This window comes from Gastrolobium bilobum, unplaced genomic scaffold (assembly GCF_033153095.1).
Source record: "Gastrolobium bilobum isolate Gb01-03AN ecotype WA unplaced genomic scaffold, APGP_CSIRO_Gbil_v1 utg24819, whole genome shotgun sequence".
Classification (NCBI taxonomy): Eukaryota; Viridiplantae; Streptophyta; class Magnoliopsida; order Fabales; family Fabaceae; genus Gastrolobium; species Gastrolobium bilobum.
The window spans coordinates 49,445-121,533 of record NW_026899885.1 but is presented as its reverse complement, the minus strand read 5'-3'; the positions used below and the strand labels follow the sequence as shown (position 1 = coordinate 121,533).

The 72,089-nt window shown below is 34.5% G+C and overlaps 3 protein-coding genes, 1 long non-coding RNA gene and 2 pseudogenes across 15 annotated transcripts; 4 read left to right on the top strand and 2 right to left on the bottom strand.

Annotated features, from left to right (window-relative positions):
- The first annotated feature begins 12,438 nt into the window (after nt 1-12,438).
- On the top strand, nt 12,439-16,130 carry LOC133294080 (uncharacterized). Its single transcript, XM_061492732.1, has 7 exons — nt 12,439-12,734; nt 13,106-13,185; nt 13,287-13,495; nt 13,804-14,026; nt 15,019-15,104; nt 15,291-15,382; nt 15,462-16,130. Exons 2-7 carry the CDS (start codon nt 13,111-13,113, stop codon nt 15,710-15,712), a joined length of 936 nt encoding a protein of 311 aa, XP_061348716.1. The 5' UTR covers nt 12,439-12,734; nt 13,106-13,110; the 3' UTR covers nt 15,713-16,130.
- Nucleotides 16,131-19,595: 3,465 nt separating this feature from the next.
- Nucleotides 19,596-27,608, top strand: LOC133294078 (uncharacterized; annotated as a pseudogene).
- Nucleotides 27,609-29,011: 1,403 nt separating this feature from the next.
- On the top strand, nt 29,012-45,483 carry LOC133294077 (zinc finger BED domain-containing protein RICESLEEPER 2-like; annotated as a pseudogene).
- A 1,366-nt stretch (nt 45,484-46,849) lies between these two features.
- On the bottom strand, nt 46,850-52,165 carry LOC133294082 (uncharacterized). 4 transcript variants are annotated; one of them, XM_061492743.1, is made up of 10 exons: nt 52,030-52,165; nt 51,261-51,363; nt 49,860-49,963; nt 49,341-49,409; nt 48,974-49,089; nt 48,526-48,580; nt 48,270-48,390; nt 47,771-47,818; nt 47,571-47,668; nt 46,850-47,047 (listed from the first exon to the last, which is right to left on the bottom strand). In XM_061492743.1, exons 3-10 carry the CDS (start codon nt 49,953-49,955, stop codon nt 46,946-46,948), a joined length of 705 nt encoding a protein of 234 aa, XP_061348727.1. In that variant the 5' UTR covers nt 49,956-49,963; nt 51,261-51,363; nt 52,030-52,165; the 3' UTR covers nt 46,850-46,945. The 4 variants fall into 4 exon arrangements, with proteins under 4 accessions (XP_061348727.1, XP_061348729.1, XP_061348728.1 ...); XM_061492745.1 differs by having other exon boundaries at nt 47,571-47,665; XM_061492744.1 differs by lacking the exon at nt 52,030-52,165 and adding an exon at nt 51,567-51,588.
- Nucleotides 52,166-53,716: 1,551 nt separating this feature from the next.
- LOC133294084 (uncharacterized) lies at nt 53,717-56,317 on the top strand. The gene is made up of 3 exons (XR_009749142.1): nt 53,717-53,985; nt 54,902-54,990; nt 55,870-56,317. It is a non-coding gene; the product is annotated as an uncharacterized LOC133294084 (long non-coding RNA).
- Nucleotides 56,318-57,187: 870 nt separating this feature from the next.
- LOC133294081 ((R,S)-reticuline 7-O-methyltransferase-like) lies at nt 57,188-66,020 on the bottom strand. Of its 9 annotated transcripts, none has more exons than XM_061492738.1 (7): nt 65,866-66,011; nt 65,565-65,622; nt 65,426-65,492; nt 64,408-64,529; nt 63,550-63,897; nt 57,865-58,629; nt 57,188-57,771 (listed from the first exon to the last, which is right to left on the bottom strand). In XM_061492738.1, the coding sequence occupies exons 5-7, from the start codon at nt 63,592-63,594 to the stop codon at nt 57,472-57,474; spliced, it is 1,110 nt and encodes a 369-aa protein (XP_061348722.1). In that variant the 5' UTR covers nt 63,595-63,897; nt 64,408-64,529; nt 65,426-65,492; nt 65,565-65,622; nt 65,866-66,011; the 3' UTR covers nt 57,188-57,471. The 9 variants fall into 9 exon arrangements, with proteins under 9 accessions (XP_061348722.1, XP_061348726.1, XP_061348721.1 ...); XM_061492742.1 differs by having other exon boundaries at nt 63,550-63,597; XM_061492737.1 differs by having other exon boundaries at nt 64,408-64,523.
- Between the last annotated feature and the right edge of the window lie 6,069 nt (nt 66,021-72,089).

The following is a 72,089-nucleotide window of genomic DNA, read 5'->3' as shown; positions in this document are numbered from 1 at the left end:
ACCAGCACTCCTGTTTGGTGGAAAACCATGAACGTTCCAGCATTTGGAAGGGTCGTGATTGGTCCTGCCACAATGAGGGCAAGGTATTCTGTCTTGTGGTTTGTTAGGAATCATCCGCTGCTGCATGGACGTGACTGACTGCTTCATGGAATCGGTTTGGGCTGAGTATCCCACTACCTGACTCCTCTCATCTTGAACGCGAGAAATACTACGATGGGTCTCCTCTTGAGTGACAATTGCGTACACTTTGTTGACACTAGGAAGAGGAGAAGTGTTGAGGATATGGGATCTCAGATTGCCAAATGTAGATTCATCCAGCCCCATCAAAAATTGATAAACGCGATCATGCTCTTGCTCCTCCTCGATTGCTTTGGCAATGGCACACTTATCACCACAATCGCAAGACTTGCGAGTTTTGCTGCCTTCCAGATCGTCCCATACAACCCTGAGTTTGGTGTAATAATCACCAACGTTATCTCCATGTTGCTTGATATTGGCTAAACTGGATTTCAGTTGATACTGTCTTGGAAAGTTTTGCACTGCATACCTTTCCTCTAGGTCATTCCATAAGTCCTTGACGTCATCAAAGCACTTGATGAATGGTTGAAGTTTTGCATCAATGGTGTTGTGAATCCAACCATTGAGCATCGAATTGCACATCTCCCAGGCGCGCCACTCTTCGGCATCATCCTCTCTTGGTTTCTTGACTGAACCGGTCACAAAACCCAATTTGTTTTTCGCCTTCAATGCGTTTTTCATGAGCTTGGCCCAATTGTCATAGTTGGCCTCACCACGCAGCATGACAGTCGTTAACAAGAGACCTGGACTGTCGGATCCAGCCAAGTAAAATGGCGAACTAGGATCAGTTGTTTTGGACTTGCTGCCACCACCTGGTGCCATGTTAAATGAACCAGCTTTCGCACTGAAAGGGAAAGCGAAAACGTGTATACTAGGATTGCTTTGATACCAAGATAAACTTGATATTTCAATTGTGTGTTTATCTCATTCATTGGTAGCCTTTAAATAGGCGAACATACAATAAATGGTAACAACGTAACCGACTAAAACAAATAAATACTCTATCTAAACAGTCCTACGGTTACAAAGAATTCAAACAATATACGTTACAAAGAATTCAAACCTACGGTTACAAAGAATTCAAACAATAGACGTTACAAAGAATTCAAACAATATACTATTACATATAATCTCCAACACCAAGGGATTGAGATTTAGTTAATTATAGAAAGAGCTGTTAATAATTTAATCTTGAATGTAATCGTAAAAATAGGAAAATTCGTTAAGAAACCATTGCGGAAGTTGAATCCTAACTACGTCTTTTTATTAAAAATCTAAACTCAATTTCTAAGCTTTAATTAATTCTGAATTTAATTTCTAAATTATTAAAAAAACCAAAAATAGTTTACAAATTCTGTTTTTAATTTAATCACAACATTCTCAAAAACACCTTTAATGATCGATCCAACTTTAGTTAAATAAATAAATTATTGCTTGGTCATCAGTCCTCGTGGGATCGACAACTTTCTTATCACTTTATTACTTGTACGACCGGTGCACTTGCCGAGTTTGACAACAATATATGAGACATGATCATCTTACACCGATGTAAGAATAATAAATCTTACACCAAATCTTGTCCGTTAAGTCTTGTGCATCTAACAGTTAAGATTTATTGGGTCTCACTCATTAATAAATTATTAATTTCCAATAAATCTTAGTCGTTAGATGCATGGAAATCAACGGTTAAGATATAGTGTAAGGTTTGTTATTCTTACACCGGTGTAAGTTGATCCTATCCCTATATATATATATATATATATATATATATAAGGGTTTACATTTCTGCAGCTGCTGTATGTGTATCAATCAAATACTTGCCATATATATATTTGAAAGCATTAAATGCAGGAAATCATAACCATACGAAGGATGAAATCATTAAATATAATTTTATCATATATATATATATATATATATATATATATATGAGAAAAATTACTCTTAAGCTACATGTGATAACTTTCTCTCCTACACACCCTTCGATAACTGTGCCACTTTTTTCTTTTCCTTTCTTTTTATTTTTCAGATGATGGAACCCACAAATTTGTCTCTATGACATGAGATAACCTATCTCCTTTAACATGAGATTAATAAAACCATATATATATATATATATATATATATATATATATATATATAAATGAAAAAAGTGTTTATCTTTTTAAATGATACAATTTACATCCTTTCACTCTCATAAAAAGGTGTGGGTCTCACCTTTATTTTTTTTGTGAACTCTCTCTCCTCCTTTATCTATTTCTTTCTCTCTCTTAAAATGACACAATTTTACGTCATTTAAGATGACACACATTTTCCGATATATATATATATATATATATATATATATATATATATATATATATATATATATGAGGCAGGATCCTTTGACACCGGTGTCAAAGGAAAAGTTTGACACCTCATCTGAGAGTCGTTAGATTAAAAAAAATCAATGGTGTCACATGCTTACAAATCAGAATCGTTGATTTTTTTTAATTTAACGGCTCTCAGATGAGGTGTCAAACTTTTTTTTTGACACGGTGTCAAATGATCCTGTCTCTATATATATATATTCTTCACTTATAATGATGTAAAAATTTGTGATTTATTACTACTGTAGAACATATAACAAAAAATTTTCAAATAAAAATCCACTTATTAATTGTTCTGCCCCGCTAATTAATAGCGCTGCGAAATCACTACATATTTTAGTCTAAATTCGTTGCCACTCATAGCGAGCGGCTTTGGTGGCTTATGATTCGTGTGATGTGACAAATTTTTTTGGAAATTTTATTATAAAATTTTAAAATATCATAATTTTTGGCTAAAGTGTAAAAAATCAGGTGATTTCTTTTTCATTTAACATAATTTTTTGAGATTTAGGAGTTAATATTTAGAGGGAATTTGGTAATAAATATTTCCCAAAAAATGTTTTTTTATCTGTTTGATATATTTTATCTCTGTAAATGATATTATTTAATTCATATTTTTATTTTAATTTTTCAACACTAAAAAAATAATCCTTTCAACATGTAAATATAAAAAATTTATGTAAAATAAAAAAAATCACCAATTCGAATATCCGAACTAGAAGCTATGACTTCTCGAAAATGCCCAATTCGAATATCCGAACTAGAAGCTACGATTTCTCGAAAATGAGTTATTCTGCTCTGTGACATGGCAATCAATATATATATATATATATATATATATATATATATATATTGGATATAATCTTCTCCTATATATATATATATATATGGAGAAAACATCTTTGCAGCCACTTTAGATAAGCTTCTCTACAACTATCTTTTTTTCACTAAGTACGACCGGTCGTACATTAAAATTACATTTTCTCTCTCTGTCACGTTAGCCGACAATGTCTGAGGAAAGAGAAAAAAGAACAGCTTTATTGTTATCTCTAAGTACGACCGGTCGTACTTAATGAAAAAGGAGTAACAGTAGACAACCTTATCTAAAGTGGCTGTAGAAATATTTTTTCATATATATATATATATATATATATATATATATATATATATATATATATATATATATAGGGTAAACATTTCTGCAGCCACTTTAGATACGATTCTACAGCTGCCCTTTTTAACTAATTTTTTTCACACACACACACACACACACACATATATATATATATATATATATATATAGGGGAGAGATCTTTTGACTCTAGAGTAAGACTTACAACTCTTACTCTCTATTTCAACTGTTGATTTTCGTCCATCTAACGGTTACTATATATTTGAAATAAATAAATAATTAATTGTTATAGATAACCGTTAGATGGACAGAAATCAACGGTTGAGATGAGGAGTAAGAGTTGTAAGTCTTACTCTAGAGTCAAAAGATTTCTCCCCATATATATATATATATATATATATATATATATATATATAGGGTAAACATTTCTGCAGCCACTTTAGATACGATTCTACAGCTGCCCTTTTTAACTAAGTGTGACCGGTCACACTTTAAAACTACATTTTCTCTCTCCGCCACATCAGCTAACAGTGTCTGAAGAAAGAGAAAAAAAGAACAGCTTTATTGTTATAACTAAGTGTGACCGGTCACACTTAGTTAAAAAAAAGACAGCCGTAAATAACCTTATCTAAAGTGGCTGTAAAAATACTTTTTCATGTATATATATATATATATATAAAAGTACAGTCAGTGTCCCTCTACTCACACGCGAGGAACCACACAAAAATCCTGCGTATCTCGTTTATAACGCATGATATACGTATCGCGTTTTATTTTCATTTTTCTAACTTTTCTTTCTCCCTTGGAATTAGAAGGTTAAACAGGTACAATGCAAAATGCTACTCACCATGTCGGCATGTCAGAATGTGGTGTGAAAACCTCGTTCCATTTGTTTTGTTTGGACATTTGCTTGTTTTTGCATAAGGTATCTTTCAATGACACGATGCCTTGCTGGGCAATCCAGGTGTTGAAAGAATCCAACAATTGTTTTGGATTGCCCATCACTAAAAAAGTTATCATTTTCAATGGACATTTTCCATCAAAATTTAAAAAATTTCCTGGCGTGACTTGTATTGGATAAATTTTAAACACAACTAGCGATTTTGCTAAATGTGTTACGTTCTTGTGGGGGGTTTCATTTATTATTGTACATTAATAAAATATAATTTTTTACAGTTAATATTATAATTATTAATATATATTAATTTAAGAATAGCATTCATATTCATATTAATCTTGAAACACGTATAATACTTACTATCTTTCAACGCACTTCCATAAATAATAATTTAAATTGTTTTTCAAATATTATATATTTTTATTCCTTATTTCAAATTTTAATTATAAAAAAGAAAGTGACAAGAAGAAAGTGACCTCAAGCTTGACAGCTCTCAAGATATTTTGTCCAGTTTTGCAAAATAAAACCTCTTATGTTTATATCAAAGACTAGTCAATTTTGAGACCTTTTTCTTTTTTCTTTTTTCTTGCTACCCTCAATTTTTTTAAATTTTACGTGGTCAAAATTCTATTTCTTCTGAAAAAAACAACTGAATCTACTATGCTTTTCATTTTCTCCTTTTGCTAAGATAATAAAAATCTACTTTTTTTTTTTTATATTAAACAGGGCGTACAGCTATTAATAAGTCAAAATTGACTCACGTGAGAAAGATTTACGAATTCTAATTTAGGTTCAATTTACAATTAATAATTTTTCCTTTTATACAGAATGAGTTTAAAGTTGCTTCTGTGACCAGAAATAAAATTATTTTTGACGAGTCTAAAATGATGTGGTGTGAAATTTGAAGATTAAAAAATTATAATAAAAAAAATTAATATAATTTTATAATAAATTAGAATTACAAAAATATCTTTTATGAACTCTCAAAATATTAGAATTACAAAAATATATTTTATTTAACCTCAAAATATATTATTTTAGACTCATGGAGATAAGTTCTATTAACTGAAGATACACTAAACTCTTGCATAGCTTGGAACTTCTTACGTTACACGAATAGTAAGAGATATCATATTAGAGAAAAAGAGATGGGATTCACCTTGGAAGAAAAAAACAATGGTTGGTGCAAAATTGAAAAGAAAGTTGCAGAAAAAAAAAAAGATTTCTCTAGTCAAGGGAGAAGTCTTTTTCCCAATTTACATATCCAATAACTTCATTTACCATCTTATAAAATTCAATAATTATAAAAATATATTCAAATAATTCTTATTTCATATATTTTAATAGGGATAAGATACTTTTTTTCTTATTTATTTTATCTACTCATTTTCAATACAATTAAATCAGAATTTCAGCAGATAAATAGATATGGGTGTTCATCAACCGATCCAAATTGATTCAAATCGCGGTGACCGAATCGAAAAATCGATAACCGAAAAACTGAAAACCGAGAACCGAAAAAAATCGCAAATTTTAATTGGATTGGATCGATTTTCGGATTGATTGATGAAAATTGATCCAATATATTAATTCCCCTATATCTACTTGGGTCTTTTTCTGTCATAGCCCAAAAATTTCTAAACCCAAGACCCATTAAACTATCAACTAAACCCAAGAAAAAGCTTACTCATGTCTCATCAACAATCTAATCAACAAAATTTTATCTGTGTAGTGATAGAATTCAATAGCGGAAGTGTATTTGGCTTGAAGTTTTCGATGATTTCATTGAAGGATTCTTCTGACTTAAATACAGAAGTATGTTACAACTGAAAGAGATAAAACAGCAAATACAAGTGTATGCTAACAGCAAATCAAAAAACTAAAGGATAACAGCAAATACTAACAACCTAGCTAACAATTTGCTAACAACTAAAGCCTATCGGAACAGATACAACAGTAACGGTTTGTGAGTGCGAGACACCTAAGGAATGGAGAAACGACTTGAGGCAAAGTAATTTTGAAGTTGCTGCTGCCATGGCCCTATACTCGGCTTCTGCTGAGGATCTTGAGACGGTAGGCTGCTTCTTGGTTTTCCAAGATATGGGAGATGATCCCAACTGCACAAAGTACCCAGTGATGGATCTTCTTGTGATTGGGTAGCTTGCCCAATCGGAATCACAGAAGCCACGAAGTTGGAGGTCCGATGATGAAGATAGAAAAAGTCCTTGACCTGGATTGGATTTAACATAGTGAAGGAGATGCAAGACAGCATTATAATGCTCCATTTTTGGTTGTTGCATGAATTGTGACAAAATGTGGACACCATAGGAAAGTTCTGGGCGAGTGATGGTTAGATACACTAGCTTCCCAATGAGTCTTCAATACCGTGTGGGATCTTCATAGTCTGGGCCTGCAGCAGTTGCGAGTTTATGGTTGGGTTCGATGGGGAATTCACTTGGTTTGCACCCTAGAAGACCTGCTTCATTCAGGATATCTGTAGCATATTTACGTTGACACATGAAGAATCCACGTGGACTCCTTGCAAACTCAATGCCGAGGAAATACTTTAGAGGACCAAGGTCCTTGATTTGAAAACAAGAGTTAAGGTACTGCTTGATGTCATTGCATGCTGCAGAGTTATTTCCTGCTAGAAGGATGTCATCCACGTAAATTAAAACTGCTACGAAGACAGGTCCATTTGTGAATGTGAAAAGTGTGTAATCAGCCTTGGATTGAATGAAGCCATAGCTGATGAGAGATGAGGAGAGCTTAGCGAACCAGTTGCGAGGGGATTTCCGTAGACCATATAATGATTTGCGTAGACGGTATACTTGTGAGGGATTGGTTGCATGAAAACCTTGAGGGAGACGCATGTAAACTTCATCATGAAGCTCACCATGATGGAACGCATTGTGCACGTCTAGTTGATGAACTTCCCAATTCCTCACAACTGCAACAGCAAGAAAGGATCTGACACTTACCATTTTTGTGACAGGAGCAAAGGTCTCTGTGAAATCCTCACCGTCTACCTGATGATTACCAGCAACAACGAGGCGTGCTTTATACCGTTCCACAGAGCCGTCTGACTTGTATTTGATTCGATAAATCCATTTGCAAGGTATAACACGTTTGCCCTGAGTAAGTGTTGTGAGTGTCCAAGTTTCATTATCTTGGAGTTCTTTTATTTCGGCTTTCATGGCGTCGCACCAGCGTTCATCTGTTGCTGCCTCTTTGTAGGATGATGGTTCCAGACCTGTAGTTAAGGCTGCCAGAAAATTGATGTGTTTGGGTGTAAATGATGTATAAGAAATGTAGTTTTCAAGAGGATACCTTACATCAGAAGAAATAAATGGAGAAAATGATTGATATTGGAGTTTATGCGCCTTCATGTGATAACAAGAGTAGTCATCGATGTATTTAGGTGACCGTCTGGTGCGTTGAGGATGAGACAGGATGTTGAGACAAGGTTCAGGTTCATTTGGGGAGGCTTGGCATTGGTCAGGTACATTTGGGAAGGCTTGAGTATGGGTAGAAGTATCAGGTAAAGGTGGGGGAGATTCTGTATGTAAGGGTGAAGAAGGGTTACTCCCCCTGTCATGGGACGATGGGATAATGTCAGGAATATGGGTTTGGGAAGGTGGTTCAGGTGCTGTATGAAGAGGAGTAGGATATGTTGGCAGCTGTATGGCAATCGTGGGAGGAGGAGGGGTAGTGTCTGTGGCAAAAGGAAATGTTGATTCCTCAAAACGGACATCTCTGGATATTATGATGTTATTGGTTGCAAGTTCAAGCAGACGCCAACCCTTTTTTCCAAAAGGATAACCAAGGAAAACACAACGGGACGACCGTGGTGCAAATTTATAAGATGGCTTGGGGTGGATGGATGCATAGCACAGACAACCAAATGTGCGGAGGGGAGAATATGAGGGAGGTCGTCCATGTAAAAGTTCATATGGTGTTTTTCCTTGAAGAAGCTTGTTCGGTGTACGATTGAGGAGATGAGCTGCGGTTAGGATGCATTCACTCCAATATTCTACCGGAAGAGAACTCTGAAAGCGGAGGGCACGTGCTGTGTTTAAAATGCTGCGATGCTTTCGTTCAACACACCCATTTTGTTGTGGTGTGTATATGCAAGTTGTTTGATGAATGATACCTAGATTGGAAATCAAGGTTTGCATTTTGTTTGAAAGGAATTCAGAACCGTTATCAGTTCTTAGTGTTTGGAGTGGCTTGCCAAATTGAGTTTTGATCATAGCAAGAAACTTAGTGATGAATGAATGTGTTTCAGATTTTTCATGCATGAGATAAACTCATGTTGTTTTAGTATAGTCATCCACTAAAGTCAGAAAATAACGTGCTCTTGTGAGTGTAGAACAGCTATACGGTCCCCAAACATCACCATGAACAAGTTGAAAACAATGTGAGGTTTTATTATTCCTCAAAGGAAAAGGAATGCGAGACATTTTTGCTCGACAACATACATAACAAATGTGTGTTTTATTTTTGCTAAAACCAGAAGAAAAATTAGGAAGGAAAAAACATCATACGAGGGGTGTCCCAGTCGATTATGCCATAATTTGGTTTGTGCTTGAACAACGTATGCTTGATGTCTGGGTTGGAGGACATAAACTCCATTGACCAATCTATCCAATCCAGTCTGCGTCTTGGTGATGGGGTCCTGCAGAAAACATGAGGAGTTGTTAAAGAGAATGGTTGTGGAAGAAGATTTAAGAAGGTGAGAGACAGATATGAGATTGCATGTAAGGTTTGGAACTAGTAAAACATTATGCAATACAAGAGAGGAGGAGAGATAAACGGTTCCTTCTTTTAGGGCAGTGGTGGTGGATCCATTGGGGAGTCAAACCGGAGAAGGTGCAATATCGTGAGGGTTATGTAGCAGGTGTAAATTACCTGTCATATGTTGAGAAGCCCCACTATCAATTAACCATGAAGGTTGAGTGTCATTACCAGGTAACTTTTCTGAATCAGGTTTGTCAACAAGGGACAATAAGCGTTGCAGTACATCTGGTGTAAGAGTAGGGGATGATTCAACCGCATGCGTTGGTGATGGAGTTGGCAGAAGTCTTGAAGTTGTGGAAGGAGTGGGCAAGAGTGCTGCATGTGCGGAAGGATGAGGAGGTTTAGGCTTGTAGCGGTCCTTGGAAGGCTGTTTGGGAGGGAAACCATGAAGGAAAAAGCATTTGGAGACGTCATGGTTTGGTCTGCCACAATGGTTGCAGATACGTTGTGGAGGTTTGGAGCCTGTGAAAGGAGGAGGTTTGGTTTGAATGGCATAACCAACAGCATCAACGATGTTAGGTGTTGTGCGGATGATATTCTTGTGAGTTTCTTCTTGAGTAGCCATAGAATAAATGCGGTTAAGTGAGGGAAGTGGGTTTGTGTTTAAAATCTGAGAGCGGATAATGCCGAATGTAGCTTCGTCTAGACCCATCAAGAATTGATAAACCTGATCATTATTTATGATTTTGGTGAGAAGCTTGGTGACTGGACAATCAGCACCGTTTGAGCATGGGTCTGAGGTATAGTGCTCCTCAAGTTCATCCCAGATAGCTCGAAGACGGGTGTAGTACGAGCTAATGGTGGATCCTTGTTGCTTAATGGTAGGGAGAAGTGTTTTGAGCTGGTATATGCGAGGGATATTAGCAACACAATACCTGTCTTTTAAGTCATCCCATAATTGTTTGGCTGTAGGGAAATACTTGATGAAGGGACGAAGCTGGGATTCAATTGTATTGTGAATCCAGTCGGAGATCATGGAGTTACATATTCTCCAAGCATGAAAGTCATCTGAATTTGCGTCTGCCGGTGCTGTCACGGAGCCGTCAATGATGCCTAGCTTATTCTTGGCATCCAGAGAATTTTTCATAGCTCTGCTCCAAGTGTCATAGTTGGAATCGCCTTTAAGGAAGATATTTGTAAGGAGAATGCCTAGACTGTCAGCGGGAGAGAGATACAGAGGGGAACGTGAATCAGATGATTTGAGTGGTGGTGGGGTTGGGGTGTTATTTTGGTTGTCAGTCATGATAGTTGTAGGATGAGAAGGGTTGAAGATTGAAGGATTAATGGTTCCTGGATTTTGAACCTATTGATACCATGATAGATTCAATAGCGGAAGTGTATTTGGCTTGAAGTTTTCGATGATTTCATTGAAGGATTCTTCTGTCTTAAATACAGAAGTATGTTACAACTGAAAGAGATAAAATAGCAAATACAAGTGTATGCTAACAGCAAATCAAAAAACTAAAGGATAACAGCAAATAATAACAACCTAGCTAACAATTTGCTAACAACTAAAGCCTATCGGAACAGATACAACAGTAACGGTTTGTGAGCTTGTTGACATGTAGAGCTTCATATCTCAATGGCCAAAAAAAAAAATTATATTATCGTTTGCCGATATTTTTGTATTTCAAAAAATAAAAATTTGCAAAGTCAATATATACAAAAGATATTATTTGCACAATAATAATGAAACAAATTTTAGGATTATAAAAAACAAAACCGAAAATCGATTCAATTCAAACCGAAAAAAATTGGATTGGATCAGATCGGATTTGAAAAAAAATCCAAACCAAATGGATGATTACATGATCAAACCGAAGGAATTGGATCCTATGATTTTTGCTTCTAAAACTGATCCAATCCAGATCACGAACACCCCTATAAATAGATATAATAGATATGAAAAAGGTAGGTTGTAGGCATAATATCCTATCTCATTTTAATAATACATTTTATTTAAATCTTGAATATATTCATAATTTAACAATAAATTTTATAACATAATTATTTATAATATAAAAGTAACTTTAAATAAGAAATAAGTTTCCTCTCTGATAAAATTAATTAATAGAGAAACGTGCATATCAAAAAGTGCTAGCTTAATTGACTTATTGGAATTGAGGAAGTGAGGTAAGAATATATCTTTCCAATATTATTTTTTAAAGGAGTTTAGATGTTTGGAGTACCTGATAAAGAAGATAAAATAAAATAATTTATCATATTTTACTTTTATCTCTTGTTTAGTGGGTCAATAGGATATGATTAACTTATCTATCGTCTCATTTTATCCTATCTAATACATGATTTCTTATCCTATGAAGGGAGTTGAGTTAGAATTCAACATGATGAGCTGGGTTAGAATTCAACAGCAGGATAAGATACCAAAATGGGATACCCACTCCTATTTTATCCCCACGCGACCACGCTACCTCCCTTCCAAACCCACTCCTCCATCTCGACCATCTCCCTCCTACTCGTCCTTGTTGAACTCCCCTTCTCTCTTCTTCTCATGCGAGTGAGGCTCGACGCAGTTTGGTGTGGTTGGAGCATTCAGTTTCAAGTGTCTCTTCATTCATCTATATAGCAGGTTCATGAACTCGTACTTTTAATTTTTTCTCTCTCCATCATCTAAAGATTTTCCATTTTTTTCCTTTGTTAAAATTTCCTTTGAATTTGTGAGCTGAAAATTATTCCTTGCCTTTTCGCGAAAAGATTCCTGAGTTTCCTCACCTTGTTTCTCCACAAGAACCCCAATTCTAGGATTTATTGTTCCTAATCAGAACAAATTTCTCCACAAGAACCCTAAACCCTAATTTCTGAATTGGATTATCTTAAACAGAATAAATTTCATAATCTTATCAAATTGTTAATTGCTCATCAAATAACACAAGATATGATATAAGTTTATGAGTCCCATATCATATTCTATGCTTATTCAACTCTTTTATCCTATCAGTTCTTATCTTATCGTGTCCATCAAACAACCTTTTAAAGTCTTAATTTTGACGTGGCCTATCGTATAAAATACACTTGATTTATATAAAAAAAAAAAAAACGCATGAATTTTAGAAATGTTCAGTGATGCGGATGGTTATAGCTTTGCTTTGCACTGAGTCCATCATATATATTTACTCGTGCTTCGCACCTTCATCATAAATTCGGTGTTTCTAGAAAACAGAGCCTCTTTTCCCTGTTTGGATATTTTTAATTTTGATACATTTGTTTCCTCCATCACCGTTCCACACTCGCCGTTGTTTCTGTCAATTTTTTTATTCTCATTTCCCGGAAAAGACCATCGTTTTTCAGTTTCCCTCATGGAACATCATTTCCTCGTAACGGTTTCTGGTCGCACAAACATGGGTGTCTGTTGAGGAAAAAAAAAAGGGAAAAGAAAATTTTCTCCACCGTGTTTAGCTTTCCTTTCTTCCAATTTCCGAGTCTGCAGCAGAAAGAGGTATAGTATATAGTGTGTTGAATTTATAACAACATTGCTGGTCAAGTCACTATATGTTAAAAACAGAGAAATAAAAGAGACAGCTAGATTGAGATTTTTGCGGGGAAAAAATTCGGTGTCAAAACGCTAAATTATACAAGTCTTTGACCCATTTATTGTTGGGGTTATTTACCTTTCAATTCTCTTTCTTTTCTTTTGAAAGAAACAAAATTTTCAATCATAAACAATTTCTCAAGCTCTCTTTCTCTCTACCTTTGTTTTCCCCACTTCTGGTTTCTCATTGTCTTTCAGGGTTGGGATTGAATCTGAAACTCCCTCGTTGTTCTTTTACTTTTTTTTTTCTGTCTCTCACACAGTGACTTTTGATAAAGGTTCAATGGAATCTAAGTCTAACCTTGACTGCTTCCTCCGGTGTACCACCCCTGTGGTACCATCTCAGTTTCTTCCCAAGGTATTGTTTCTATTTTTCTGGTTGTTTTTATTGTGTTTCGTGCTCCCATTTGATCATAGATTGTTTGATCCTAAATTCATCGTGTTTGGTTTTTTCGACAGAACGAGATTAGAAACCTTAACCGTTTGTGGCATCCTTGGGAGAGAGAAGCAGTTGAATATTTCACTTTGGGTGATCTCTGGAATTGCTTCCATGAATGGAGTGCCTATGGAGCTGGAGTTCCTATATCCTTGGCCAATGGGGAAACACTTGTGCAGTACTATGTGCCTTACCTCTCTGCAATTCAAATATTCACCAGCAATACTTTCAGGTACAAATTTGCATAATTGTGGGGTTGTTCAATCTTTTTTTAGTTTTGGCATGTTTTCTTTCAATTTGAAAGCTTTTGTTTCCATTGATGTTCCCAATATATGTCATAACTCATAATCATATTTGGTGGTGCTAATATTCTTAAAGGTCAAACTTTTTTTTTGATACTTTGTGAATTGGTTTTTGTTTTCATTTACTTTTGGAGTGATTTTGTAAATTGTGTTGTGCATGGTTCTCGGCTTCATGATTGGTAGCATATCAAGTGGTGTCACGGGAACTTAATGCATAAATTTGAATGAGTAATTTCAGGGAAGAGACAGAGTCTGGTGACTGTGAGACAAGGGATTCCTATAGTGATTCTTACAGTGATGAGAGTGAGTGTGATAAGCAATGGAGGTGGGATGGAACTTCATCAGACGAGGGAGGATTTGAACAAGACTACCTGTGGCATTTAAATGACCGATTGGGTCACCTTTATTTCCAGTATTTTGAAAGATCAACTCCATATGGGAGAGTTCCTCTAATGGATAAGGTGTGTTGTTTTGCTCTTGTTGCACATTTCTGACTTTTTCATCTTTTTCTGTTGTTTATTATTTATTGAAGGCTTGAATAGCATTTCATCTATATCCATATTCTGATTTTCCTATTCCCAACAAGATCATAGACTATGCATAGGGATAGGGACAGGGGAATAGATCATGTATGTTAAAATTTTATATCACCGTCATATGAAATTTAGTTTCTATATATTTTTTTTATTGGACCCCACTTATTTAATTTATATAAAAAGAAATATAAACATAAAAATTTCACATAATCAAGTCATGTAAAATTTTAACATGAGATGATTCACGCTCAGAAAAGGGAATGTTTTTATTTTTTTTTTTAATTTAATAAGAGGTGTGGTCTAATGTCCCAAAATTTTTTCTGATAGGCATCCATAAAAGGTAAACTGTGATTTTTGACTCTTCAATGTGAATCCAGAGAACTAATTCTCCTCTGCCCAGGCTAACTTAGTAACCTTTCGTTTTTTTTTTTCAATACAATAATTATTACACTTCTTAAGCATATGTTCTCCTTCCAAAACCTTGCAGTTTGCATTGCTTCCATTACAGTGATTGTTTATTAAATAAAGATTAAATGTCTCTAATTAGTCTTTTAAAATTTGATGGGTCATCACATTAGTTTTTTTAAAAATTTTTATTATAAAATTACTTTTTAAAGATATGAAATAATTATTAAATTTGTCCTTTTAGATTATTACTTTAGTTCTTCGTAAAGACAAATTTAATGATATATCCCTGTACAGATGAAAATTTCCTTTCGCATATTAAACAATTACTTTTAAAAATTATATTCCTGTTGTTTAAAAAATGAATTTAATGATAAAAATACTTAAATAAAAGACAATTGTGATAACATGTTAATTTTTTACTGTAAACATAAAAGGTTCCTTTCGCATAACCGGTAATGTAAAAGAAGTATGAAGATTCTATTGCTGACCAATTGGTTCCTTGCTTTCAGATTACTGGGTTAGCTGAAAGATACCCTGGGTTGATGTCACTAAGAAGTGTAGATCTTTCACCAGCAAGTTGGATGGCAGTTGCTTGGTAATTAATTTTGAACATGTTCTATTTTCTCTTTGCCCTTATTCTTCCAAAAATATAGTCATGATATATAGTTTAAACACATTCGAAATTGAGCCCAACATGTATCATTGATGTTAGGCTTTCTAGTGAGTTTGATTATTTATTATGATCAATTGATGAATATCCACTCATATTGACTGTTTTCAGGTACCCAATATATCATATACCCATGGGAAGAACAATTAAAGATCTTTCAACATCTTTCCTTACTTACCACACACTTTCATCTTCATTCCAAGGTAAAAATCACTCCACTAAAACTGTAAATTTTGAGGGAAAAACATGCACTGAATTGAACTTTTGATCATATTTGTATAGATATGGACCTTGATGATGATACTGAGGGAGCCCACAAGAAGAGAAAGAAAGGTGAAGGCATTTTCCTGCCACCATTTGGTTTGGCCACGTACAAGATGCAAGGGAAAGTTTGGGTCTCAGGCAATTGTGGTAGGGACCATGAAAGGTTGGTTTCACTACAGAGCGTGGCAGATTCATGGTTGAAGCAACTAAGGGTCCAGCATCATGACTTTAATTACTTCATGGGTGTTCGGCATGGCTACAAGGATTAATGGCACTACTTTTCAAATTGACCACTAAAATCCTCCTCTCTCTCTTTTTTTTTTTTTAATAGATATTTGGCTCTTGTGCCCTTGCTTGGACCATTAATTGCACCTTTTTTTACTTTTCTTGAGTGAGTGTGAGGAATGAGGATTTTTGGTTGTTTAACCCTTGAGAGCATTTTAGGACAAGCCCTTATGAGATTCCAGGGAAAGGGTAACTGATGAATTGACTACTACTTATAGCTGCCTCTTGTCAAGAGGTCTTTGTATGTAGAAAGGTAGGTGAGGAGGTCAGAGTTACATAGAAATTGGAACTTGGATTTTGTATCACTTGCTATTGACCATGATGGTTAATGGATGGGATGAGAGATGTGCAAATTTTCTTGTAATTAGTGCTACCATGCTACTGGCTGTTGATAGCAAATAGATAAGCATTTCATAACACCTGGAACATTTCATTATATCATTGTTTTGGTGGATCTGGATCATTTCATGTGAAAATTCACATGACCATGTCATGTGGAGAATTATATCTATACAAAGATGGATAAGTGGTAATAAAGGAGAAGAGAGAAAAAATGTTAAAATAGGTATTTACAAAATCATAACTGTTGATTTACATTTGTATGGTAGTGATCTTCTCACATGACCATATCATGTTTTTTTTTCACATGAGAGCATTCATTTCCTTGTTTTGGTATATGCATTAGTTTGATGAAAAAAATAAAAAATTAAAGAATGCAATCGGGCGAACACAGAAAATATTATTTATGTCTGTACATTTAGTGGTGGCTGCTCTTAATTTCTTTTTTAAAGAAAGTTTTAAATGCATTAAAAAAATAAAAGAATATAAACAAGAAAAGAAAAGAAAATTTTAACTTAACATAAAAAATAATAATCAAAAGTCAACTATGCTATTACAATAGAATGATTATAAAAGTATTCTTCGATTCTTCATTCCTTAAAAATATTGTATTATATCTTCATTATCAATCTAATCAAATACATCACATTCAACATAAGTTAGTATACATGCATGAAGTCAATCATCACTTTTCCGATTGCGCAACTTATCCTTAACAAAAGTCATTGCAGAAAAAACTCGCTCAACACTAGCAATTGCTACCGGTAGAACAAGTACCAACTTTATCAACAAATAGACGAATGGATAAATAATATCCTTTCTCTTCTCAACCATCTTCAAAGCAAGGTCAGAAATTCTTTTCAAATTGACAAAATCAGAATCAGCTCTTACATCAGCAATAAAATTACCCAGACTTGAAGAAGAAAAAAAGGAATATCTGCAAGCTTAATAAAAAAATTGCCCCACAATCAGCAATTACATCAACAATAAATTTTGTTTTCTTCCCATAAGATTATTAAAAAAAATCTAAATATATTAATTATTAAAAAATTAAATTAATCAAAAATTCTCACAAAATCAATAGACATAATTATTTTTATTTTCCTAAAACTTGCAACTTCTAATTTTATAAGATAATTTGTTCTTGAGTAAAGACCCAAATTAGTCCCTGACAAAAAACTCGGTGCCCAAATTAGTCCCTCACAAAAAAAACTCGTTAGATAGTCCCCAACAAAGTGAAACAGGACCCACGTTAGTCCTTCTGTCAATCCAAAACTCACGGTGTCAATGACGGTGATGATATGTCACGTTCAGGAACATGCTGAAGGCCACGTGGGTTGAGGAACGACGTCGTTTTGGGAGACTCATCCATGTTGGTCAGACCATTTTTTATTAAACCCAAAATTGCCCCTCACTTAACCGTTGGACACTTTACCATTTCCTTATCTTCTAACTTAGACGGTCCATTGTTGAGAAGGAAGGAAGATGACCGTGGAGTAAACACTCGCCAGCGTTTGGATTACGAAGTTTTTCAACAATCGGAGGGAACCAGTGGAAGAAAAGATCTTTGTTTTGTGTGAGGCTGAACCTTCCATACAAAAAGGTAAGAGAGTCTTTATATGTTGGAACATTTTTTTATTGTTCTTTGTCATCCTTTGTTTGTGGTCCCCATGTTGTTCCCTTTTGTTTAATGCTTGTTTTGTTCTGCATGCGAAGTGGACATTGTGGTCCATGTTTCCATTTAGGGTTTTGTGTTAAAGAATGTAACTACCGGGTGGTGTGGTCCCTGTTTTAGAAAAAGGGCCATGGTTGACCCAGTAACAATTAAAAACCCTATGGTAATCGTTGGAAAAAAGTCAGCATCGATAAAAAATGTTGCTTTTTTTATTGCTTTGTATTGTTTAAGTGGTCTAAAGCCTGTGGTCGTTGGATTAATTATAGGTTTGGTTTTTTGGTTTTGACAGATGTCCGAATACATAGTGATTGTTTATCATCATGGTGGTATTTTAGTCAGAGATGAAGATGGAGTGATGACCTATATAAATGGAAGGGTAGACTCATTGCCAGAGATGGCCATTGACTACTGCAATCTCTGTGACCTTGACACCCTGTTTAAGCAATATGGGTATGAAAAATGCAAGAAAATGATGTGGCTACAGCCTGGGGTACCCGATTTGGAACAAGGGCTGAGACCACTTAGTACAGATTTGGATGTGTGTGCCATGTGTGAGGCTGCTTTAGGAAATGGCAATGAGATACATGTCTACTTTGAGGACTGCATCTCAATTCCCGAGTTTGGTTCACCTCAACTTGACAGTGAAGAGGATAATGTCATTAATTCAGCATATAATGAGGACTATGAAGAGGTTGATGATGGGGTCAATTCACATGAAGACAATGCACAAGGTGATGATGGGGTCAAAGAAAATGAAGACCATGCACAGGCTGCTGATTGCCATAATTTACATGATGATGAGATCAAAGAAAATGAACAAGCTGCACAGGGTGCTGATGTCTTGAATTTACATGATGATGAGATCAATTCGGACCATGATGATGAAAGTGCAGAGGATGCTAGTAATGGGTCTGAATATGATAATGCAGATGATGAGGTTGCTTCCTCGCACTCAGATTCATATGAGAGTGCAGAGGATGAGGTATACAAGCCTCCCCCACCTGGTGTTGAGGATGATTCAGAAGATGATGATGAGGTCAATATGCCATTGGTAGAGAAAAAAGGCCTGCAAAACAGACCCCAAGGAGGAAGGCAGTCAAGAAGGATGCCCCAATTCAAGATTCTGAATCTGAAGAATTTGATGAAGAGGAAGACATAATGTCATTGGAGGAAGAAGGATATACCTATCTGTCTGAGGAGTTGAGGACACCTCCTTCAAGTGATGATGATGAGAATGTTAGACCTGTCTTGCCAAAGTTTAATGAACAAGCTTCTTTTGGGCATGTCTATTTAGAACTTGGTATGGAGTTTATGAATTTGGACCAATTTAAGTGTGAAGTGGTTGACTATAATATCAGTCTTGGGAAGAACTTCATCTGGGTTAAGAATGACAAGGTCAGAGTAAGGGCCAAATGCAGTATAGAAGACTATGAATGGATGGTGTATTGTGCCTGGAACACCAAGCTAAGCACATTCCAAATAAAGACTTTTAACGAGACTCATACATGCTGCAGAGTCTTCAAAAATAAAAGGGCTACTCGAGATTAGGTGGCCAAGAAATTGGAGAAGAGAATACTAACACAGCCCAAGATATCCAGGTCAGAGGCATTTGAGCACATGAAGGAGGAATACAATGTTCATTTGGATATGAAGAAAGTAAGCAAGGCTTTAAAAAAAGCAAAGGGAACAATTGAAGGTTGTGAGAAGGAACAATATGGAAGACTAAGAGAATATCTGGCTGAGCTGTTGAGGAGCAACCCTGGCTCCAGTTGCAAATTGCAAGTCACCCCCAACCTATTCCACAAGCATTGCCAATATTATGTGAGGAATTGAGGTGCTACATAATGCGAAGGATGGCAGCACACAAGATGATTCTACAAACCTTTAGGGGTAAGATTGCACCTGCACAGCAGAAGAGGCTGGACCAGTTGAAGGTTGCAAGCAATTCTTGGACACCAACATGGACTGGAAACTTGGTCCAAGATCTATATGAAGTATCTGGAAAGGGTCAACGTGTTGGGGTGAATTTAACTCAACAATCTTGTAGTTGTAATGTTTGGCAGCTAACTGGATTGCCTTGTGAACATGCCATTGCTGCCATTGCACACAAGAATGAACCTGTGGAAAATCATGTTCATCAATGGCTGACAGTGGATGCTTTGCATGCTACTTATGAACACACACTCAACCCAGTCAATTCCCAACAATATTGGCCAGCTTGTGATTCCCCAAAACCACTTCCTCCACGCTTGAAAAGGCCTGTTGAACTTCCAAAAAAGCTTCGGAAGAATGATCCCATTGAAGAGCTTATGAAGACCAACAAGAAGCTTAGAAAGACTTACACAGTTCAATGCTCCAAGTGTGGTGAGACTGGTCATTACCCGAAGACATGTAAGGGACTTGCTGGTGGTTCAAAGTCAAAGACAAAACCGGTTAATGTTGAAGCAGGCCAGTCAAGGACAGTTGAAGAAATCAGCACGAGTCAGGGCTGCCCTGCACCAGAGACAAGCAGCCAGCATGCAACAAGTGCAGTTGAAGCAAGAGCTTCAAGAGGCAGCAGCCCACCTCCATGCAATCCTGCTGAGGCGGTGACCAGTGAGACAGCAGCTGCAACTAGCAGTGGCACCAGAGCCAGATTCATGAGCTTCATGTCTACACCAGGATTTAGGCCACCAGGCCAGCCCCGCATAAATGATTTGAAAAACAAGTGTTATAATAACTGACATTAGGCCAGTTCAAATGTGACAGTTGGCATTTTTTTGTTATTAGGCCAGTTTTATGGAATTGTAATTAGGCCAATTTTTTGGTATTAGTTTGGTTTTGGCCCTGTTCAAATGATTCACCAATGGCTTTTTTTGTATGCCTCTGGTTATGGCCATATTAAGTATGAAAACTTTGTTTTTTGGGAAGACAAAGTGTTCCTACTTAAAGGTATATTATGTCAGTTGGAATTGTAAGTACAAAGTGATGATATGAATGGAATATGTTCTGTGAAATACTATACCTCTGCTGTTATTACTATTTTTCATTGTTGCCATTGCTGTGAAATGAATGGAAGATTGTGTTGGTCTTCTTACAATCTCTTTGTTGTCATTGATTGTCATTACAACTTATGGTATGCAAAATGTTTGGTTACTATCTGTCTTTACTGTCATGACTATATTCGATGCTGCAATTTTTAAATGTTGGGCCAAACCATCTATCTGCTGATACACTTTCTGGTTTTTGTCAACAATGGTATGTTTGTTCTGTTTGCTTTGTCCATTTACGGGTCATGTGTTGCTTAACTGCACTTATCATCCATCTGCTTTTTAAGTTCCCTCATAAGTCCTCAACATTTTTAATCGAGGACCTTTTTAGTCCTTGATTTTTAACAAAGGGGACCAATATGGTCCTAAAAAATTTATCGGGATCATTTTTAGTCCCTGCTAAACTTCTGTTAACACCAGTGCCACCATTTTCTATTAACACACCAGCAATGTCATTTCCCCTTGTACATGCTGATATTAGTCATGCCTAACACAATCAACTTCTGCATAATTCACACCATGACATTCTTAGTTTAGTCTTTATACATTGTTTCCATTCCTTTTTTTTATCTCCATCGAGTTTATACAACATTTTGTGCCAATAAACATAACTTCAAATACATAAGCCATGCTACATACATTGCATGAACAACAATTCATTACACTAGAAAATCTCAACAGAACCACATTTTAAATTTCACTCCAGCCTACTTGCAAGATATATACATACTAGAAACACAACAATAATGGATCCAGCAAACACCCTAGCACACCTACACACATGCATCATTTCCTTCTCAACCCTTTCAAAGTTTGCCCGCATCTTCAATGATATGTCTTCAATCTTTATACAGTGCTCATTAATCTTCTTTTTGTGGTCATTCACCTCCAGCTGCAGTTCATCATTGAGCTTTATGTCCAAAAAGTTCAACTTAAACTCCATTTCAGCTACATTCAACTCCAGCTTGTAATTGTCCAATCTTCCAGCTCCATGGTATCAGATGTAGCATCATCCACCCATGTAAAAAAGTTACAGTGTGGCTTCTTTTCCTAAACCAAATTCAACTATATAGTTAATAACATTGACATTACAAAAATAACGCATGAAAAAATCAACCTCACCTTGAAGTTGGGGCACCAAAAAAATGATCTATTAGGGTTTCTAAGTGTCTTGGAGGTGTAAACAACATTGTGCCTCCCACATTTACACAATGGAGCAGCTCTCCTTCTTCCACTTCTGGACCCAAATGAACTACTTGAGCTCCCCCTCCCAGAAGAGATATTCATGGCATAAAAACTAAAAACAACCCTAAATCGTACTGTATACACCACCTTCACTAAACCTCAATCAATTTTCCCCAAATTCAAGCGTTCAATATTCGATTCAATGCCATGCTTTCTGGTTTAAGAACAACCCTAAAAAACAAACGACGATGTTCCTTGGATGAAAGAGAACTGGTCTGACCAACATGGATGAGTCTCTCAAAACGACGTCATTCCTCAACCCACGTGGCCTTCAGTCACTTAACGTGGCACATCATCACCGTCATTGACACCGTGAGTTTTGGATTGACAGAAGGACTAACGTGGGTCCTGTTTCACTTTGTTAGGGACTATCTAACGAGTTTTTTTTGTGAGGGACTAATTTGGGCATCGAGTTTTTTGTCAGAGACCAATTTGGGCATTTACTCTTTGTTCTTTCATTTGTTATATAAACAAGCTATATTCTTTGAGCTAATACTAAAATAAGCATATATTCTTTGCATCAAACTAATTATCTAATTTTATTGCACATTTCATCAAACGTATAGAATTTCTAACTATTCAAACTAGTGACATTTGTACAGATTTATCTTAGTTTTTTTTTTAATTTATAAATTATTTCAAAGAAAAAGGAGAGAATAATTTGAGTTTACCTCCTTTGCCTATCATCAAACAATCAATCAGGTAGTCACACTTTCATATTAGAGTTCTTCATTTCACACACACAATACAAAGTGGTACTTGCCTCAGCATCGATGAAGTTCAAAGCATTTCTGACGGAGAACGAAATGAACCTATTGGAGAATTTTAGTTAACACCTATTTTAGTTAAATTGTCCTCTCTGTAAACAATTTTTTTCATCCACCGAAAGTTACTGTCTGCACTTGCAGTCAGTGATAATAATGTAAGCCCACCACTGGATCCATAGGACATGAATTAACGGTTGGCTAGTTTCCATGCATGATATTTTTGAGTTTATTTCCATGTGGAGCCATCACAGAGTGACAGAACATAGCTCATGCATAGCATATGGATAAGTAGAGTACTTTTCTTGTTCTCGTCGGTCCAGTAATAGATATTACTCTCATTCAAAATGAGATCCCCACCAAATATATATTTGGTGAGGGGTGAGTAGCTTTAATTGTGACTAAGTTTTGACTTATAATAACCCTAATTTGCAAAATGTCTAATTGCACTGGATTAATTATTTAATCATGCGTAATTAAGATTAATTAAGTGAGAGACTTAATAAAAGAATTATATTAAATATTAACTAGGCACATTATAGATAAAATAAGTAGAATACTTAGTTCAATCAATGTGGAGTGTGTTATGTAGAAAACACCCTTTAAGTAAGTGAGTGGGCTTAAGTGGGGGGAAATGGGCTTTTATGTTAAAAGCCTTGTCAGCTAATGCCGCTAAGATCGCGTGTTAAATCGTTATATCGTTCGATTCTGTGATTTTTCTACTCCTACGATGTAAAACGCTTGTTGTATCATTTTCTTCCTTCATTTTGTAAGATCGTTGTTTATGATTGTGGAATCGTAATATCGTTCATTTTTGTGATTGAAGAAAAAAACCATGAACAATTCGAAAGCCTATGAAAAAAGTGATTGTGAATTTGTGTCTCAGTCGAAAGCCCATCTCTCAGTCGCTTTATTCTCTCTAATTTGAGAACCCTAAGCTCAAGTTTTGTAGTTATGTCTTCCATCTTCATTGGTGTTGCGCTGCTCTGTGTGTGTATGTGAGGCTGAGGCGTTAAGCTGACTAGTGTTGAGCTGACACTGTGTCTTCCATCATTTTCTTCCCCTCTTTAGTGACCTGATAGGCAGCAACTCACAGGTATTGGGAGTTTACTCTCTCATTTTGACTCAATGCTCTTCCTCTCTTTTGACCCACCCCTGTATTTTCTATGTTGAGGCTCATCCTTCTCTCCCTTCAGTCTCGATGTGGGTTGTTTCTCCTTTTTTGTATTTCAGTTTTTCTTTGTTGTTGATTGCAAAATTGGGATTTAGATATTCGAACATGTGGCTCTTCATTTATCCGTTTTATGATTTTGGGTAATTTTATTAAGTTTGAAGTCATGCTGATCTTTTCATACAAGTGAATATTAAGTTAAAATGGAAAGTTGCAGTTCAACCAAATTTACCTTGTATACTCCTTATTTTTTATGTTTGCTCTAGAATAGCTTCTTAGAAATGCTCAATGCAGAACAAATTTTTACCTACCTTTTTTTTTAATAATCTTTCAAGAGACGAACCTAAAAAAGGTCCTGACTATCTTTGCATTCCTATGAAGAAATGCAAATGGGTATTAATTAATGTGCCTTATTTGAATTGTATCTCATAGGTAGTTTTTGGTATTCTGCACTTTTGACAATGGGAATGGTAAATGCTGAAGATATGATCCAAAAGTAACTTGCCACCTAACAGGTTTACACACAGCTTAGTAACCATAATGATCAATGCATAACTGAAACATTAATAAGGATTAAAAAAATAGGTAACCTCCAAAACTACCTACCCGACACCCAACGTCCAAAATAACCCTAGTGTGCTATCCCCACGCAATACTAGCTTCAACCTGAACAATTATCAATCGTTCTTTTCAACAATCACTAGTGAAATTGAGTACTTTATTATCAAGAATACCAATTTCAAACCCCCCTTCATTTCTATGAAAATATGCAATTTTATGCCTTGATAATAAATAATCTATATCTATGTCACTTTTGGTTTGTGTAAACTAGTTCACTAATTACTGAGAATGATTCACGTATATAAGTTGATCATATAACTCTATTTGCAATGGCTCTATAAACTTCAAAAATACATTCTTCAACTAAGCTCTCTTGATACATTAGGTTGAGTTCCACATGTGATATATTAGATTCTTAAAATAGTTACCATCCAAACATGAAATCAAGGGCCTTTTGTGCAACATGAAGATCTGATTTTGTATCATAGAGTGGCACCATCCAGTGACACGGTAGTGATATACCTATCCAAACTTTTTGAGATGACTGCATACATAAAGGAAATGAAAGTATAAGGACTCTGTTTACTTGCATAAATCATATATTATTTCTATTCATAATTTAATCTTTTCAGGAATATTATTGAGTAAGCTTTTGTTTAGAAATATTATTGATCTCTGTTGCTTTCCTTATTTACAAATGTCAAGCTTCCTTATTTTTAATCTTTTTCTTATACAGAGAAAGGTCATTGTTTCATCAAATTTGAGTATATTATATGTTGATTATGCTTGCTGTATTATGTAGTTGATTTGTTGGTAATATGTTGGTTTACTTTCATTTGCTTATGATTTTGGTCAAAAATCATCATTGAATACGACCTCAAGTTATAGTGCTTCTTCTAGTAATAATACTCCAGAGTCTCAAACATTTGCTCCCACCAATAAAGGAACTAAAACACATAGGAATGCGGCTGGAAATAGAACTGACATGGGATGGCAACATGGTATACCACTTGATGTAAGTGGTAGAAAATACAATGTAAGTATTGTAACAATATCGTAGCCGGAGGGATTTATTAGTTGAAACATCATTTGGCAAGAAACAAAAAAGATGTTGAAGCATGTAAATCTGTTAGTGTTGAAGTTCAAAAAGAAATGTGGAAAATTATAGTCTTTTTGCAAGAAAGATTATTGAAAAAAATAAGCACATAAGAAGAAGAGTCTAGTGGAAAAAGAAAATGGGAGGAGCCTATTTTCAAGAAAAGGGGAATAACTCAAACAACCATCAATAGCATCTACAAGAAGAATTTGAGAGAGGAAGCATGTCAAGATTGTGCTTTGTTTTTCTACAATAATGCCATTCCATTTAATGTAGTAAAGAATGATGAATTCATCAAAGCATGCGAATCAATTTCAAGAATGGCCTGGGATTTAAGCCACCATCTTACCACGAGGTCAGGATCAAATATTTGAAGATTTAATACAATTTGATAATGGAGGCTACTGAGAAACATAGAGCTCAATGGAAGAAAACAGGGTGCACATTAATGACCGATGGGTGGACTAACACAAGAAAAAGGACAATCATAAATTTTTTAGTGAACAACCCTATGGAAACTATTTTTCTGAAGTCTATTGATGCATCTAATATATCCAAGACAGCTGGTAAAAATTTTAAGATGATTGATGATGTTGTTTTAGAGGTTGGTGAAGAAAATGTTATGCAAGTTGTGATGGATAATGCAGCAAATTACAAAGCTGCTGGAGAGATATTGATGGAAAAAAGGAAAAGATTGTATTGGACACCATGTGCTGCATATTGCATTTATCTAATGTTAGAATATTTTGATAAGAAGATACCAGTTCACCATGACACAATTCGAAGGGGGAAAAATCACAACCTACATTTATTCAAGAACTTCTTTTATTTCTATTTTGCATAAGTTTACCAAAGGAAATGATTTGGTAAGACCGGCCATGACTCGCTTTGCCACATCTTATCTAACTTTGGGGTGCCTATATGGAAATAAGGGAGCATTGATAATAATGTTCACCTCCAATGAATGGAAGGCTACTCGGGTTGCAAAGACAAATGATGGAAAACTCATTGAAGATACTGTTTTGGAAAATGGGTTATGGAAAAATATTATGATTTGCTTGAGGGGCACCGGTCCTCTAATCAAAGTGCTTCGTATAGTTGATTCGAATGAGATACCAGCCATGGGCTTCATTTTTGGGGAAATTAATTAGGCTAAGGAGAAAATTAAAACTAATTTCAAAGAGGTTGAAACAAGGTAATTCAATTTTAGTCTTTGTTTAGTTTGAATTTAAATTTTATAATCATTGTTTTCTAAACTAATTTAATTTTTTTTCATTCTTTAGTTATATGCCTATATGGGAAATAATTGATGGAAGATGGGATAAGCAACTTCATAGACCTTTGCATGCTGTAGGCTTCTACCTTAACCCGCAATTTCAATATTAGCCTGAATTCCAACCAAAATATGATGTTAGATGTGCATTATATGCTTCCTTAAATAGGATGGTGGGGGATATTGATATCATAACTAATATTGATGCTCAATTGGAAGATTTCAAGGCAAAAAAGGTTTTTTTGGTGATCCAATAGCCAAGACTGCAATTGAGAAAAAAGCTCCAGCAAAAAAGGTTTTTTTGGTGATCATCAAGAGCTTCAAAAATTTTCTATCCGTATTAAGCTTGACATGCAGTTCTTCTGGGTGTCAGTGAAATTAGAGAGCTTTTGAAAGGGTAAGATTTGAAGAATATGAAATATGAATTGTATTTCATTTCAAAGGTATAAATTTAACGTTAATTACTGTTTATTTGCTTAATTAGGTGCACATTAAAAGAAGAAATCATTTGAAGCAAAAGACCATGAATGATGTTGTTTTTGTGATGGTTAATTCACCATTGGCCAAGAAGAAGGCTTCTAGAAAATCTCCTGCAAACTATAATGTTGAAATTGATGATATTTCATCTGATAAAGAATGGATTATGGAAGATGACGAAAGTTCCTCCCTAATTCAAGAGTTTGATGATTTAGAGTTGGAACAAATTGAAGAAGAGCAGTTGGTTTAACTTCAGCCTAATCCTATAGATGATTTGGACTTAGGGTTACCAAATTTTGATGAAGAATTGCCTGAAGTTGGAGAAGATGCCATAGAAGATGATGAATATGATTTAAATGACTTGATTTGATAATTTAGATTTGAACTCTTTTGTATTGATTTTGGGGCTTTGTTAGGGTGTGACTTGAATTATTTGAATTTAGTAGTGACTTGGTATTTATGTTGTTGATGCTTTGATGATTGAGTTTGAACTCTTATTTCTTTGGAATTATATAACTTAAATGTGTAAGTTATTTTCTTGCTTGAGATTGAATTCATAGACTTAAGTGAAGTCCTTTGGTTATTCTTGTGCACAGTCCCTTGATTATTATGCATCTAAGTTCTACTTCTTAAGGTTTGTTCTACAACTAAAAGGAAACTTATCCAAATCTATGTTTTTTACTTATCTTTTCTTGGTTTAGTCTAATAGCTGAATGTTAATTGCTTCAATGTTGTTTGTTCCTATAAGTACGTTGCAGAGTTATATGTATGTTACAATTATTAGGTCTGCTATTTGGTTAGTGTCAACAACTTAAAATTGAGTGCAATTGAATATAGTCTAATTGCTTAGTTGGCTAGTTGATAATTTATGTAATTTTAATATTTTATATGAACAGGTATGATCTTACGATCTGTATTGATCTTGCGATTTACAATCTTTTTACCCCATCCCTATCTTAGGTAAGATCTCGAACTTAACAACATTGTTGTCAGTCACTCCTCGCTAGAGAACTCGCTCAAGCGAGTTGTCCAGCGAGCGTTGTAATTGCTCGCTGGTGGAGCTTGTTAGAGCAAGGGGTTCAATGAGCAGTTACAAAAGTTGGATTAATTTGATGGAAACCGAGACCAAATCGGGGAAAGAGAAAAAGAAACACAAGGAAGCCACTGTTGAGGGATTTTGAGAAGCTTGAAAACCTAAAATGAGATAGAGTGAGTGAAATCACTTGGTCCCAACTTCAAAGTTGTTTGGAATTGCAAGGAGAACAAAATCCTAAGCTTGGAATTCCCCAAGGAACCTTATGTGAGGAGAAAACCCTTGGAGAAAGTGGCAAAACTTGAGTGTACCAAGAGCTTGAAGAGGTGCATTGACTCATTATTGGTTGGAAAACATCCCTAGGATCATTGTGGAGTGATTTATGGTAAGCATTCCTAACCTCTTTGTGTTTTGTGTAGGAATGCAAAGTTAGGGTTATATGGAAATGTGGGTTGATGGACTACATTGGAGAATGGTTGAGGCTTAGTGTGTGTTGAGAAATATGCTAAGGATAAGATTTAAACAATGAAAATGTGTGTAGAAAATCTTTTGAGTAATCTTCCTCATTTTCGAAAATGCATGCCTATGTATTGATGTTGCTTGTGTTACAACTAATGGAAATGACTTGTATTGATGGTGTCCATGATGTTTCTAGGATTGAGATTTGTGGACCATCGTTGAGTGATCAAGCATTGGAAGAGCCAATGGAGCTTGATTTGGTTACTTGATAGAATCAAGAGTAGGTAAGTCCCTTGCATTATGAATTTGTGATGGAATTGCCTATGTTGCCATGAATGTAGATGTATGTTCATATTGTGCAATTTGATTGATTGTAAACTCACCTTATGGATAGGTGTTTGGTTATCGAATTGTTTGGTTGTTACTTTGGTAATAAAGCTTGTGGTTTGTGGGAGTTCGGTGCTTGGAGCAAGAATTTGGCTAGAGGCTTCCGAGATAAGTTTTCTAAGCTTGGAATTTATCCCTTGACTATTCCACCAAGCCCGTGTGAGTTTTGGTTTATATGATTGTGCAATAGATTGAATATGATGTATGTTGTGTGATGCTTATTGTGTGGTGTAAGAGGGATTCTTACATGGGTATGTAGCATGGCGGTTTTTGCATAATTCATATGATATGTTGCACAATTGCGTAATTCATACACTGTTAACTGGCCTTAGGATTATTTGTCTTAAGCGTCCTGTTTAAGGTATGTTTATCACGAGGGATGGCTAGGACACTGTCATTTGTATTCTGAGGACGGTGTGAGATACTAGCAGGAATATTAGACAGTTAGTTTGCACACTTTGCATGCATGCATACATTCATGATTATGTTATTTATTGCTTGTTGGCTAAAGTGAACTTTAGGATGGAGGAATCCTTCAAGGACCCCTAGTTTACTGAGATGTTTATCTCACCCCGTGTTGTGGGGACCCCCTTTTAGGATCAGATGATGTTGGAGCATCTATTGGCAGGAGGCCACAGTAGATGACATTATGATGCTATATTTTGATGTATTTTGGGATATCCTATGTATAGGTTAGTTAAACATGTATAGGATTTGTATTTTGTAGCTCATTGATATATCACGATTTATTTTGATGGACTTAGCCTATTATCACTCTCCCTTGGTTTTCTAATGTTGTTGGATGGGGCCAAGAGCTTGATCATAGTATTTTGTGTTGCTAAGTCCCAATATGTGTAATAGAGCCATTTGATTTAATTGGACAATTGTAATTATGGAATTTATGCATATATGATGGAACGGCATGGGTGCCTATTTTGCATGATTTTGAGTCTATTACTTATGTGCCTTACTTTTATATGTTGGCAATGTATATTGAAGTATGCATGATTGTCAAATGGTCTTGTAGATTAAGTTAAAGGTATATAACTTGTGAACTAAGTCAAGATAAGAAAAGTGTCGTAAATTATGAGCATTGTTATGTATGTAAGAACACTTTAGTTTGTTGGGCTAAGGGTTGCCTTTCCATGTCTATTAGGTATGCAAATAGTGTGCCACTCAAGTGAGAGTTTAGCCTTGAAACAGATAGATCATGCTGAAGTCTGCTTAGCTCACTGGCGAGGAGGCCAGTGAGCTAGATTAATTGGAGACAGAAGCTAACTCGAAGCAGGGGACTTCTCGCTCAAGAGTTCGCTCGAGCGAGCTGGTGAGCGAGCGAGCGAGCTGTTGGCCTAGCTATAGCGAGGGAGGCTGCGAGGAAACAAGGGACTTGGGCAATAGCTACTGCCTGGGAATTAAATTCACTCGCTATAATGCTCGTTCCAGCGAGGTGAGCAAAGTGCTCGCTGGGAGCTCGCTTGAGTGAGGAGCCCAGCGAGCTGCCCAATTTAATAAAAATTGGGAAATGTTGTTGTAGGGTTTATGGATACCCCATAGTTGTGTTTAAAAGGACTAGTATGATATACTTAAGTTAGAATTAAGTATTCAACATTGTCACTGTGTTGCAATTTACGAATTCAGTTTAATTTGAATGCGATATTTATTGTTAACGGAATTTACAATGTTTAAAAAGAAAAAGTTTAGTTGTATTTTAATTGAACTGTTATGATTGTAATTGCGATTAATATCATACATTATGCTAATAAGCTGGGTATACATCGAGGCGTTACATGACTCGAGATTAATTCCATAACCACTCAAAGAAATAAAATTTATGAGGATACTTAAGGAACTTATTCACCTCAAAGAAATAATTAAGATATATATTAGAAAAAATGAGATACCTTTATAATGGATAAATTAGGCAAAATATTGGAGTAGTTTGTTTTTTCTCTCCTACTCAGAGAACATATCAGCATGAATGGCTTGTTTCCATTAGATGGATATCCGTGCTAATGAGATCATTTAAAATATTTTCATGGATTAGCTCAGCCCTATTAAAAGAAATATGGTGGTGAAATAAGCGTATAGATCCTCACCTAAAATTTGGACGTAGAAAAAAAAGTTTATAATTGATTGAAAAAAAATTAACCCAGTTACACATGCGATTTTAGGTAGCCACATAATCGTCTCCCAAGTTTTATACTCTATGCACTGTATATTTTATTGGTTATTTTTTATTTAATTCTTATTAATTTTATAAAATGTAATTTTTAATTTCTCGACATAATTTTAACAATTTTTGTTTAAAATAAATTTTTACTCTTTCATAATAATTTTATTATATTTTCTCAATATTTCTTTTTTAATGCAAAATAGTAGTATGTGCAACTAAAAAACAACTGATAGTTCTCATTGGTGTCGATGGCTGTGATTAAAAGTAATTGTTCAACCAAATGATGGTAGCTCAGTTGGTAGCAAAGGAGTTGAGTAGTGCAAAGGAAAGAGCCTCAGTTCGATCCTCACATTCTACCTTTGGGATAAGCTTAAATATCTTCATTCATGACCCACCCCGCACTCTGAATTAATCTCATAGCTGGCTCAAAGAGTCAAAGCTCGTGGAGATACCAAGAGGTAGGGGTGTTCAACAACCGATCCAAACTGATTCAACTGCAGTGACCGAACTGAAAAACTGAAAACCAAAAAATCGAAAACCGAAAAAAAAATCGCAAATTTTAATTGGATTGGATCGGATCGATTTTTGGTTTGGTTGGTGAAAATCGATCCAATCCAACCTGATCCAATATTTTAATAACATCTACCTATACTTGGTCCTGTTCCTACTTCCTAAATCATAACTCAAAACCCATATAAAAAAATTCTAAAACCAAAACCCGGTGGTCCATTAACCTGTCAGCTCCTAAAATGCAAACGCGACCTAGCCACCCTAAATCCCTAATCCCTAACAAGTAACAACTTCAAACCATAAAAAATATAAAGAGCAAGCTCGGCTGGGGAGAAAAAAATCTATTTCGAAGAGCAAGCTCAGGGTCTTGCAGTCTTGCTCTCTCTGTTATCTTTCAAAGAAGAAGAAAATTGGTCACTGACTCACTGTGTAGTCTCATTAGTCTGTACTCAATCATCCACTTGGAAATGCCACTGCTAGGTAATCCTTAATTTATTTTATTTTTATATTATCTCTGCCATTTTGTGCCAAACACTTTGAGATTATGCCTATTCTTCTCACAACAATCTCACCAACCAAAATGCATGTTTTTTTTTTAATTCTTCTCTTTGTCGTTTTGTTCTCAAAAGTCAAAACCATCCATGCTTAGCACATACACTCAACAGCGCGCAAACATAGATCTAACAAGTAGTTGTTTGCTGTTGGCCTGTTACTCAAAAGGAACCCTCAAAGTTGCTTAAAAGTGTCTTTCCGCAATACGCTACAACAAACTGAACTACTACATGAAACACCTGAGTCTCGGGCTTCGGGTCACTTTGTAATTGTGCAAAGGAAAGGAAAGGAAAGTGAGCATAAGCTACCTTCTCCCACGGGTAAGCAACTTTCTCTATTCTTAAATTTCACTTATTATATATTCTCTTCCAACAATTCTTGGTTGGCACTTTTTACTTGCAAGTTGTACATATCGTATGACATGTTCAATTTAAATATTTAATAGACCCTTAATTTTTTTTATTGATATGTTTATAGCTTTCCATTCTTTTTCCTTTCCCCGCTAAATGATTTGTTTATCTTATGATCCTTACTCAGTCTGGAGAATTGGGGTTGGTTAATCAGCAAATATGGTTTGATATAGTTTAATAGCTATGATCCTGAGTTGCTTTCTATTTTCACTATTTATTGCCTCTCCTTTTTCACATCATGGTTTGGGGTTTTTCATTATTATTATTATTATTATTATTATTATTATTATTATTATTATTATTTTCCCCTCAGATATTTCTGTCTCTTTATCTTGTAGAAAGTTAGCAACTAGCAAATTATTTCTCGCCGAGTTCCATTGTTTAAGTTGGAACTAGCAAACTCTCACAGTGGTGGACCAGAAAGTTATGTCCGTGCCATCCATTGTCAAAGTACCAGAGTGTTATGTTGTTCCTTTTGAACTCTTCCTTTTGAAATTATATTTATTTATTTACCCGTCCTCGTGTTGTCATTTCCAGTCCTAGTATATATCTTTTTTTTATCCATTTTCTTTTTAATTTTATTTATTTATTTACCCGTTGCTTTTTGCAATTTTTAATGTCTGGATTTCTATCTGAAGTTGGTTACATAAATCATAAATACTGCAATATGGGTACTAAACTAGTAGAAAAAGATACCCATCGTATTATATTCATACTGAAGTCAACATAAATGATGCATGTCACCATTTCTGAACTGGTTTGTCTCCTATGACATTGACATTTTTGACCTCCTTATCAATTATTATGTAGGTATTTGACAGCATTTAGTCATTTACGTCACTGTCGCAAGCTATTTTGTTGAGTGGGCAACAACTTAATAGTAACAATGTTTGAAGTAAGTTTTAATTACTTATAAAGCATAAGTTTTATCTTTCAATTTTAGTGTAACTCTGTTTATTAATTATCTTATTTATATACGTACAAGCACAAAACAATAGAGTGATTAGTGAAAATGCTGATTCTGAGTATATAAATAGGATATCATCTGAAACTAATGAGCCTCAAAGTCAAACCATTTCAGTTCCAGTTTCATAGAAGCCAAAAAAGGACAAGAATGGCAACAACAAAAAAAAGAGCGGAGAAGCTGGAGAAGCTTCAGCTGAAGAAGATGATTCGGGTAAGAGAAAACCTACTAGACCTAGGTCTTGGACTTGGGATCATTTTGATAAAGAAATTAATCCAAAAACATTAAACCCGAGAGCTAAATGTAAATGGTGTAGGGCTACTTATGCATGTGATACACATAAAAATGGCACAAGTAATTTGAAACATCATTTGTTGGCTCAATGTAAAAAGTTTCCAAGAGATTCAAATGATTCTAGTCAATCAATTCTTAGTCTCCAACAATTTAAAAAAGAAGATGGGAAAGGAATTGGTAAAGCTTTTGTTGGTGTATCTTTTGATGTTGAAGCTTGTAGGCAAGCTCTTGCTAGAATGATCATTGTTGATGAGTTGCCATTTAAGTTTGTGGAGGGGGAGGGATTCTGACATTTTGTAAGTGTTGTGCAACCTAAGTTGGATATTCCTGGAAGGATTACTGTTGCTAGAGATTATTGGAATCTCTATTTAAATGAGAAGAAAAAATTGAAATCTATCTTTAGTGTTCCGAGTCAAAGTGTGTGTCTTACAACTGATTGTTGGAGTTCTATGCAAAATCTCAATTATTTATGTCTTACTGCTCATTTCATTAATAATGATTGGAAATTGCATAAAAGAATATTGAATTTTTGTTTGATCAAGAATCACAAGGGTGAGACTATTGGAAGAAAAATTGAGAAGTGTCTTCTAGGTTGGCGAATTTCGAAAGTTTTCACTATTACTGTTGACAATGTGAGCTCAAATGATCTTGCTATTGCTTAGTTGAAAGCTAGAATGGAGAATTGGAATGCACATTCGTTGAAAGGTGAATATTTGAATGTTAGATGTTGTGCTCATATTTTAAATCTTGTTGTCAATGATGGATTGAAAGAGTTGCATGCTTTAATTACTAAAATAAGAAATGTTGTTAGATTTGTGCGTGCTTCCCCTAGTCGTATGGATAGATTAAAACTTGTATAAAAGATTGTAGGATACAAGAGGGTGGCATAGTGCAATTAGATGTTCCTACTAGATGGAACTCTACTTATGTTATGCTTGAAAGTGCATTAAAGTTTCAAAAGGCATTTAAAAGGTTAGGAGAGCTTGTTACTGAATATGCACTGATGCAAGGTGGAATTCTAAATACTAAGGATTGGGATAATGCGCGAGTGTTTGTGAGATTTTTGAAAAATTTTCATGATATCACTGAAAAAGTGTCTGGTTCTTTATATTTGACTTCTTCTCAATATTTTCATGAGTTTTGCATGATATTGAATAACTTAAAGACATAGAGTATGAGCATGGATCAATTACTTGGGCCCACGGCTGAAAAAATGAAAGCTAAGCATGACAAATATTGGGGAAACATTAAAAATATAAACATGATGATTTTTATTGCTGTGATACTTGATCCCTGATATAAATTACGATTTGTGGAATGGAGTTTTAAGAAGCTTTATGAAAGGGAAGATGCAGAATTTTTAAGTGTTAGAGTTAAGGAGACTTTAAACAAGATGTTCCGTAGTTATAAAGATTTTCATGGAAATAATCTTTCTAGATTGTCCATCAAAGATCATCGTGAGGTAGAAGACACTGATTTGGCAGCATTTGATAACTCTTCATTTACCAGTGAATTTGAGAGGGACATAACTGTGAGTGAGAGCTTGAATAAAAATGAGGTGGACCTGTATCTCATGGAACCACTAGAGAAAGGAACTAAAAAATTTGATATCTTGAATTGCCTTACTCTTGGTCTAGTAGCTAAAGATGTATTGGCTACGCCAGTATCTACAGTTGCTTCAGAATCTACATTCAGCACTGAGGGTAGAGTTCTTAACAACTACAGGAGTAGTCTTACTCCAAAGATAGTTAAAGCATTAATTTGTGCACAAAATTGGTTCCGGCCCACTCCTTTTTCCAATGATGTAGAAGAGCTTATAGAACAATTTATAAAGATGGAGATAGGTAATTGATTCTATTCTACTTGTATAATTTTTTAATTTTATATCATCTTTTTATTTTTCTAATTGTTAAGTCACTAATAATATTTTATTATAATTATTTTAGATATTTCACCAAATACAGAAGTTGATGATGATTCTGGTGAGGATTCTGATTAAAAGTTGATGATGTAAATTGATGAGGCTCTAAGTCATTATAATCTGCCATTTAGGAGTTGTCTTACAAGTTAACAGTAATAGAAGCTAGATATCAGTTTCTGTAACAGAGATTGCTGAGCTACACTACACACGAGAACATCTCTAACAATCTGCCATTTAGGACTATTTTCGATGTTCTTTTAATGGAAGTTTTTTTATATGAGCTTATATAATATCTTTTTAAAATAAAAAATAAAAGATATTTTATGTTCTGATGCAATATTGAAGTGCCTTTGTTGTGTTGGAATAGCTTCTTTGTATACTCAAAATTAGCTTGGTACCTCACTACCTTATGGATTGCAAAGGCCATTCACACATCTGATTTTAAATCAGAGACTTTCTGTGCTAGTTCTATTGAGTTTTTGATTAATTGATTTTCTCTTGAGCATTATTTTTGCATTCATGACTCTGGCTTCATTGGTCATAATTTCTAGAGAAACTTCATTTTAAAGTTTCTAATTCCTTTTTGTCTTCTTTTTTTCCCAAGGGTGAGAGTATTCTAACATATTCTGGCACTGAACAACTAGAATTTATTGCTCTATCTCAAAGGAATGGGGACCCCAAGTATCAGTAGAAGGTTTTTAACTGTCATTTTATATGTTAAATTTTTTTTTAAGGGAAAAATGGGGTTTACTTTTTTGTTGGTCAAAATGAGATGTATTTATATGCAGACTTTGTCATTCCCTTTACTTGTTAAAATATGCTTAGTTGATGTCAGGTTTTGTAATTTTGCGCCTTCTTTGTACTTACTTGGAGCCTGACTGGTATATTTAAGCACATAGCTAAGGCATCAGTTAATTGCTTCTGCTTTGTGATTTATATATTACATGTGGAGGCGATTTTTCTAGCAATTCACTGATTGGTTTGCAGCCTGCTATGTCAGGTGGAGAATGTAATAACGCAGCTTATTTGATATGTTTCTGTCATCTTTTTTTGGAAATATTCCAATCAGTTCATCGCTTCGCGATTAGTCCGATTCGGGGCGAGTCCAGGATTAAGGCTATAAACCCCTCCCAAAGATGTTCTGTCATCTTCTATTGTGGTCTAATCAGCTTTTTATGGTTAATAAGGGCCTTGATAAAATTGTGTTTTTGGTAAAAAAAAAAATTATAAATTCTGTTTTTAGCCTTTTCAAAAAATCAAAAATCGATCGAATCCAAACCGAATAAAATTGGATTGGATTGGATCGGATCGGATCGGATTTGAAAAAAAATCCAAACCGAATGGATGATTAAATGATCAAATCGATAGGATTGGATCAGATGATTTTTTGCTTCAAAACTGATCCAATACAGACTGCAAACACCCCTACCGGGAGAAGTCAACTTACCTCAAAGAGGTAATTAGGATTAGATATCTCTAAAAAAAATGATTGTTCAAATTTCAAGGTAAAAATTTAATACATGAAGAAACACTCTTAAAAGAATTTTAACTTTTACCATACTCAGTCGAAATTGCGAAAAATATTATATATCTAAAAACATTAATAACTATTAAAAAGAAAACAACTTATAGCTGAAGACCTGAGAGGGGTTTCAAACTCATGCATATTGAGAATGTAAAGTCTTATCGGAATTCCTTCAATTAGTTAACTTGCACATATATTTAATTTTACTTTACGTCATTGATTCATACAACAGGTTTTCAAATTAATACCAACATTATAATTTTTACGAACAAAGGACTTTGATTTTAGCCTTTTACTTTTAATTTATGGACTTCAAAACTTTCAAACAATCTAGTACCTTTGATTTTTTTTTTTACGAAAATTTATTCGTGCCTCAAATTTCATGAAAAATTGGTAGTTCCATATCTACAGGGATAGGTCAAATCTATAATATCTTTGGGGTGGCGTTTTGACAAACTTTTGAATACGTCAATATATATTTATTTTACGAATTGAATGGTCTAGATTTATTTTATTTAATAAACTCTATATATAGATAATAGTTATATTGCATAAAATAGATCTGAATCTATATGAGTTTTATCTTAAAATTATGAAATTTAATGTAGTTACTATGAATATGACAAGTCATAAGCAAAACCAAACCTTGTGACAGATCTGGTTCTAGTTTTCTCTTCCACAATTCCATTGAACTTAAAGTTACATAAAAATATAGTGACTTACATAAAGGAGTTTTAAGCCTTCCACCAAAAGAGAGAGAGAGAGAAGTTTTAAGCCCCCATTCTCGTTGCAAACAACAGGTTGTTTTCCACTTTGATGGCAAGATAAAATTTAGCCCAATTTGCAAAAAGATTCCAGAAAAGGGATGCGAAAATTAACCACCGACACTACGTTAATGTGAGAATGCCATCAATTTGAAAGAATGGATAGTGCTAACCACCAACAAACCCATCACCTTTGCAGTGACTGACACATGGGTTGTGGTCCTCAAAGTCAATGCATCAGTATCACATAGACATAGCTGTCTGGCATTTTGACTTGTTGGGTCTTCACTTTAGATTTTGGATCACAGCATAACTGCACACATGTCATGTCTATGGGTTTGGATCGTCTTATGTTAAAAAATATTATATAATTATATTATTTGATTATAATTATTTATTTTTATTTATTGATGATGAAATAAAAAAAATTTAATTTTTAAATAAATAATTATAATCAAATAATATAACTATATAATTATTTGTTCACATGAAAAAAAATCCAAATCTCATGCCCACATATTTCCTTGGCACTGGTGTTTTCTTTCTTTATTTCTATTTAGTGAAACATGTATTTTCTTTTAAAAGTTAGAAGATCAATATTTTAAGGATTTTATTAATCTCATGTTAAAGGAGATAAGTTACCTCATGTCATAGAAATAAATTTGTGGGCTTCATCATCTAAAAAAGAAAAAGAAAAAAAAAGTGATACAATTATAGAAAAATATGTAGAAGAGAAAGTTATTACATGCAACATAAAAGTAATTTTTCTCATATTTTAATTAACGGAAATACATTTCTTTTAAGATATTTTCTCCCGCTGTCTAACATCGTTTTTCCAAAAATTTTTAAACATGGGACCCGCTGTTTGAAATGAAAAACTTCTCTTGCAAGAGAAGAAGTTATAACTTTTTTAATATATTTTTTTATGTTATATGAGATAATATATTTCTTTTACTCGTATATTAAAAATTGAGCTAATATTTATTATTATTATTATTTTAAAAGAGTGAATCTCATATATTTTATATCTATGATATGAGATAACAAATCTCCTAAAAGACTTGTATTCCTTTTAATTAAACTATAGATTAACACCGTGGCTAGTGTGGTTGCACATTCTTGGACATTGCAATTTGCACCGTTACGAGCCATGTGGTTTGTCTCACTATATATTTTGTTAATTAATAATGAGTGCGTTACTATGGCACATTTATACAAGTCTCTCATGGGGGGGAAAATCACTTTTTTTTAGTAAGTTCTCTAAATAAAACTCAAAATAAAAAGTTATTTTGATCACATAAATAAACTAATATAATAAACTTTGTAATTTATTTCAGTAAAACACATTTTTGGATCAACCCGCTTTTGCAGCACAGTTTAATTTTTCTATTTAAGTGTACGTACCAAATCCAACTTCTCCAACTAAAATAAGGCTTAGTTATTGTACACCCTATCAATATAACTTATGTTCCACTGATATTGTTATGTGATATACGATACTATATAATATTCTGATACGTTAATTTTAAAAAATATTAGATTTTAATATGTTAGGATATATTTTGATATTAAATAATATTTTTAATTTATGTAGTATATATTATATTTAATAATTTAATAAAAACATGAAACTAAACTTATAATACTCATTAATTTTGTAAAAAAATATAAGATATCTCAAATATTTATATTAAACTCAATAAAATAATAATCGCAATCTAATGAATCTAATTGTTGAAACTAAAAATGCAACATAACACAATCTTTGAACTACTTTTTTAAGTCTCTACAACGCGTGTTGGAGTGTCGAAGAGCTTCGAAGTGTCAGTGAGTGTTGAAAAGTGTCAGAAATGACACGTTAGAATTTTTGAAGTGTAGATGCATCATCAAATATAACTTTTGGCTTAATACTTAGTTTTGGTCCTAAAAAAATTTGTAGAGGAAGTTAACTTATTTTTGAGTTATCTTATTTTTAATTTCCCATAAATTAAACTTTAACAGAAAAGTTTAAATAAAGTGATACTTATAGATGACTTAATCTTACTATTTCAATAAACCTGATTGACTTTGACTGAATACTTCTAAGCCTTGGAGCTAATTAATCTACTTAGCCAACAATTTCCAAAACCTTTGTCTCCTAATTTTCGTTTTGAAAATTAACTGTGAGCTCAGTAAGCACTTAGTAATCTTGTATGTAAGCGATTCATAAGTATTTATCACAAAAAATTATATAATAATGCTACGCAATAAAAAATATATATATATTTAGAGTTTTGAACAATTCAACTAAATTTAAAGAAGATAGATAGAACAAAATAGCAGTGACTAGTCACCTATCTAAAACTTAACAAACATCTTAATTAATTATTTTGTCAATATCGTCAGACAAAAATGTCAATTTGATATTCCATCCGAAATCTGGGAGTTAACAGAGAATTGAGGACGTTGATAACCCCATTAAGGTTGTTCTCAAACAATGTAAACTCACATGGCTATTAATTTTGGCTTTGATGCTATAATGTAATAACTGAGGAATATATGGAAAAATATGAAGTGACTGAAAATTGATAGGCCTCAATGGTTGAACGGAAAATGTGCTTTGAATACTTATACAGCAAGTTAAGTAGCTTCCTCTATGTTGAAGCTTATTGGGATATTGAGGGAGCCAACTCACGTCAAAAAAGTAATTAGAGTTGGATTAACTATAAAAAAAAATATGTTAGAAAGAATATCTTTATTATTTGTATATATCTATTTCATGGTATGATTAGGATTTAGTTTAGGTCTAGGTTAAACTCATTAGTATTTCTATCTATATTGTACACTATTATATCAATTCAATACACATTTATTTTTCAATGTTCCTTTAATTCGTTTCTTGTTTCTCTACATGATATCAGAGCTTCAGTGATCATAAAGTCACGAGTTCGATCCTCACCGCCCCCACTTTTGAGTGGAATTAAAATAAGCATAACGTAAAACCAAAAAGTTTGGCTTGTGCAATATCCACACTTCAAGCCCAAAGGGCTCTTGTATGAGAGGGTGTGCTAGAGAATAATATAAACAATTAAAAAGGCTCTCACCCAACACCTTAAGGTTTTGGGTTGAAATGCTTGTGAGTATTTATCTCATCAATTTCAGCAATTCTTTTCGTCTAAGGCATTCTTCATCAAAAGTCTTGTCCTCATACACCCCAAAAAAATGGTGTAGCCGAACACAAGAATCGTCACCTTGTTGAGACTACTCGTGCATTGTTAATTGATGACAACGTTCCCTACAAATTCTGGGGTGATGCTATTCTCACTGCATACTATCTTATTAATTGCACGCCCTTTTTGGTTCTTCATAATCAGGTACCTCACTCTATTTTGTTCCCTCATCAACCTTTATATCCTTTGACCCCACATGTCTTTGGTTCTACGTGTTTTGTTTATCATCTTGGTCCAAGCATGAATAAACTAGCTCCTAAGTCTCCTAAATGTGTTTTTCTGGGTTATCCTCGATTCAAAAGGGTTACCGTTGCTACTCTCCGACTTTACGTCGATACTTTATCTCTGCAGAAGTCTCCTTCTCTGAATCAGTCCCCTTTTTCAGCTATACTTTTGCTCCTGTAGACCCTGATCAGTCATCTCTTCCTGTCGACTCCTTTGAATATCTTCTGCATTTTCCTGTCCCTGTGACTAACTCTCATTTCGTCAACTCTTCTCCTGATGATTTACAACATATTTCACTGATGTTTCTGTGGGCTCGCATCCAGCTGCATCTTCTCCCTCGGCTTCGATCCACATTCTGCTAGTGACTTTCCCATTGCTCTCTGAAAAGGTACCCGAGAGACTCGTCCTCCAGCCAGGTATTTAGTTAATATTAGTTACCATCCTTTATCTCCATCATATTTTGCATGTCTTTATTTTTGTCTTTTGTGTCTATTCCTCAGACTAAAAGTGAAGCATTTTCACATTTCGGATGGAGAGAGGCTATGATTGATGAAATGAGTGCTCTTAAGCACAATGACACATGGGATCTGGTCCCTCTTCTTTCTGGAAAATCTGTTGTTGGTTGCCGTTGGATTTATGCTGCTAAGGTTGGTCCTGATGGTCAAGTGGATTGTTTTAAAGCTCGCTTGGTGGCTAAAGGTTTAACTCAAGTGTTTGAACTAAATTTTGGTGGCACTTTTTCTCTTGTGGCGAAGATGTCTACTGTTTGCCTCTTTATTACCATGGCTGCTATCCGCCAATGGCCTCTTTATCAACTTGATATTAAGAATGTTTTTCTTTATGCTGATCTTGCGGAGAAAGTTTATATGGAGCAACCTCCTGGATTTGTTTCTCAGGGGGAGTCAGGTCTTGTTTGTCGTCTCCGCAAGTCTTTATATGGTCTCAAGCAATCTCCAAGAACTTGGCTTGAAAAATTTAGCAGTGTTGTTCAACAATTTGGTATGACTCGGAGTGAAGTTGATTATTCTCTCTTTTATCGTCATTCAGCTTTCGGGTCTATCTATTTGGTGGTATATATGGATGATATTGTTATCATAGGTAGTGATAATCATGAGATTACTCAGTTGAAACATCATTTATGTCATCATTTTTAGACCAAAGACCTTGGAAAACTTCGATATTTCTTGGGAATCGAGGTGGCCCAATCTAAAGATGGAGTTGTGATATCTCAGAGAAAATATGCTTTGGATATTCTTGAAGAGTCCGCTTTGTTAAATTCTAAGTCTGTTTATACCCCAATGGATTCAAGTGTCAAGCTTTTACCAAATCAGGTGGAGCCCTTTGAAGATCTTGAGAGGTATAGAAATTGGTTGGAAAATTGAACTACCTCACAGTCACTCGGCCTGACATTTCATTTGCAGTTAGTGTGGTAAGTCAGTTTCTTAATTCTCCATGTCAAGAACACTGGAATGTCGTCATTCGTATTCTTAAGTATATCAAGTCATCTCTAGGAAAAGACCTTGAATATGAAGATAAAGGTCATGTTAAAGTTGTTGAATACTCTGGTACTGATTGAACTGATTGTCCTACTGATAGGAGATCTACTACTGGATATTGTGTCTTCGTTGGAAACAACTTGGTTTCCTGGAAAAGTAAGAAGCAAAATGTAATTGGCAGATCAAGTGCTAAAGCAGAATACCGCTCCATGGCTACTACTACTTGCGAACTCATTTGGCTTAAGCAACTTCTTAGAGAGCTCAAGTTTGGAGGCACTGGACCAGTAATTCTCATTTGTGATAACCAATCAGCACTACACATTTCTTCCAATCCAGTGTTTCATGAAAGAACCAAGCATATCGAAATAGATTGTAACTTTTTTCGAGAGAAGGTCCTTGATGGTGAAATTATAACTAGTTTTGTACCCTCTAATGATCAATAACAGATTATATTTACAAAGTCTTTGAGGGGTCCTCGAAAAGAGTTTATATATAACAAGCTTGGTGCTTATGATCTATATGCTCCAGCTTGAGGGAAAGTGTTGGAAAGAATATCTTTATTATTTGTATATATCTATTTCATGATATGATTAGGATTTAGCTTTGTTCTGCACTAAGCCCATTAGTATTTTTATATATATTGTACACTCTTGTATCAATTCAATACACAGATTTATTTTTGAATGTTCCTTTCGTTTCTTGTTTCTCTACAAAGTAGCTTCCTGTATTCAAGTAAATTGTTTTTCTTTCCCCCCCACTTTCTCTTTGTGCCATGCTATGATGAATCGGTACGGGTCTCAAATAGTTGAATGCTTTCTCGTTGATGAATCGAATCTACTACGATGTCTTTGTTCCCATTCTCACGAGTAGTGAAGGTTTTTGGCAAATTCTAAGGAGATGATATATGTGATGATGCGGCTTTTGTCAAACCAATCGTGCATCATGGTGAGTATAATGAGTCATATTTATAGTTACAATTCCTATTACTGAAACTCCTACAACAGACGAGATTTGAATAGTCAAATGTAAACATGTCATATATATAAATATGGAGTACTTATAAAAACAACAATAAAGAAAGGATATGTTATTCTATCTATTTTTTATTCTGGCTATCTTTATTTATTATTATCCAATATCATTAGATCAAAATCTCATTGTGTTGGAGAGTGATAAACAAAGATACGCATAACATAAGGTAGGTAGAATAACATATCCCATAAAAGTAAACAACAAAGCTCGGCACAATTGATAGATGGCCGAGTCTCTTAAGTATGCTGATAGGAAATCGATCACGGGCCATATGTATGGAAAATGCTTTGTTAGTAGAAACAAAACCCACTTCAATGACCTCTATGCCTCGAAAGGATTAGTATTTAACTGTGAACTGGAGAATATCCTGAAGAAACTAAAAAGAAAAAAAAAAAAAAAACATAAAAGTAGAGTAGCAGCGAAATGCTCAGTTGAGGCAAATCAGGCAATCAAGCCAAGAAACGCGCGGCTTTTACTTTGATTAATGACATTCATAATTTGTGATAATTTTGAATAGTATGTGAGGAATAGGCACATTATATCACTTGATCCTAATTCTTAAGCCAGTATTTTGGTAATTTTACTAATCTATTTGGTTTAATTGTATCCAATTTTATAATTTTAGTGCTAGTATACTAAGGGTGTGCATGACAACCATTCTGTTCGCTGACACTGTTTCTGAAAAGAAATAATTCTTTTCTATTTCTGTGCCTTAGAACAATTTTTGAGAAAAAAAATGTGTTTGATAACATGTTTTATTTTTATTCCGAGAATGAGAAGTGCGTTTGATAACACAACAAATAAAATTAAGCATAATTTTTTTCGGATCATCACTTTTCATTTCATATGGTGTGGTGGTGGTGACGGTAGTGGTGGCGTCATGTTGGTGGTGGTGGAGGTGATGGCATGGTGGTGGTAATGGTGGTGGCAGTGGTGGCAAAAGTGGTGATGGTGGTAATGGCATGGTAGGGGCGATGATGGTGGTGATGATGACATGGTGGTGGCGGTGGTGTAGTGGCGGTGGCAGAGGCTGTGGCATGATAATGGTAGTGGCAGCGGCGGTGGTGGTAATGGCGGTGGCGGTGGCGGCAATGGTAGTGGTGGTGGTGACAACAGTGTCTACGACGATGGTGATGGAGATGACATGGTGGCGGCGGCGGCGGTTGTGTAGTGGTGGCGGTGGTTGTAATGGTGGTGGCGACAGCGACGAAGATGGTAGTAGTGGTGGTGGTGATGGTTGATGACGGTGGTAGTGATAATGGTGGTGGTTGGTGGCGGTGGTAGTGATAATGGTGGTGGTTGGTGGCGGTGGTAGTGATAATGGTGGTGATAGCAGTGTCTACGACGATGGTGATGGAGATGACATGGCGGCGGCGACGGCGGTTGTGTAGTGGTGGTGGTGGTCGTAATGGTGGTGGTGACAACAGCGATGGTGGTAGTAGTGGTGGTGATGATGGTGGTGGTGGTTGGTGACGGTGGTGGTGGAGCTAATGACGGTGGTGGTGACGTGGAGGTGGTGGTGGTACGATGATGGTAGCGGTGGTCGTGTCGGGATGGTGTTGGCGGTAGTGATGATGGTAGTGGTGGAGAGTAATTGAGAGGGATAAGTGTTTCTCATTTTGTGCCCAGGAACAAAAAAGCAGAAATTTTTTGATTCTTTTTTCTGTTCCCCAGCACAAAAAATAAATCGGTTCATCCCGGGAACAAAAAAAAATAAACCGATTTTAACAAACGAGTTTTCTATCCATTTCTGTTCCCGAAAGCAAAAATTAAAAAAAAATGATTCCGGAAAGGTTGTCATCCATACATAAGTTTTTATTACAATTCTGATTAAAAAATGATACTATTAAAATTAAAACTTTCCTTCTTTGCGGATCACGGAATAATAGACCACAGGTCATCGTTGACTATTTGAGTGTTGGGGAACCAAAAATCTGCATCTTTAAACTCTTAAATTCACTAGTGGAAGCAAGACTATATTGCAATAACCATGTCGTATAATATTCTTTATCAAAATGGGAAAGGATATATTTATCATCAATTATTATTTTTTTTTTTACAACTAACCTAATTATAATTGATTTCCGTCAATGTAATGATTAAAATTTATTGAGAATTATTGGATTGTACTTATTGATTAATTATTAATTTTCAATAAAATCAATAAATTATAACCGTTAGATTAACGAGAATCAACGGTGATTAGGTTAATTGTAAATGTCGTGAATATTTTTTGTGGTAAGTATATCCTACCCTATAGTAATTAGGAAAAACTTAATCAGTTAACTGTTGATGCTATGATTATTTCAAAAGTGAATTAACTTTTTGTATTGCAATGCAATTACTCCTTCTAATCTCACTAAAACTATATCTTCATGATTTTAATCCAATTAATTTTTTATTTCCAATTTTCTTTTAGACTGCCATCTCAAAATGCCCTTTTAATCTCATTAGGTTATTTACCATATGTAAGCTATAAAGAACTTAAAAGGTGACTAATACAAATTCATTAAGAAGAGCAGTAAATCCTTGCAGTTCAATGAGGATAGAAAATGTAATGGAATTATCTGCAATACTTACAAAATTGTGGCACTTGGAAATTGTTGCTTATGGACAAAAGAGGAAGATTAGAGCTATTGGTACAACAGATTATAAGCAGGCAAATCTTGCATTCTGTTGATGTCTTCTAAGGATAGCTCTCTCTCCAATTGCATCCGGGTTGCTTGTAGAACCTCCTGAAGCCATGGAATAATTTGTAGAGTCAATGAATTGTTGTGCATTGCAAAAGTTGAAAAGACCAAACATGAGTTTAACGTGTGTTTTGGATAAGTCATTACTAGAACAGTTTCTGAAAAAGGAAGAAGAAATTTGGAATGGAGCTTCTGGATATTAATTTTAAAAGAAGAGTCCTTACTCTCCATTCTCCTGCAAACTCAGTATCAATTTTGGTTCACTAATATGTTTCAAGGTTTTCTCTAAAGCTCGCTCTCTTTATACTCAGAAGAGTTCTAATGTCCTTGTGCTATAATAGAAAATAAAAGTTCTATTGCTATAAGGAAATGTGACCATAAATATTGAAATTAACGAATTGCCAAGAAGATCAATTGTAAATTGTAAAAGGTGGCCTTAGTATCAAAGTCCTTACTAATTCAAAACTCTAATCTAATATGTTTTTCTTTCTTTTCTTTTTTTTCCCATTTTGGAGGCTTAGGAGGGAATGTGGTGGAGATGAACAAAACACAGGGAAAGAAATAATACGTTAAAATCCATGTAGGAAGCATGCATAGCCAGCCATTGCGCATCCATCATCTCAAAAGCTATACAGAATAGAACATCAAATGCTTCTTCATCTTCTGCTGTATCGTGCAATGAAACTTATAAGCATTTGAAGGAGTAAAAAAAAAAAAAAAAACAAGTGGGATTGGTCAAATATATATTATGCAAGCATTTGCACTCACCTCCTAATAGCTTAACAAAATGCATGCCTGGAAGACAACGAGGCTTTACTGCAAAAAAAACATTAAGTTGAAAAGTAATTAGAAAAATGTACTTTGCTTTTCTCACTTTTTGATAAAGGGAAACTTATCCAAATCCAAAAGGTGTTATCATTGTGGATTCTGGGGATGGTCGAATGTACACAATTTCATTGACTAAAGAATGAAAATAACAATATGATACTATATGCTTTCTTATGAAACATATTGGTAAAGTTTCAGCATTGTTTTAAAACATTCGGTGAACATTATTTCGCTTTGTGTAAAGTTTATCTATTAAACATTGGGTCAATAAAGTTTCTAATAATAATATGTAATGTATTTGGTCAACATTTTGTTTTTAACTTTATATATTGTTATTGTTGGGATGATTTTTGATATTGGTGCACTGGGCTACCCTTTATTCTTTTTCTACAAGCAGAAACAATGGAATAATTAATGGATTGAGAAAATGTACACAAACCTGAACATAAATCCAACATCTGTATCAACATAAATGATATATTAATGCCAGCAACAGCAAATGGATATTCCCATGTTGCTCGCTCTCCACCTTTCTTCAACAACAGCCTGTGAAAAGATGCCTTCATTTGAATTTCCATAAAATTAGTAATAACTCATCTTTTCTGCCAAGATAGATATCAAGAAGCTAAAATGACAGCAAATAAAGGCAGATCAAGTTCTTTCAGATGTGCAGAATAGAAGACACTAAAGCATACCGGATATTTCCTGGCGAAAAACAGCAGATTTTCAAGGGAAATGAAGCCACATCCCCTAAGGAAAGCAGGTTATTAGACATAATGGAAAAATGAAGCATAATGCTACTCTCTTTTAGTCTATATGAACAATTGCTTTCATATAATATGTAATCACTGTATATTGATGTTCTTTATAGCCATAAAATCTCCGCCAGAATAAGTCCATGACAAGAATTTAATCCATAGTAGTTAGCTAATAAAATTGATATGTGGAAGATTATCAAATTTCTGTGAAATAAAATGGTTTAGTCTAATTCTGCCTGCATAAGTAACGGAATTTTATGCTACTATAAACATTAACAGCACTACAATGGCACTGTTTTCATCACATTTAATCAGCAGAAATTTTCAAATAGGAAACGAGTGATCAAAATGTCTAATGAGCTCTCACATGATAATATCTGTATACCTAAAGTCAGTCGATGGATTAGGACCTTGCCATCCCATATCTTTCCATTGGTCTGATATCAAGCCTTTCAGAGAAACATTAGGAAAGGCACAATGCCACAAAGCTCTCAGTGATTCCTATTGAAAGTAAATGATAATGTTAGTAAAATGTGGTATTAATTAACATAACAAAAAAAGTTAAAAGTATTCCTGAACTACAAAGACCATTAACAAGTGTTTTGAGTTGTGTGGGGGAGTTAGATAGTGTGGAATCTGTCTGCCTATGAAGCAGAAACGAAGCATGTACTTTCCAAGCGCAAACTGAGAAAGTCTTTTTTAGAAAATATATAAAGATGAAAGCAAGATAACTGAATGAAAAACAAAAGTACTTGATGATCGGGCCGAGTCTCATCATATGGCACTTGCAGCCGTTCTTGAAGCCTTTGAAGTCTTTCCTCCTGAAATGAAAATGAAAACAAGTTAAGCTCACTGAGCCTGTAGCAACAGAACGAAACTTTCTTGGACACATAATTGCAGTTTCTGATTTGCTATCAGGTTCTAAAATTAAATACTTGCACTAATTAAAAAAAAATGCAACTATTGTCTGGCACAAGGAAAAACAATCATACCATGACACAATCACTGTTCTGCATGTGAATTTTTTTTGTATATGTGTGTGTGTGTGTATCTTGGTTGAGTGTAGGGTCCTCCAATCAGTGCACTTTTCTTACGTCCAAAAGCTCTAGAAACTGAGCTATTTCAAGGAACATTGTGTTGTATATATAGACAGTATATGGACCACATAATTATTTTAAGTTTCAATAAAATGGTTTAGTTACAAGTGGCTAAAACACAAAGAAAATCAGAAGGAAAATTCAACAAATCAACAACTTCAATTTTCCCTTTACCTCTAGAGGACTCAAAGGATAGTCAACAAACTTATCATTTCGTTTAGTGTTTGTGCGGTGAAAGAGTCCTCCTATCCATGATTTTGATCCAACCATAGCAGTAGCTACATGCAACAAAATATGGATCAGAAATGGAAGAAAACTTAGATGATAAAATAAAATAATACAGGACAGAATCATCAAGTTGCTGTGTTGTTCAAGTCATCGTTAGATAGACTTTGACATACTAAATTTCAGAACTGAAATATGTTCTTCTAATACTTTCTGCAAATTGTCTATGCTCTACTTGCTAATAAATAAAAAAGAATGCAGAAGAGGCATTCCTTTAAACTGATTTTTGAAAGAATGTCCTATAAAAGTAAGAAGTGAATCCTGGATAGGACCAAACAAGCAAAGGAGCTCCTTTTTTCTCTGTTTGAAAAGGAAAAAGCTACATAACATGTCTGGTCCTCTCACTTCTCAATGTTGGCAGGCTTACAGAAAAAAAGTTTTTAAGTTAATATAAAGGATAATTTAATTTCATATATAGGCTTGAATTATCAAGAATGCTCCTGTTTAGGCCGGCGCAATGAATCAACCCAGTAAGGCAGGCCCAATCCTGAAGCCCCAAGCCACCTCAGTCCCAAATCCACTGCTTTGCAGGTATCACTGCCACCCCTTGCAAAATAGACTAGCCTTCCAATGTAAGATACCAAAACGTCTTATGTTGGAGGGTTCCCTCCTCCCCTTTTGCCTCTGCAGACACCCAATATATTAGCTTGGAATCATTCCCTCGACTTTTCTCCTACATGGCAGCTGCTGTCAGCATAGCAGCAGCTGCAAGAGGCTCAGCCTCACCCATAACAGTTGACTTGGACATCCTCCCACCACATTGGAGCCTATATATACCCCCCATCTTCACCACAAGAAAGGGGATCCTTTATAAGCTGTTACCCTGCCAACTTAGAAAGCCATTATAGTCTTTGCATGTCATCCTTTCCCCCCATTTTATACAAACTGTTCTGGGACAGTCTCTTGTGGTATTGGTCATCATCATTGCTGTGCTTGGCACTCCCTATAGTAACCATTGCACCCCCTTTGGGGTCACATATTGGGTTTTCTAATAAGCCAACAATTCTGCTCCCAAAATTAAACAGCCAAGCTCAAAACTTAGTCCTCCTTATTGATAGAATTAACTAGGCAACTATATCACCATATTTAGAAAGATATTGCTCTTATGAAAGCGTGAATATCTCTTAATTTAAGTCCTTGACTGAAACTGTTTGCAATTTCTCACAATATGCAGTAATCCTCAATATTCTCATTGACTCATACCATCAACCAATAAATGCATTGATAAGAAAAGAGATACAAAAATGTAAAGAAAAGGAAGACAGAGATCAAGAGAAAAAATCTACTTACTAAAACATTGAGCCAAATGAGATATTAAGTGAGTGGAATTATGTGACCATTCCAACTCTTCATCTTCCTTTCTATGTCTCCAATAAACCTCATCCTCATCAACCTGCATTTGAATTTTGAAAGCATATTTAACCAAAGTGTAATAGCATAAAGAGAATATGAACAACCCATCAATCTACTAAAACTACTGACAGATCTCAAGTTCATGCATTTAGCTAAATGAATTATAGTATGCTATCTATCTCAAAGGTCTAAAAACAATAGGTCAGAGATGTAAAGGAAGAAACTTTATTGTAGCTTTTGTACTTAGCAAGAAGAGATGCTTCGAATTCCAGAGGCTGTACAATGAGAAGAAGAAATAACTACACAAAGGACGATTGAACTAAATAGCATATAATAACTACATTACAGTCAACTAGTCAAGAACTAATGAAAATGCAAGTCAATCCACATATTATAATTAATTTACATGCATTACAGAACAGTAAAAAAAGGGAATTTCTGAAAGATATGATAATTTATTAATTCCTTATGAGACTCCTACATTATCAGCATCTTTCTTGAGAAGAATTTTCAGACAAGGAGGCTAAGAGAGATATGAGAAAACAATGTTGAATTTACTTTGTTAAGAGAGTAGCAGGAAGGAAAACATCGTTTACGCTTCCTCAATTTCATGAGGGTGTAATCAGACAAAAGGGTCTTTCATCCTTTTTTTTAACCAAAAGCAAAAACAAAAAAAAAAAACAAAAAATTGAAAGAAATGGGTGACCTATGATTGCACTCAAGTCATGCTCTCCCCCTATAATTCAACCTCTCCATCATTCCTACTTGTTTGTTCGCTGATTTTCACTGCAGCAATTACTAGAGAGAGAGAGAAAAAAACCAAAGTTTCAACATAATTGAAGGCCAAACGTGAAGTTATGAGACATAATAACACGTTGAAATATAGTGACCAACATAATAGAGTAATGAAAGGGATCTTTTTACTTTAGCTTAACTTTATGCTGTAAAAATAAAAAATTAGTGATTCAAAAGAAGATTTGAAAAGTTGGTTGAGAAGTGGGGGTGGGTGTCCCTGCTCTTCCTAGCATTGTTTCTTTTAGCTTTTCTAGCCCACCAACTCTACATACAATAAAAGACAAAACATGACATCCTTTTGTGTAGCAAAAGCATAAATAGAAAACAGGTAAAGCTAGGAATAAAATCATGTAATGTTATATGTTGATAGATATAACAAATACCTGCTAAGTGCTAATGCTAATGCTAATGTTATGTCAGTGGTGATTTTGTTGGTACTTGGCGGTATCAATGTCTTAAAGGAAGCCACTAGGACAGTGGAGGGAAGTGGTGGGGCCAGAAAGAAGATAAAAGATAGGAAGTGAAAAAATGACATTTTGTTCAGAGATTGAGTTTTGCATTGAGGAGGACTGGAGGAATCTTGTGATGGTTTCATTTGTTTGTCTGTTTCTGAGGCTTTGGAAACCATACATTTTCCCCATTGCTAGCCTATACCGTAGTTCTCGGTGCTGGCTAAAGTAATTGGCTTCTGTGGTTCTTTTGTGATGCCCGCGTCCAAATAATAGCATGATTATTGTTGTGTTATCCGTGCTACACCATAATTCGTTCTTATTTGCATTTTTTATTACTTTTATTTTAAATTAATCTATTTTTGGTTTCTTTTATTTTAATTACTTTTTGTTGTTATTTTTGTACCCAATCTTAATTTTAAATTCATTTAACGCGAAATAGCGAGTTAGTGATTGAAATACTAATCCTTGTAGGAACTGTTAAAGAATAATATAAACTATTAAAAAAGCTTTCACCCAACACCTTAAGCTTTTGGTTGAATTGGTTCTTGATATCAGAGTCTCGGTATCATGGGTTTGATCCTCACCACCCACACTTTTTCTTGTGGAATTTCTTAGCACAGTTAGATGGGTCTATGCATTGTTCACCCTTCAAGCTCAGTGGGCTCTCATACAAAGGAACGTGTTAAAAAATAATATAAACTATTAAAAATATCATCACCCAATAACTTAAACTTTTGGGTTAAATTACTTTTTTAAAGGAACAATATAATTTCTCATCATTTTATTAGTTGTACAATCGATACACTTCCGGAATAAACAACAAACAAGAAGTGACATATAATGACCCTCACATTTTATTATGGATTTAATATGGAAGGATGATTATAAAGAAAAAGAAATAAAGTCACATTTGGTGAAAAAGGAGTTAAAATGACAATTAAGAAGTAAAAATACGGGTAAATAAAATTACCCGAAAGTAAAAAGTAAAATTATAAATATTACCATAAAAATATTCTAGACTAATGTGCAAAGTTTCATAGTGAATGGAGGTGCATAGATAGATAAGATTTTACCCAATTAAACTAATTTAAATACTTAAGTGTATAAACCACTACCTCATTTCATTTTCTTCTCGTACGCGTCTCGTTCTTCTTCTTCTTCTCTGTGCGACGATCGTAGCCATTGAAGGAGGACTTTAATTCCAACTTATTCATTTCTTGATGAAATCAAGTGAGGTAAAAAGCAAAGTTGCTTAGAATTGGGAGACAAACACAACCCATAATCCATAATCTATCAAAAAGCCTTATATTGAGAGAAAAATGGAAGGAAAAGTGGCGCCCCTTTGTTGATTGAAGGTTCAAGAAGGCGTTTTGATCTCATTTGAGGTTGGAAATCCACTTATTGGGTGATTCTAGGTAAGTCTATGTTAAGAAATCCTAGTTTTCTTTAAGTTTTGAGAAAGATTGATTTAGGTTTTCATTTTAAAAATTTGGTTTGATTGAGCATGTTAGAGCTTGATTCAGGTTTAGCTCATGTTGAGAAAAGTGTTTAGATGAGAATTTTAACGGTGAAAAAGTATTTGAAAAATTAAGATACCGTATTTTTGAATAATGTCGTATAGGTGAATAGTGACGTATACATGAATAGTACTGTAGAGATGAACACTACCGTATATATATGAATTAATGAATCTTGGATTAGAAGTGTGTGATAAGCTTGAATTTGATGGACTAAAGCATTGGAATCATGATGTTGGCATGATTTCCTTTATGTGCCTCTTAGCCATTTTCAAAGGAAGTATGTGTTATGAGTTACTGTTTTACAAAGCGAGCATACTTTTATGCGTGGAATAATATTCTAAGGTGTATGGCCCTTCGCTTTGGTGAAATAAAAATGAAAATAACGTAACTCCTTTATATGGCCTTAAAATGAGTTTTGGCCATTTTCAAAGGAGGTATATGTTCGGAGATATTGTTTCGCAAAGTGAGAACACTTATATGCGTAAAATAATTTATATAGGTGGCTAAGCTTGGGTTTAGGCAGTAGACAAAGAGAAATCTTATAGCTCCTTTGTAATGGGCATTATGCCTTAAATTGGGAAAAATAGGTTTTAGGTGCTAAGAGGAGTAATGAGTGTTCTAAAGGCCTTTTGGGACTATCCTAAGACTAAGTGAATATGTGGAATTTTGTAGGGATTTGTTGAACAAAGAACCACCCACTCATGACTTAATATGATTAAGTAAAAAGAAAATAAACAATAAAGTGTGTGTCTTGTATATTTACAGGGCATTATATCATTTTATTGAGTTTTGTGTTGAATTCCTTCTCTAGGTGTGCCTAGGGACTGTGAACGTTTGGATTCTCGTGGAGCAAGATAAGTAGCTTGTTCTTCAAGCAAGCAAATTGTAAAGCTCCAAGTGGTAAGCTCTATGTTTACGGGGTTCGCTCCTACTTTGTGTTCCGCCATAGTGTACGGACTGTGGTCAGGTTGTATGATATGTATGAGATATATGATATAGATGCATTCATATAGAACTATATGATGGTGTGATGTGATATGTTTTGATGTGTTTATTTTGATATGCTTTGATGTGTTTACTTTGATATGTTTTGATGAGTTTACTTTGATAGGTTTTGATGTGATTTTTGTATTGGTTCTATATACACTAATGTCCGCTTGGAGTCCTCCCTTAGGACTGACTGTATATATATCTGTTATATGTTGAGTTCCGCTTGGGGTCCTCCCTTGGGATTGACTGTGCACACCTCTGTTATGTGATGATCTCTGGCCATTGATCCTATGTGCACTGAGGTCTGCTTGGGGTCATCCCTCGGGACTGATGGTGTACACCTCTGATATGTTCTGGTTCTGCTTGGGGTCTTCCCTTGGGAACACGTATGTTGATTTCCACTTGGGGTCATCCCTTGGGAATAACTGCGTACGTCTCTGATAAGATATGTGTATATGTTTTGTTTAGTTATGATATTTAATTATATGACATGTTTTATGTGATATGTATGATGATTTTGTAAATGATATTTGTTACGTACGTTGATTTCCGCTTGGGGTTATCCCTTGGGAATGATTGCGTACGTCTCTGATATAACACGTTTTGTTCTGATGTGAGTATTGTGATGCTTTTTGTAAATGATATTTGTTACGTGCTTTGATTTTCGCTTGGGGTCATCCCTTGGGAATGACTGCGTATATCTTTGATAAGATATGTATATATGCTTTGTTTAGTTATGATAATTGCTTATATGATGTTTTGTATATTATGTATCTTACTGTCATGCAGGAAGTGAGCCCAGGGTATGGAGAGATTTCCATAAACCTAGAGTTTACTAGAGATTCGTCTCTAACCCCGTTTGGGGATATGATTTCAGGAACACAGTTAATTGAAGAGCCCTCACGGGACAAGGACATTAACCGTGGCTAGAGGTACTAGTATGAGGATGTGGAGTTATGGGTGACCGGAGGCGACTATTTATTTTAGACGTATTTTTGGAGAATATGTATTGTTGTATAGTGTTCTATTCATTTTGTGATCATGATGTTTGATCCATTATACAGTATATGGTCCGTATATGTTTTGTACATGTGTTCATATTTGATGCATGTACATTTGTGTATTCAGATATATGAATGTGCTGAAATATGTATGCTGTTAGACATAGTGGCACATAGCCAGTTATGCATGCACACATGAATGGGTATTAGATATGTTGTTGGACCATATATGATTATATGATATGTCTATCAGGATACCTTGATAGTGGGATTCGCAAATCCCCGTTTGTCCGATTTACAGACGTTACTCTGTCCGATTTTCGTCTTCGTCGAATAAGAATTAAACTAGGAGAAGTGTGCAATGTGATATGTCATGTGAAAAAGGATTAAGAAAAAGAAAAAATTAGCTTGTACTTTCGTAAGTTTAAGTCTTCCGCTGTTTCTGTTTGTATCATATGTATGTTAATGGAACCGGCTCGAAACGGGGATGTTACATGACACCAGTGAACCTGGCACTTTACAAGAAAGTAGGAGTTATAAGGTTGGAAGTGTCGTGAAATTCAATTAAAGATAAGAGTCATAAGAAAGGGAAAAGTGTATATCATTTTAAAGGATATAAATTTATGTCATTTTAAGTGAGAGAAAGAGATAGATAAAGGAGGAGAGAGAGTGGACAAAAAATATAAAGATGTGAGTCACATCTCTTTGTGAAAGAGTAAAAGGATATAAGTTGTGTCGTTTAAAATGACAAACACTTTTTCCTATAAGAAAATGAATTAATTATAGAAAATATGGTGAGAGTTAAAAAAAGCCAAATTAATGACAAATAGTTTAGTTAATTATTGGAAACTTAATTATATTAAGCGAGGTATCGTGACAACAACACAAGCGAGTGGTGCTAGTCCACCAGCCTCGCAAAAAGGTGAGTGTTGTAAGAACATCAAATCAATTAACGATGAGAATTATTAAAAGGAGAATGAATTATGAGTTTAAGGGGAGAGTTTTATAAAAAGGTGAATTAATTAAGTGAGAGTATGAGACTAATTAAAAAAAAAAAGGTGAGATTTTTCTGAACTTTATGCAAAGGACTATTGAGTAAATAAAGAGAGACAAAAGAAAGGAATGCAAGGTCACACACCCATTCTAATTCATTAACAGCAATCGATTCTTCACACACATATACACACACACACACCACTTCGCTCTGTGACTTGATGGAAACTAGCCCATAAATCCTAGCTATAGGGGGTGGGTAACATCTTTATTCAAATAATGACACCAAAGTGGGTACTGCCAGGGCTATATATAACGCCCTGGAAAGCCACAGAACACAAATTGAAGAAGCATATTGCTGTTAATAATAACAGAAAACACTATCATAGTGAATACTTCAGATTGGAAATGCCTCAATGATTGATGGCAAAGCATTGATCTTGATGATGTTATAACGAGGGAATCCAGTTTCTTTAAATAACCATTTCCAATTCTCCTCAGTCCTTTCTTTCCCACCAGCATTATGTGCAAGAAGCATCATGTCAAATGCAATCCCAATGTCAGTAAATAGTTCATTCCCTTCAGGCTGCAACACATGATCCACAATTATCACCTTCCCAGTCTTCTCTGGTATTGCCTTCCTACAATTCTTCAAAATCTTGATGCAGTGTTCATCACTCCAGTCATGCAGAATCCACTGCATTAACCCATCAAAAAAAAAATTGAAACATTAAATATAAGCCCAATATTATAAACATATCAAACATAATATTCATGTGTTTATACTAACCTTCATGTAAATAGCATCAGCATTAGGAATAGACACAAACATGTCTCCTCCAACATGGGTGATTCCATCAAAATTAGGTGCTGTGGCAACCACATGAGGCAAATCAAAGTTAATGGCTTTAATATGAGGGTAGGCTCTGACAATCTCAGAGAGTGACCCTCCAATACCACCTCCTACATCAACCAAAGATTGAATCCGGTTGAACCCATCTTTGTATCCTGAAATAACAGCCCTGGACACAACCCTGGCCGTGCACACCATACCTTCATTGAACAAACTATTGTATTCAGGGTCCAAACCTGTCATTTCAAATTGCTCATGGCCATGGCACCTAAAGAAAGCAGTGCCATTTTGTGTGCCTTCTCTGATAATATCACTAATATAGTGAGTTGGGTTCAAATGCAAAGGGTGATTCTCTAGCAGAAGCATAGGGGCCAAGGTCATTTTTGTGTCACGTAGGATCCATTTTGAAGCACGAGTTAAGCCATATAGGGTCTCTCCACTCTCTGATTGCTCTGCACTGAAGATCTTTCTACGAACCATCACTCTCATGACTCTCTGAAGCAGAGAGATATCTGGGGTAGGTGCATCTTCAATGTTCTCAACAATTTTGGACAAGGATAGTGGTTTACCATAACGGTCTAGTATGTCAGCTATGCGTAGCTGCACAACACATTTCAGTGCCACAGAGTCAGTGAAGCATGTCATGTACTTCCATATTTCTACTTGCCCAAGCAATGAGTCTTCCTCCTCCTTGTTCAGACCCTGAGTATAAAAGTAATAATGGAATGGAATGTGAACATATTAATCAACATATATAGAATTTGTAAATGCAGGTACTTGATGAATTATTTACTTGGCCAAGACATGAACCAATAATTAAGCAATATAAAGTTTAGGCATGGTACATAAATCTGGACATGTTAACCTTTTTAAATGAGACTAAAGTTGAACTTATTATGTTCCCAACCTCTATAAAATCGTTCATAGCAGAAAGGCTTCAATCAAATTATGTGAGAGACCCAAAATGAACAAAATGTATGTGTGTATAATACTTACTGAGAATTAATGGACTCGCTCGCATACTTCTTTTTGCAAATTTTGTGAGAACAACAACTCTATGCTTTACCATTTTTAGAGATTTTTTAACTACACCTTGTTGATATCACAATTATTGAGGGAAGAATAAGCTAGCAATCCGTGAAGTGATAGGAACTAAACTAATAATTCATTAACAATAATTATTTTTGAATTAGTTTTAATTACTCCACGTTGCTAATACCACAATTATTGAGATGAAGAATGTGACAGAAATTTGTAGCTATAGGGACCAAACGAACAATTCATTCAAAATAATATTTTTATACTTCTAAAAAAAACATATAATATTTATTAAGTAACTATCAAACTCGTGTAATAGCCAGAGACAAAAACAGGAATAGTTTTGGGGAATGTTATATTTATAAATTTTTTGTTTACAAACTACACTAAGTATGACCGGTCATACTTCAATCAAAAGTGTATGACCGGTCATACTTAGTGTAATGTGTAAAAAAAGTTTGTAAACTCATCATTTCCCGTACTTTTGATACTAAGAAGACATAAAGCTAGTACTTTGTAAAATTTTAAATCATTCATAAAAAATACCAGGTCCAGACCCCAAATCGAATGCATAAATTGCTGCTGAAGGAAATACGGTCACCATAAGTATGATATATTTTAGCTTAAATTATAAGACTTATTATTTGGAGATTTTCAATTAAATTCTTATAATGGAAAAGCTAATTGAATTCTTCTTGTAATTCGAAAACTATTATATTATGATGAAAATTGAACCAATTCAACCCAAAAGCTTAAGTTATTGGGTGAGGCTAAAAGATCGAACCCGGTACACTGAGGCTTTGATACCATGTAAAGAACCAATTCAACCCAAAAGCTTAAGCTATTGGGTGAGGCTATATTAATGGTTTTATATATCTCAACAATGAGCTTCCAATGATTCCCCTTGGGTCAGGGGTTCAAACCCTGTTAGAAGCAAATTATTGGAAAATCTTTGAGGGCCAGAGGACGTGTCTCTGTCCTCGAAGGGGAGATTAGTCACATCCTTCCTTCGGTAACGAAGCTCAATGCACTCGTTGTTCCAATGAGGGGTAGCATTTGGGCCGTACTCCGAGGACAAAGTGATCCGAGGAGGTTGAATGGGGATACACTCCAAGTTATACCAAAAAAAAAATTGATAAGTAATTTAATATATGTTAACATTAACATACAAAATTAAAAAAAATCTCTTACTTCAAAAGAACATAAGAATTAAGAAAGAGAACGTACATAATAGACACACCTTTTTACAAATTCAGATTAAATTTAATGATTTCCGAATTAATAAAACCCATTTATGAATTTTTTAAAATGTAAATAAAAATATGGACTGTGGGGAACAGACGAATGAAAATTAAAATGCAAAGAAAAAAAATGAAGTAATAAGATTGCAGCACAATTTCCAATTAGAAAATTAACTATAGTCTGACATAAATAGCTAGTATACCAATAATTAAAAAAAATTCAATATAAATTAAATTGGTCTTACCTACGAATGTAAATAAACTAGGCTAGACTAAACTTTGGCTTAAATAAGCCAAACTTTGTAAAAATCTTCAAATCTGGCCTAGTTTGTCAACATGTGTAGACCTAAATTACAAGTCTGACATAACTAATATTTAAAAAATAAAAGCTTGGGCCTAAACTTGTTAGCCTGTTTAAGCTTATTAAACATTTAATAATTAAAAAATAACTAAAATAATCTTACTTTATTATTCAAAATAATTAAAATAATAATTTTATTTATTTTATTTAAAAATTAAAATAAATAATATGATCCTGTAAGTTTATAGGTCCGACATGTATAAAAAAACTCATGACCTGCTTTCTACATAAGTTTTTTTAAAAGCCTACACCTATTTTATTTGACTATTTATAATAGGTTAAACCTGATTTTATATAGGCTAGATCGTAGATCCCTGAAGACCGGTCTGATCCATTTATACCCTAGTCTTACCAAACATATAATAGCCAAAAATAAAAACACTAGTAGTCTGTCTACAAAAAAAAAACACTTGTAGACTTCAAGAAAACAAACTGTAAACTTCAATATTAATTGTGTGACGATGCATGCCTCTATATAGTGGTATCTAGGTTTCATTATTACATCACACCTAAACGAAAACATTGTATGCGTATGCAATCTTTTCTTTTACTCCAAAATCCTGACTGTAACTTACCATGATTGTGCGAATTGTGAAAGCATACATTTAAGCTGGATGTTTGTGAACCAAATAAGTACTTATTAAGCTATTTCCGGTGTAGTACTACAAAACAAGCTGTTCGATCCAATTCCACTCTCCAAGTAACATAATACATAGTTGTAATTGTGGACAAATGGTGAAGCTGGGGTTTTTTGATGATACCCATCAAATTAACCTCCAATTTCGCTTTGTTTTGAAAAAAGAGTAAAGCACATACATAAAGCATTAACATGATAACATCCATGAGAATGGAAGAAAACTTTAAACGATTACTATTCATACATATAGAGAAAAATATAGTACATTCTTGCACTTTTTATATAAGAATATATTGGAAATGTTCAAACATATTGTTCAACATGATACATGTATATTAGATATTAAGTATAATAGTTTGGTGGTATAAAAATCAAAAGAAAACATTTGAATATAGTAACTAGGTGTACATCTCCCCAAAACACGTCTTGAGAATATTTCAAATTTTTAAACTAGAAAGCAAATACATAATAAAAATTTATTACCCATTGCTATTACTTTTTGTTGTTGGTAGAGTTTTTAAATTTCATTACCACTGTTTTATATCTCTTTAAGGAATAAGAAACGAATAAATTATCTTTTGGTTTCATTTATTTAAATTATATTTTTTATCCTTGATACTAGTCATTTTACAGGAGTTCTTTAAAAGAAAAAAACATTATTTTACTTTTTATGGGTTGAAATAAGCACTAATTGACTAAAGATGTCTAATTTGTTCAAGAATAAAACCCAATATGTATATATTCAAGGGAAAAATATTTATGCAAATAAGTTATCTGCATTTATTTTCAAAACAACGTTGTTTTGATATTGAAATCTTAAAAAATTATAAATATAAAGATTATCATAACCTGAAATAAATTAAAATTACAAAAATACTATGATTTCTGCTCCAAAACGACGTCAGATAACTTATATGCAATAACTACAAAAAAAAAAAAAAAAAAAAACCCTGTATTCAATCATACAAACTCGAATTCGAGCTGCGATCCAGCTTAATTAACCCCGTACAAAAGTAAGTAAATTTTCAACAAGATAGATGTATCACATAGACAAAGTTAATCAACCAGTAAAACTAACAATACGTTAAAAGAATAAGTTAATCTAAACAACACTAATTAACATTTCATTGACAAATCTATTACCGTTGTCACTTACATTAAGGCATAAATAATACAGTTAAATACATAAACCTCCAAAATTAACGCTGAACACACTAATTATTCCCTTGCATGGAGCCCTCTCTATTCATTGCAAAAAATTCCATTTCGAGAAGAGGTTCTCAAACTCCTTATTCTCTCTCGCATGCTAACTAGCAAGAGAAGTACTGAGCCCGAACTTTAAGCAAACTAGGAACGCAGGCTAGTATTCGTCCAGTGGCCACAAAACCAAACTGGAATAGAGAGTAACGAAACCTCATATATTCAAACTTAAGCTCAATTAAAAAAGTTGATACCATGACAAGAAATTAGTCAATTTAAAAATCAATTAAAATGTAAAGAGTTTAAGACAATTTTCTAGGAGAAGGTTATATTTACAAACTTTTTGTTTACAAATTCTTACAAATTACATTATATGACTGGTCATACTTAGTATAATTTGTAAAAAAAGTTTATAAACAGATTTTTTCCCATTTTTTTATGTAACAATGCTTGATCGATGTTGTCACAAATTTTTACACTTCACATTCCTTAGCTTTCACCTATCCTAAACTTTTACCTATCCTTCCCAAAAATAATTTACTGTGTATGTAATTAAAGATAGAAACCTTTTAAAATGTGGGTCAGTATATCAAGACCAATTTTAGAACCAACTACACTAATTTTTTTATTATATATCAATATATAAGGTTGCCTACCATTGACCTTTGACCCTTCATGTACCTAGGCAGAGGAAGAGCTTTATGAACCATTCTAAACGTCTTTTTATATATCGATTCATGAAAGTGTTTTTGGCTCAGAGTCATAGGCACCCGCCATATCAAATTCTGTATCTTTTCCTATAAAATGTACGATGCATTTTGGTACATTAATAAACCTCAAATACTAATAACTGCTGATCGTTTGGTTCTTTTTTACAAAGAGTTTATTAAACAATGTCAATACAAATTTTTGTAGCTATATAGTGTGAGTCCACTCGCAATGTCTCTACATGGGGTAATAAATATATAGTTTCAGACATATAAATCAAATAATAAAATAAAGTTTACAGAATTTGAAGAAGAAAAAAGAAGGATCGATTCTCTGTAAAAAATAAATAAATTGTAAAAGCAGGATATAGTTCAAGTCCCATTAGTAAGATCATTATGTGAATATTAGCCAAACAGTGTGCTCTATTTTCTACGCACCTTGAAGCCCGAAGGAGGGGAATGCTTGGAAAGAACAGTCTCCATATTCTGTAGAATTTTATAAAGGGAATCAAATTTGCAGAATCCTTTCTTTTACTTACTGCAAAGCTTTCAGTGGTTGTTGGGATGGCTTGCAAATGAACGGTTAATAAAGAAGATAAAGTAGCACAAAGTGTGTGGTTGATTGCTGCTGCTGAACATACGAACTGATAAGGTCGGCATGCAGTGTGTGGTTGAGATTCACATTTTGAATCTTTGATGATTGTACAGTTTCATTATTGAGCAGATATTAGTGTGACAGATGAGTGTGTGGTGCAGATCATAACAACACTAAAGTATCTGTTGGTACTGCAAAAAAGAGACATATTTATTTATTATGTAGTACAGCTTTCATGAATTTGGGCAAGCATTCATCTGATCTGCCATGATTTTATTGAACTCTGTATCGTTTTATATCATAAAGTTCTAAAACTAACATCATTATTGATAGATTATAATTGATTAATTGTCCATCAGTCTTTAATAAACAACAAAGCCAATCTCATTGCACGGTACTAAAAACAAACCTTGTGGGTACATCTCCAACTCTATACCATCTGAATATCGACACGTTAAAGCAAATCTTAATAATTGTGATGAAAATTGGTGATGAATCATTCTTTATGCGAATCTACTGGTCCATACCTATGCTCAGTGCTATACAACGTGGCTCAAGGATGAATATGACTTCACATGTCACCAAGTATTTTTTATTAAACGACAGCGTATGCTGTATGCGCATGTTTGTAAAGTTACTCTATGAGATGTAACATTGTGTAGATGTAGCTAAAATCCATAGCATAAATTCTCATTGTGTACCTGAAATCAATTGGGAGATTTGTCCACTCCAGTCCAGTCCTTCTCGGCCCGGCCCATTTCCTCGGTTGATACAAAATCCATTAAGAGCAACATTTTCTGAATGGCACAATAAGAGCCTGTTACTAAAAAGGCGTTACTCGTTAGGATCTGCATCTGTATATATCATAAATATGTTGTGTACCAATATGTGAAGAGCGGATGAGGAATTAGTGTTTGAATGGAACAGAAATAAGGATGATTTTGCAGCAAGTACAATAGTATCTTGAAAAACTTTATAAATCTTTGCGAAAGAAAATATTATTAAGGACAAAATCTATCATGGTTTGTATTAAAAAAAAAAAAAAAAAAAAAATCCATCATGGTTTAACCAACATGAAAGAAGAAAGTGGTTTTTTTTTTTTTTTTTGGTATGTAATATGAAGGTATCCCTACTCAACTTTCTCCGGCAAACTTGCCTACGACCCTAAAGCTAGCTCCTCGTAGATGATGCATTGGAAGAAAGTGGTTTTAATATAGCCTTGGTGAATCTTACAACGTATTTTTAAGTTTCTCACTAGGAGTGAAGAGTTCAAAGACTATAGTTTACAAAGATAAAATAAAGCGAATAGTTCATCCACGGTCTTGCATCTAAGGGTATTTTTTGGAAAAGGGGTTTTAATTTTTAAGGGATAATTAAAAAAAAATATGATAATTCATAATTTTATTCCTTTTCCTTCCAAAACTCTCATACCCAAACACACCGTAAGGGTCCATAATAAGTGAAAGGCGTTCTATACCCAGACACCCAGAGAACAATGTCATGACAACACCCATCATTCATCAACATATTGTTACATAAACACTACACTTAATATCATATACAATAAAAAGTGACAAGGGAAGAAAACAAAGTATGTGCTCATGAAGAAAGCTTTCAGTAGAGAAAGTAAACAACAGATCATGAATCACAAGAAGAATCATTGATAGATTTATGTTCCCTTCCAGAGGAGTGATATTAAGCAAACTTGATCTTGTTTACCTTCGTTAATTGACCAGCTAAAGATTCCTCCCCTTCTTCAGGACTTAACCAAGAATAGCATTAGCCACTGCCATCAAACATAGAGAAATCATATTAAAAGATTGATAGATAAACAAAAACTTGCATAAAAAAGTCCTACCCCAATATGATGCTAGAAAGTGCCCTGTTAGCCTACTCTATGATCAGGTCTATCAAATCTGGAATATAGAACACAAAAGATAGTATGAATTATATGGATCATCAAAGATAAGGCCCTAAGATTTCTACAACTGCAATAATGCAAAAAAAAAAACAAAAAACAAAAAAAAAAAGAATTTAATCAAGTGGTGTATCTGAAGTGCAAGAAAAGAATAACAAGCTCAAGGAGTAGACAGTGCCATTCCTCCTAGCTATGAATTTTCATACCCACTAACTCCACTCTTTGAGAGACAAGTACATACCTATAATGCACGAAATGGCACAAATAAGTGTCAATCTTTTCAACCCACATAGAATTGAATTAAGTGCCAACCAGAAGTTAAACCAAACCCATCACGTTGTTTGAGAATGCGCAGTTAGTTCAATACAGCTGTAACGTAATGTACATGCATATAATATGAAACTTATCATACTAGGATCCACGCCAGCATGCGTTGTAAAATTGGACGTGTCCAGTCCAGGGTGTACGGAGAGGATAAGATATCTTTGAAGCGCGAATCTTCCCGAGACAAGTTGGTCAAGTTGTACATACATCACGCTCAATCATCAGCTTCACATTCACGCATTACCTGAGCCACAAGGTTTATGGTCAATGGTCAGGCTCAGAGGCCCATACAATGTTACTAATCTTTAAATTTCAAAGACCTAAGTACATAGCCCACTTGCGAGGCTTCAAGGGTAAAGTGGACTATCCAAATGTGAAGGACTACTCAGGAAGTTCAATTCATGATTGTTTGACAAGGGATAGATATACCGCTTATAACTATGATTGTGAATGATGACATGACATAACAATCTGAGATAACCAAGATTTACCTTTAGAGGAATTTAAAATACCTAATTTACCCTTGCGAAGAAACAATCAAACGTCTATGCGATATTGGACCGAAGAAATGAACCCCACCCCACCTCACCTCACCTCACCTCGTAGAACCTGTTGAAATGTAGCAATTTGAAATTCAAAATAGAAAAATTGTTGTTATTCTGTTCTTGTATATTTCAATTTGTATAGATAGAATCAGAAGTTTGGTTCCTTTATTTCATCTAGTTTGTTAGGATTTTGAATGTACAATTTGTGTATAAATACACCTCTGATTATGAGAAAATTATGAATGAGAATTAAGAGATACAGTGGTACTCTATTTTTGACATGGTATCAATAGCCTTCTGATCCTGGACCTATTCCTATTTTTTTATTTACTCTCTTTCTTGAAACCCACCCGAAACCCATCCCTTTCTTCTCTCTATTTTCCTTTGTTTTCTTCTGATCCTAATCTTCTTCTTTTTTTCTTTTTTTTTAATCCCACCCACCCCAAACCATTTTTTTATTTACATTTTTTTTAACCCACTCTGTTTAGTTATTCCAACTTGAGAAAGGCCTTTACGCCAGTTTCGAACTGAGGACTCTTAAGTGGTAAGAATTGTACTAAACCAACAAGCCGCTCGGGAAACCAATGGACTTAATCTAACTGTGAAAGTTGTCGATACAAAGATGATAGTGCAGAGGGGTCGTCCTCAACGAATTGCTGAAAGTTTGGTGGGTGATGAAACAACAATGATCGTATTCACCGCTAGAAAGGAACAAGTGGATCTGATGAAAGAGGGATCTACTCTCATCCTTCGAAATGCCAAAATTGACTTGTTCAAAGAATCAATGAGGCTTGCTGTGGACAAGTCTGGCCGTATTGAAGTCACTCCTGCTGCTTCATCCTCTCCTCCAGCGGCGCATATTGCTCATCAGGGCACATTTGATAAACCTTATGCTTTCTCTGTATTGTCTAGAAATAATACATGGATCATTGATACCGGAGCTTCTGATCATATGATTCGAGACTCCTCTATTTTGAGTAATTTTTGTTCCTCCTCCCAACCTTTTATCTCTACTGCTAATGGAGGCATCTCTCCTGTCACTGGCCAGGGTTCTATTTCTTTATCCCCTTTTTTACATCTTGAATCTGTCTTAGTTGTTCCTTCCTTGGAATTTAATTTGCTTTCTGTTCGCCAACTGACTTCATCCTTGAATTGTTTTGTCACTTTTTGGCCTACTCATTGTATTTTTCAAGACATCTCAACAAAGATGACAATTGGCTATGGTGTTAAACGAGGTAGCTTGTATGTTCTGGATCACAATTGGATGGGTGATCGTTCTCCTGCTCATGCTTGTTCTACTTTGGCTGCTGATGAAGCTCGAGAAGCTATCTGGTTATGGCACAGAAGATTAGGACACCCCTCATTCCCTTATTTGCAAAAGTTGTTTCCCAAATTATTTGCTACCCTTAGATGTTCTGATTTTTCTTGTACTGTGTGAAATGAGCTAAAAAGAAATCAAAATAGATATCTTTGCTGATTTTTGCTGATTAAGATACCTTCTTGCTGATTAGGATATATAAAGAAATCAAAATAGATATCTTTGCTGATTAGGATACCTTCTTGCTGATTTTTCTGATTTTTCTTGTACTGTGTGTGTGATTGATATCTTTGCTCCAACTTGAGGGGGAGTGTTGAAATGTAGCAATTTGAAATTCAAAATAGAAAAATAGTTGTTATTCTGTTCTTGTATATTTCAATTTGTATAGATAGAATCAGAAGTTTGGTTCCTTTATTTCATCTAGTTTGTTAGGATTTTGAATGTACAATTTGTGTATAAATACACCTCTGATTATGAGAAAATTATGAATGAGAATTAAGAGATACAGTGGTACTCTATTTTTGACAGAACCCCACCCCATTAAGACTTAAAAAATAGAGTAAATAATTTTTAGGTTTTATTAATCTCATGTTACATGAGATAAGTTATCTCATGTCATAGATACAAATTTGTGGACTTCATCACCTGAAAAATAAAATAAATAAAAATAAAAAGGTGGCACAGTTATCGAAGGGTATGTAGGAGAAAAAATTATTACATGTAGTATAAGATTAGTTTTTCCCATAATTTTTTTGGTCCTCAACAATTTTAATATGTGGTTCTTAAAAAATTCAAAATGGACTCATTTAGTTGAAATCGTAGTCTTTCACAAATTCAAAAAAGATCCACATTGATTCCTCAAAATGACTAAAATGGGTCCACTTTGAATTTCTTAGGGACCACGAATAGCCTTTTTATTTGCTAGGGAAGACAAGAAAATTTCAGGGTAGCAAACATTCTCTAGAATTTCGATTAAATTCGATCCTTAGAATTACCACTGCTTAGCTTTCAATTCGCCTCTAGTTCCAACACTAGATTTCATGTTTCAATTAAGAGGTGTCATGGAAAGAACGGGTTCAAAATCTCGATCAATTCCTTTTTCAAATCCTGCCGCAGCTGCGCGGGCTCTTCCCTAAAACGGACATCGTAAAATTTGCTGATGACCAAAAATGATATTTACTCTTAACTTAAATGATAAATTTATAATAAAAGAATTCTTTTTTTAACCATAATAAGGGAATATGATATCACATCTCAACTCAAAATCTATAAACACTAAGTTTATGGGTTTCTTTACTTATATTTATAATGCTTAGCCCATTATTTGTCGATAAGAGATTTTTTATCACACGTACTGAAATTTCCAACAATTTTGAGTTCTGCAACTATTAACTCTCCCTCAAAGGGAAAAAAAGACTATCATCCCCAAATAATTGGTACATCTAGGCTACGCCAATTAACCTGACTCTAATAACACTATTGGGCAAGGATTGGGGAGCCCAAATTATGGGAGACTATCATCCACACATCAAATGAGCATATATAAATAAATCCACAATAAAAAGGTCTGACACCATATTTCAACCCAAAATTTAAGAAATTTGGAAAATGATGAAAGGAAACAAAAAAAAACATTCCAAAGCATATACAATAACAATGCAGTAATTTGTCTTTGCACTCAACTTTAGAATCACTCTTGTTTCTTATTCTTTAAGCTTTCCATAGGCTTGTACTTCATGACTGCTCTCCACTCTTAATGTTGGAATATTTCATAAGCCACCAAATCAACAGGACTTTAAAGCTTGTAATGTAATAGGTGGGTATGAACAAAGACAAAATAGTATCAGGTAGGTAGAAAATAAATAAGAGATAATATAGTTATGCATAGTCCTCAATACTATTTCTCATCATGAAGATATCTTTTTCTTTTTCTACTTTTCTCAAAAACAGATTTTTTTTACTTTGAAACTCAAATGAAACTTGTTCCCCCTGAATTTGATATTCCTTTTTTTTCATTTCTTTTTCTTTTTCTTTTTCTCTTTCTCACTTTTTCAGTTTTCTTTCTTTTTCTCATTCACATTCTTTTTCTTTTTCTGTTTCTCATCCCCTTTCTTTTTCTTTTTCCTTTTCTCATTCCCCCTATTTACTTTTCTTTTGTACTCTAACAATTCATCCACTCAATCTAGAAACTATTCATACTCATACATAAAAAAGGTTTGTAATAATTAAAAGAAAAAGGGCTGTATATGAGATTTAAAAAAAAGGCTTAAGGCTCAAATGGGGTTACAAGGGATAAAAATTACTGTTAAGGTTGGCTTGAAAAGCTCAAACGACCAAAGAAGGCCTATATCATTTTCAGTTACTCATGAAACATCCTAACTAGCGAGCCTTGAGCTTCACTCATACAAGTTCTAGATTGCTTCCTCACAAAGAAAATCACAAATAGATATATATCCTCACAAACATGGCAAACAACCACAAAGTTAAAGCATACACTTCAAAATGCATATAACAAGAAATCATGTGAAGTGAATGGTGAGGCAAATGTAATTGAATATGGTAGTGAAGAAGAAAATAGGTCAACAAATATCAATAGTATTTTATTTGTCATCAAAATTAGCCAATCATTGAGGGAGGAAAAGAAAATTCTCAATCAATTTTTTTTTTTATATTATAGTACACATCTAAAAATTCTGAAATTTTCCAGTCTTAAAGCTTATTAAGTTAGCTTTTCAATGCCACTGGTTTCATGCAAAAAAGGTTTGTATAACTCAAGTTATGTCTGTTAAAGTTAACTAGTTCACAACAGAATTTAGAACTCAGCACTCACTTTCACAAAATTTCAGGGAACAGAGGGGTTAAAAAAATTGTGAAAATATCCAGAATCAAACTTCATCATCTTAGCTTTCAATAGCAATTGGTTTCATCAAAAAAATGATTTTTCTAACTCAAGTTATGAAGAAATTAGCTCAACAATGTCAAAATTCAGCACATCAGCAAACACACATGATTAAGTTGATATACTACCAATGTTATGATCATGTGAAAAAATGATTTTCAACTTAACATTATGCCTTAATCCCTTGACATAATAAACATTATCAATGGAGTGTTGATGAACCCTTAGTTCATCAGGTTTTTGAGCATGAATTAGTATAAATTTGTGTGATTAAATGGATGAAAAAGAGGTCAATGTCCTATAAATTCCTAAATACAAGTTCTGGAAGTTGTATTGAAAATTTACGTTGTTCTTATAGGAAACTGAAGCTCAAAGAAGCAAAAGAGAGAAGGAAGAAGATTCTGAAGAATGGGAAAATTATAAGTGTTGGGCGCTAAAACGCCCAAAGTCAAGAGTTTTAGCGCCCTGCTGCAAAATGAAGCCAAAAAGTGTTGGTGCTGAGCGCTAAAACAGCTAAGTCAAGCGTTTTAGCGCTCTGATGTGCAAAAAGGTTCTGGCCGTGAGCGCTAAAACGCCCGAATCGAACATTTTAGCGCCCAAGACAGTTGAAAGCAGTTGGGCATCCGTCGAAGTTGGACGCTAAAACGCCCATAAGTGAACGTTTTAGCGCCCAAGTCAATTTTCAGTTGTAATTTGTAAACTATAAAAGGACAAGGGACCTTCATACTCTGACATAGAAATCCAATCCTATCATATCTCATTCTGACTTCCCATCACACTAGGAGAAGGGAGATCAGATCAGGTCTTTCATAGATCTGATCTGACTCCTCATTTTCTCTGAATCTCTAAAATTCTTAGGATTAGTTCTTGTAATAGTTAGTATTTCCTATGTAATTGCACTTGGAGATTGAAGACTCAACTATCATGTCAATGGAGTTTGATCTTTCTTCTCTTGTTTGTATTTCAATTATGTCTTAGTAGACTCTTTGTAGTCTGATTCAATGGAACTCAAGTTTGAATTTATGAATGGTTAATTAGATGTTTTGTTTATCTATTATGTGATTGTATGAAGTTTTCTTGATTAATTCTTCATGTTGAGGAATAGTGTAGAACAGACATGTTTACATTGTTTCTCTATTTTTGACAACTTCATCATCAGTGTTCTAGTAGTCAAGGGATTGATGCTAGGATTCTGATGTGATCTTAAGACCTTAGTAATTAATGCATGTATTAAGAAAGGAATCACCAAGGGATTGGGGTTTCTGATTAATGTGTCTATCAGGGAAGTAAGGGATTACATCTTGAGATGATAAGAAAAATGTTGATCAACATCACATAGTAGATAATTCATAAAGGAAACTGGTTCATCTATAAATTCA

Coding starts and splice junctions, on each gene's coding strand:
- LOC133294082 (XM_061492743.1), bottom strand. CDS start 49,955: ATGGTTGGATCAAAATCATGGATAGGAGGACTCTTTCACCGCACAAAC. Junction 49,410..49,859: donor ATCCTTTGAGTCCTCTAGAG/GTAAAGGGAAAA, acceptor TTTTCATTTCAG/GAGGAAAGACTTCAAAGGCT. Junction 48,581..48,973: donor AATCCATCGACTGACTTTAG/GTATACAGATAT, acceptor TGCTTTCCTTAG/GGGATGTGGCTTCATTTCCC.
- LOC133294080 (XM_061492732.1), top strand. CDS start 13,111: ATGGAATCTAAGTCTAACCTTGACTGCTTCCTCCGGTGTACCACCCCT. Junction 13,496..13,803: donor TTCACCAGCAATACTTTCAG/GTACAAATTTGC, acceptor GAGTAATTTCAG/GGAAGAGACAGAGTCTGGTG. Junction 14,027..15,018: donor GAGTTCCTCTAATGGATAAG/GTGTGTTGTTTT, acceptor CCTTGCTTTCAG/ATTACTGGGTTAGCTGAAAG.
- LOC133294081 (XM_061492739.1), bottom strand. CDS start 63,594: ATGGAGACTGTTCTTTCCAAGCATTCCCCTCCTTCGGGCTTCAAG. Junction 58,630..63,549: donor CCCCTCCTTCGGGCTTCAAG/GTGCGTAGAAAA, acceptor TTTTATACTCAG/GGTCTGAACAAGGAGGAGGA. Junction 57,772..57,864: donor CTGATGCTATTTACATGAAG/GTTAGTATAAAC, acceptor GGGTTAATGCAG/TGGATTCTGCATGACTGGAG.